Source organism: Candoia aspera, chromosome 2 (genome assembly GCF_035149785.1).
Source record: "Candoia aspera isolate rCanAsp1 chromosome 2, rCanAsp1.hap2, whole genome shotgun sequence".
Taxonomy (NCBI): domain Eukaryota; kingdom Metazoa; phylum Chordata; class Lepidosauria; order Squamata; family Boidae; genus Candoia; species Candoia aspera.
The window spans coordinates 166,170,526-166,242,614 of record NC_086154.1 but is presented as its reverse complement, the minus strand read 5'-3'; the positions used below and the strand labels follow the sequence as shown (position 1 = coordinate 166,242,614).

At 41.5% G+C, this 72,089-nt stretch overlaps 1 protein-coding gene and 1 long non-coding RNA gene across 2 annotated transcripts; one reads left to right on the top strand and one right to left on the bottom strand.

The window, feature by feature from the left end:
- Nucleotides 1-15,017: 15,017 nt before the first annotated feature.
- Nucleotides 15,018-35,905, bottom strand: LOC134491188 (uncharacterized). The gene is made up of 4 exons (XR_010067298.1): nt 35,609-35,905; nt 31,498-31,577; nt 28,053-28,123; nt 15,018-15,514 (listed from the first exon to the last, which is right to left on the bottom strand). It is a non-coding gene; the product is annotated as an uncharacterized LOC134491188 (long non-coding RNA).
- Nucleotides 35,906-36,189: 284 nt separating this feature from the next.
- MFHAS1 (multifunctional ROCO family signaling regulator 1) lies at nt 36,190-65,679 on the top strand. The gene is made up of 3 exons (XM_063294745.1): nt 36,190-39,487; nt 61,209-61,484; nt 63,131-65,679. Exons 1-2 carry the CDS (start codon nt 36,190-36,192, stop codon nt 61,337-61,339), a joined length of 3,429 nt encoding a protein of 1,142 aa, XP_063150815.1. The 3' UTR covers nt 61,340-61,484; nt 63,131-65,679.
- The last annotated feature ends 6,410 nt before the right edge of the window (nt 65,680-72,089 follow it).

The following is a 72,089-nucleotide window of genomic DNA, read 5'->3' as shown; positions in this document are numbered from 1 at the left end:
TATTCTCTATTATTATCTGTCAGCTTCTTTTTGAACAGCTGCATCATGAGGATAGCTTGTTTGGGACGTTAAATATTATACATACCACAATTCTCTTCATCTGAGCCATCCAGGCAATCATTGGTACCATCACAATGCCACCTAGCAGCAATACATGCTCCATCTTCACACTGCCAGGCATTTGGATAACCACCACATTCTACCTCTATAAAGAAGGAACAAAAGCAGGCTGAATGCTTTCACTCAAACTCATCTTTAAGAATTGCTCTACAGAAACATCCCCCAGTAGTTCTTCTGGTGGACTGGGACAACACCATTCAGAATTCCCAACTAGATACTCTTTCCCAGCATTAGAGTTCTGGGACTAAAATTCTAGAAGGCACAGTACTGATCTATAAGATAACTGCCCAGAATGATTCTGTTAAAGTTGCATTATGAAGCAGTAGGTACACTTCAGTCAAGAGCTCAAGATTAAGCAGACTCTATAGCTCAAAGGGAAAACAGCATTCATCACAAATACAATTCATGAAACTGATCCTGAAGATGCCAGTAAACAAAGGTAAGCTGATGCCATCGTATATTGAGAAGTCACAGTAATCAATCTTTCCATAAGGCAAGCTACAGCAAACATGCAGCTATGCCATAGGGCGGCACTCTGTTTCTGGCTGATTGCCCATTTGGCAGCTCCAGCTACAGGCAAGCTGGAAAGGTCAAGTGTCAAAGGAGTCATGCCAACCTTCCCTAATCTGGTTACCTTGGATGAGTTGGACCATAATTCTCAACACCAGTAAGTGCAACTAATAGCAATACTGTCTAGGAGATGAGAGTTCCCATTCAATACACATCAAAGCCACCATGCTTACTTTCTCATAAGCTTAGACCATCCAAGCTACTATGTTTGAAGAAAATAATCTGTTACTGATGCTTTGTGAACGTTAATGAGTCCATGATTTTATTTTTCCTTCTCATTTCACAAACAGCTAACATGAATTAACCTAGTTAAGTGGTCATTAGCTCAGCCATCACTGTATTTTAGGGATGGAGTTACACCAGCTTCAGTCAGACATCCACATAATGGTCTTCATTACTCATCCCTCATTCCTAAGTCTTACCAAGACTGGATTTTTTTCTCAAGTATATACACCACTGAGGGTGGCAAAAGTCATAGCAGAGTAAAGACTACTAACATTAAGAAACTACTCAGCTCCTTGCTTTGCAAATTCAGCTCCTTGGCAATTAGTGACAAGGCAAAATACCAAATTAAGCAGTTCCAAATGGTTTGAATTACTACTCCCAACTACTTGCTATTAGTAATGCTGGTCTGGTATGTTGAATTTATAGTCCAGAACATCCAAAGGACACTAGGTTAAGCTATTAACATTGCTTGTCTTGTTTTGAACTGCCATATCAGATGAAAGGGCAAAGGTTGATAGAGATTATGGCATTGTACTAGGGTCTGAAATTCCTAGATAAGAGGTAGACAATCTGGTATACTTGCTTCCAGAGCCTTTCACCAGTGCCATGCTAGTTACAGCTGATGGCAAATGAAACCCAAAATACCTCAAAGGCAACAGATTATATTAATTTCATCCAAAACTTCTTTGGAACATTAGACTTAGAATTTCTTTGAACCAGGGATGCACAGCTCTGAAATAAGGAAGATTGTTCACCATCAGTGAATTCTGTTAATATTCACTATTTTTCAAGACTAGCTACAGTGATCAGTTCTAGCTTTCCACTTTTGAGGGGACAGGGGAGAGAAGATTTAGAAGAATGGTTGAGTATCTTTTCCTTTTTCAATTATGATCTGGTTCAGTTTCCTTCCCCAACACATATGTACAATAATTCATTTCCTATATAGCTTGGTCCTTATTTGTCTGGAATTATATAGAACCTCTTAAAACTCTGGGCTGTTGGCATTTTACAGACTGAAGCCAGAAATGTATGTTTTGGGGAGATGCAAAGTTAGCTAAATGAAACTAGCAAGCTTGGGCATGGGCTGGCAAGAAGCAGCAGGCATGGGCACCTGTTGAAAAAACATGCTATTCAAACCAAGAACAATTAAAGACGCTTGAGAGACTAGCACAGGGTCTACCTCTCACTTCTTCAACTTGTATATGTAATAGAATTACTGTAAGAAGCATAAAAAATGCTGGCCTTAACTCTAGTACTGTTCCCTACTTGAGAAAGCAAATAATCACAAGTCATACCAAGCCAGGACTAGGCAGTTTTGTGCTTGTGTAGACTTTCTTTGGAGCTTCCTGGTTTCTCTGCCCCAGCAGGGAAACAGGCATGCAACAAAGCAGAACACCAATCTCTACCCTCCTCTTCATACTGTATTCCAGAAGGCTTTGGGGTCCCACAGGCACTTTTAGAAAATAAAGGTGAGCAGCTACAGCCCAGTGTTTTGCCTGATGTATGTGCAATTGCCCCCACCCTCCAAAAATGTGGTAAATGTATGTTTTATAACTAGTCACTTCCAATCCTTTTGCAGGCTGCCCATAGTAACTATTTTATGAGAATGAATAGCATGCTGTCAAAAATCCCAGTCTTCTCACCAGATGCAAAAGATTGCCCCCCTCCCTCAAATCTGGCATATTTCAAGTCGGTGCCCAAATGTTTGTTTCTTAAAAGAATTTGCATCCCCCTTCACATTTTAAAAGGAACAACAGCCCTCAACAGCATGGAATGGCTCTGAAGAACTTACCACAATGTTCATCTGAACCATCAGGACATTCGTGTTCTCCATTACAAAGCCATGAGAAAGGAATACACTTATCTCTGCAAACAGCTTGCAGACTGGCACTACAAGGTCTTCCATCTGGAAAAACAAGAGCACAGGGTCAAAAACAGTCTGCAGAGACCACATAAGATTTCAGCCATGGGTACAGGATTAAGAAGATTGTTTAAGAATCCAAACTGAAGTGTGGGCCAACGGTCAATTAAACCCAGAGAATCGCCATTTCCACACTAGGAATCCATTTGTTTTTAATTACCAAAAATTACTGTATAGTAGCTAATTTGACTCAGAATTATGAGAGTAACTGTCCCAACAGACCTGGATGAAGAGGTACAATAACCTGGGGAACATGATCCCAAATGCTGTTTAGGTATAATGCAATTTGAAATAGACTTGGACACATCTGGCACATCTTAAACCAACTCTGCTTTTCCTGGGGTCACAGCTGCCTTCCATGTGGATGTCCATCACACTCCAAATAATATTTTGCCCTTTGAATCTGGATCTCTGTACAGCCATTTTTCTGAAAACCACCAGTGCAGTAGGCATTCAAAAACAATCTAAATAGCAATACCATTAAAATCAACACTAAATAGTGACATAAATTTAAACCACTAAGTTGGAAGGCCCTTTTTGACATTTTTCCCCAAAGCTAAAAAGTAGAGGTGAAACACACTTCCAAAGTCCTTTACCAATGGGCCCAACAAGCAGGGCTGAGCCAGACTCCTCCAAAATTTCCAAAAGGGAGCCCCAAAACAGACAAGAGATCACCCACCCAATTTACTTTCCCAACCACTGATATTCAAGAACTATAGGCTATATCAGCCATTCTCAACTTTTTGACCCTGGAGGAACCCTTGAAATATTTTTCAGGCCTTAGGGAACCCCTGCACATTCAGCCTCAAATATAGGCCAGAAGTTACAAAAATATTATATCTGTGTCACGTGTAGGCCTGTATATATGCATTAACGCTGTTCTTAAACTAAAAATGAGAGCCAGTTCGGTGTAGTGGTTGAGGCACTGGGCTAGAAACCGGGAGACTGGGAGTTCTAGCCCACCTTGGGCACAAAGCCAGCGGGGGGACCTTGGGCCAGTCACCCTCTCTCAGCCCTAGGAAGGAGGCAATGGCAAACCACTTCTGAAAAACCTTGCCAAGGAAACTGCAGGCACTTGTCCAGGCAGTCTCCAAGAATCAGACATGATTGAACAGACTTTAAAAAAACACTAAAACTAAAGAATGACACTTATCTCTTTAATGTGAAGTTGCCCAGTTTTGAAATAATTTTTTAAATAAATTGGGATATCTCAGGGAACCCCTGGTGACCTCTCACAGAACGCTAGGCTTCCACAGAATGCTGGTTGAGAAACCCTAGGCTGGATTAAAAAGGCCCCAAAACTCTAAGAAGGCAACAGCAAACTATATTATACAGCTTTCAAGGAAACTACATAGACACATTCATGTAAGTTGAACCTACGAACCTCACATAACCACCATAGCACAGTCACATGAATGTCAGCTGAACCCTACACAACTGAAGCTTATTCCCAATCACTGCCACTTTTATTTAAGACAAAATTGAGAGCTTTTCTGCACCACTGTCTTGAGCTCCTTGACTCCTGTGCACACACTGGCTGGAAAACCCTTTCTGGAGTTCAGCCCTTTCCTCTACTTTGGTCATGGTGATGTCCAGGCCAGATTTCCCACTGCCCCGACTGGTAGATTTTCCTGCTTCTTCACCCTTCCTGGATCAGTAAAACGAAAAGACCACAACTTTACCAGCGACAGGTCGCCTATCACTTGGGCTGGAAGAGGAAACTAGCAAAACTCTCATCAGTTGCCCCCGATTCAAGTAAAATTAAGACTAACAAGCCTATCTTTTTACCGTTTCATCAATAAACTCGTAGGGGAAAAAAGCCAATCGTTTCTCTGTATCATAATTGTTTAACCAAGCTACGGTAAGCAAACTCCAAGATAAGCCACTCCATCCTAGGACACTTTCTCCCCCAAACCAGGGGGACCACAGAGAGACCCTCTCACCTCCGCTGGGCGCCAAGCGACCCCCGCCACTCAGCGCAGCCAAAAACAGGAGAACAGCGTGGAGCGTAAAAAGCTCCATGACTGAAGGAGAAAAGCGCGCCGAACCAGCCGCTGTCTAGAAGGACAAGCCGAGCAAGGATGGAGTTTAAAAAAACGACCCAGAAAAGACAACCTCACAGCGCCGCTTTGGGGAAGCTTTTATCGGCCGCCGAAGTCCCATTGGGCTCAGCTGGGGGCCAATCAGCGCTTTAGGTCCGGTCTCAGTCAAGCGGCGGCGGTGGCTGCTGTTACCCAGGCGCCCGCCGGAGGGCGGCGTGGCGCGCGGCAGTTGCCATCCTGAGCGCACTTAACTGGGAAATAGAGAACGGCGGGGCTGCGTGAGCCGGCTTTTCCTTTTGAGAACACGTATATCGCGTCGCGGGCCGCTGAAGCCCTACCCAAGACTCCGATTGAACCACTCGATAATTTAAGGGCCTGCCAGGTGAGTCTGCATTCTCACCTGGACGCCAGCATGCTTACTGGAGTACTTACCTCTGTGTAAGCATGCAGAAGATTGCAGTCTAATCCTTGCAGAATTGTCACACTCGGCCCAGTATTTATTCTCTATAATACTGCTTGTTAGTTTGCTTATGTTTTTATTCTGAATTTTTTTTCTTTAGTTAACAAAGTAGACTCCCAATTTAATCATGAGTGTTTAATATAAATGGTTGGGTTCCCTGGGGGAGGAACTGTTATTTTCTCCCCCTGCCCCACCTCCAGGGGGAATTTAATGGCTTCCCTCTGCAAAGATTCAGGTGTTGAACTCATTTTCTGGCTTGCAGGCAACCTGATGTGGAATTCCTTACCTAGAAGAATCTTGGCAGTTGGAGGTATTTTTAATGGCATGAGATCTGTGCTGGAAAACTGACATTGTCAACCACAGCTGTAATAGGCAAAAAAAAAAATCTGAACTCTTCAACCATGCTTAGCCACAGTTTACTTGTTTATTAATTTCACAGAATTTGTATGCCACCCCACTCATAGACCATCCAGGGTCTATACATTAACCTCCTGGGCTGCGTACACACAACACATTAGGCTAAAACAGGTGGCTAGCTTGTGGTTCAGTGTTGTGTGAAATTAGCCAAAAAGCTGCTCTCACACTCAGGGCCACAGCAGTGTTTCTCAACCTCGGTGACTTTAAGAGGTGTGGACTTCAACTCCCAGAATTCCCCAGCCAGCATGCTTGGGGAATTCTGGGAGTTGAAGTCCACACCTCTTAAAGTCACCGAGGTTGAGAAACAAGGCTCTACAGCCAAGCTAAAAAGACCCGAACATGTATTTCAGCAGGTCTGAAGATAGGAATTGAAGCTAATGCCTGAACCAATACTGACCAAATTAATTAACGCAGTGGGAAAATACTGCTACTGCAGGGGCATGGCAGTGAACCAAGACATTGTGATGCATCTGTGACCATGGCATCACCAGTCCCTGACCCACCCCCCACTTCTTCTGACCTGTGTTTCAACAGATCTTTGTCTACGTACAGCTGACAAGCTGGAACTGCAACTATATTGAAAGCTAAAAGAATTGCCCGGCCTGTAAAATGATGGAAAATTAATAGAGCAAACATTGGAATACATGAGTTTGGCAGGAATGTCATCTGGATCCTCTCTTGCTGAGTAAACGAAGCTAGGGAACAAAGTGTATTGCCAAACAGGAATGAAACCTATCAGGTCTGGAATGCAAACTGTTCCATGTTTCTAGTCATCCGTGTCCTTGCAGTGAACGGTTCATTCCATGGGTGAGGAACGTGAATATCCAGTTCCAAAATCTAATATATCCATACTGAACATTAGCTACATTCCTGGGTAAGGAATCTTCTTTTGATAAAACAAAGGTTACTCTCACAGGTAAGCCTATGTTGCTTTAATTAGTTAAAAGGAAAGGGCAGAAGCTTTGCTATTCAAATAGATCTCATAAGAAGCTGGGCAGGATTTTGGTAGATTTCTACTGAAATGCAGTTGAGTGTACCTGATCCCCTACTGGATGTCACTTTTAATAGAGCCAGCATCAGGAAGATGCATGATTTTATAATATGCTGTACATTTTCAAAGCATATGAACCTTTTCCTAAACGAATGCTTCAGTATAGGATCAAGGGACCGAGTAAGGCCACCTGGGATATTTACAGAGCAATCCTCTCCAGTTTTATTCAAATGTAAATTTCACTGACGTCAGAGGTGCTCACTCCCAGGTAGGTATAGGATTGCTTTCAGAACAATCATTGTTAGGAACTGAGGATCTGAATGCAAATTATAGAAGTATCTTTTTAAAAAAATAATCTATGGAATTAATATCAAATCCAGACTTGGGTTAAATATTAAAGGCTTTTAATATTGCAGTGAAATATTCTGAATTTTTAGTACTGGACCCAGTGATTTTACACATGCCTATATCTAGATGTTAACACCTTCGTTTCAGGCAATGAAGTAATTCAGCATCACTTTTGATTGCAAACACATGAAATCCAACTGGTTTACCACATGTGAGAAACTGGTGGGAAACTGCATTTGCAGGTCCTCCTTGGTTGTCCAAATTTAAAGAAACATGATCAGGACTTTTGTTTGCTTTTTTCTTCTAATGAGGCAAAAAGAATCTTTGAGGTTGCACAGAATGCTGGGTCATTTTTAGGCATAATGTTTTTGAACTGTCTGTGATGGAATTGATATTGAGCCTATCCAGAATGGTATTGGGAATTGTTTCCTCCAGGAGAAATACATTGGGAAACCCCCAGATTTCAGCAGAATTTAGAAGGAAACCTCAAACAGATTCTAATGTTCCAATTATGGTATAAAAGTTACACATTGCCCTGCTAACTATTTCAAAAGTTGTTATAGGGCTATTCATAATTTGTCTCTGTGATTGTGAGAGTTTTGGTAGGTTCTGTTTTTCCAAATATTCATCCATCTTTTCCAGGGAGACCTCTTGTTTTTTATAGAAATTTGAGTAGAAGTCATGGAAGGATTTTTGAATTCTCTCATTGTCTGTTAGAACAGTATCATCTTCTTGAATCTTTAACATCATTTTCTTTTTTCTCTCTTTCCTTAATCTATAAGCTAACCATCTCCCTGGTTTATTTGCAAATTCAAAATTTATTTGCTTTACGTAGTTCTCTCACAGTTAACATAGATACTTGTTCATGTAAAAGTCTAAGTTGATATAAGATATTAGAGTTCATTGGCTTTTTCTGTAACTCAGTCTCTTTTGTTTTAATTTGTTTCAATATAGTCTGCATTTTTTCTTGAGACTGTGAGATTCCAACCAGCCTCTGACTCAGAAAAAGAAACTCTTTCTGAGTCAGAGGGGGAAATAGAAACTTACCGGGCTGAAACCAGGAAAGTGAAACCCAGAGATGAGTCAGCAGTGCGGGAAGAGTTACAGATGCTGATTGGCCAGTCTTCGGAGGAGGATTTGAATCCTCCAATCAGTGCACGCAAACAACGGGCAGAAAAGCACATAAAGGAAAAGGCAGCGTGATTGGCTGCAGAAGGGAATAGGCGTGCAAAAGATCGGCATAAAAGGCAGACGCGCGAAGAGCAAGCTGCCGGAGACAACCGATTCTTCGAGTTCGCAGTTCCAGCAGAAGAGTCCTTACCCGCCTCGGAAACAGCATCTGTAACCGAAGAGGAATCAGCACCAGTAGTTTCCTATTGGAGAGGACTTGGATCCTGCGTCCACTGCAACCGAGGATCTTCTCCTCGCCAGACGTAGCAACCTCAGTCTCGCGTCCAGCTTTGGACCTCTGCATCCTCCTTGTGTGTGTTCCAGGTGTGCTTCCAGCCTTGCTTCAAGTTTCCAGCCATCTCCAGAGTTTCCAGTCCAGTCTCATCGTGCTTCAAGTCCCCAACCTTGCCTCAAGTCTCCGGTTCAGGCTTGCCACGCTTCTAGCTCCCAGCCTTGTCCAAAGTCTCCAGTACAGCTTTGTTGTGCCTTCGATCTCCAGCCTTGCCTTGGATCTCCAGCCTAGTCTAGCCATGCCCTGATTGCACAACATTGTTCAGAAGCTTCACACCTAGCTTGTTGTGAAACAGGTTTGCAGCCTTGTCTAGGACCTGTGGTCCAGTCTGGTTGTGTTTCAAGTCCCTTGCCTAGTCCAGAACTTCCAGTCCAGCCTTGTTGTGTGCCTAGCTTCCAGCCCAGCCAGGAGTCTTCAGCTGTGTCCAGCCTTGCTGTCATGTTCACTGTTTCAATGTGCCTGGTACATCGTAACACTTCACATGTCATTTGCTAACCACGTATTTGATTTGTAACACTTCACGTGTCAGTTATTTGATTTGTAACACTTCACGTGTCAGTTGTTAATTGCGTGGTTGATTTGCAGGAAAGGGAGGCTGCCTTAGCCCGGACTGTTATCTCTTGGTTGAGGGAATGGAATGTGTTTGGGTTTTCTCAAATGCTCAAGGTTGCTTTCCCAGGACTGGTGAAGGCAGTTACTGGCACCTGGGAGGGGGGGCGGTTAGAACGGCTGGGTGGGGGGAGGTCTTACGTTTTGAGCTGAGGGTTCTTAATTTGTATTTGGCGCGCTTTTGCTCATTCTCAGCTTTCTCTGTACTTGCATACTAATTCTTCAATAAACCAGATTTCCTAGAGCCCACTTGTGAGACTGGCTTTGTTAGGTTAGGCAACCATTACACTTGCTTTGAGTTCTCAGCCTTGCTTTGAGCCTCCAGCCCAGAGTACCCAGTCTAGTCCAGTATCTCTGGCCAAGTCCAGCCTTGCTTAGAGTTCTCAGCCTTGCTTCGAGCCTCCAGCCCAGAGTATCCAGCCTAGTTTGAGTCACTGTGCCCAGTCCAGTCCCGCCACTACTGCAAAGACTCATCCCTTGGGTCCAGTTCGGTCTCGTATAGCTTCCCGGTGCCAGCCTAGTTCTAGTGGTGTTCCAGGACATGGACATTCATCTCCAGTTTCAGCATTTGCCAAGTGCCCTAGTTTCTTCCAGTCCTCCAGTCTCCGTCAGTGAATCCTGCTCTGCAGTTCTACCACAGCCTCTCCCTGCAACCTTGCTGGTTTCCTTGCTATTACCCAGTTGGTCTTGATCGGAACCAGCCTACCTCTTGACCATAAGGACTTATTTATTGTCAATAGTTATTTAATAAAGAGTGTGTTGATAATAATTCTGCCTGGCCACTTCATAGTCTGAACAGGACAGAGATTTTTTTTAAAATCATGATTGTATTGAATGAAATAGCCTCTCATAACAGCTTCGCTAGTGTTGTCCCAAACAGTCTTTAAATCAGTTCCTTTATCCAAGTTGTTATAAAAAAATTCATTTAATCTCCTTTTACAGTCTTCCACCACCTTTCTTTTTGTAATATCACTTCAATTAATCTCCATCTAAAGGCGGTAGAGTTTCTTTTAATTACTAAACTGGATTATGGTCAGAAAAAATCTTAGGTAAAATGTCCACTTTAAGAATTCTGTTAGCCAGGTTCTTTGAAATCCGTATCATATCAATTCTTGAAAAGCATGTAGGTCTTTCAGAGAAAAAGGTATATTCTCTCGCCATACCATTCTTCTGTCTCCAGGAGTCCACCAAGGCCAAATTATCAATCAGTCAAAAAAAGTCTTTGAAAATTTCCCCTGTTTAAGTTTAATTAAGTTTAATTGTCTGGCTTTTCGAGTATCTTGTTTTTGTTTTAACTTTTTAAAAACTGTTTTCACTACAATAGTCATTGAAACTGTCATGTATTGTGACCTTCTAAATTGTCTGCTTTCTTTCCCTTGTCTGTCCACAAACTCAACAGCCTAAATTTACATCATTTATTTCCTGTTTCCAGCAATCAGCTTCAAGCCAGCCCCTTCAGATCTACGATCACTGGAGTCTGTAAATTGCATGACTCATCATACATTCCTATGGTGAAATTTGGAAGGCGTGTCATCAATTTTATATTATTGCTAGTATATGTTTTTGAAAATAAAGATTTGTTAGAAAAATATTGCAATTGGAAAACCAATCTTTGATGATGGAAAGAGTAATTTTATATACATGCAAGCCTAAGTATATTTTTTGCAGTTTTGCACTGTAATTTTTGTTGCAGATGCCAAGAAAGTTAAACAGTTAGTGTATTCTCCTTCCCCCATTTGTCGTCCTTTCCAACAGTCTATGTCCTCCTTTGCCTGATCAGATACCTGGTAACCCCAGACTAGAAGGCAGGCCTTTGCAGTTCATCCATCCTGCCCTTGACTTCCTGTTTTTTCAAAGCTTGTTTCCCACTAGGTGGCATCTCTAACCAAAACAATCTAGAAACTGAAAATGCTTCAGCTGATGGAATCTTCAACTCTTACCTGCTTTTAAAAGGAAATTGCTCCTATTCCTATTGATAAAACTTCACTTCCTCTTAAGAGATATCAAGCAAGGCAATGCACAATAAATATAGACCCAAATAATCCTGTAACTCTGCTATATTATTATTATTATGAATGGACTATCAACATAATGAAAAACAGCCAATATTTAAATTATGTTAACAAAAAGGACTGTTTTGATCTGGCATCAGAAGGAATGTACTGTCATCAGGGATATATCTCTAAAAGGGTCAGGACCCCACAGTGAGAAAGCTCTCTCATATTATCTTGAATTATACTGAAGATACTTGGAGAAAGGGCATCCTCTGAAAATCACATGATTTGAGCAAGCTGGAAAAGGGAAATTCCTTGAGGTGTCCAACCACGTAGGGCTTCAGAAGCAGGAACGTTACCCAGTTTATCAACTTCTGAACAGGTTTAGCATGAAAACTAGCTAAGATTAAAGCAGCTCCATGGTACATTCTGCCCTATCTCAAGCTCCTGGGTCACGTGCAAGGCAGATGCATAAGATTATTCAGTGATCCATGACATGGATCACCATAGACAGGCTATGTCTAACAAGGAAGAGTCATTGTGCATTAAATGACTGAGACATCCATGTCTGATGCGACAAGGAATCCTTTAACTACCTGCTTGGTCTTCCAAAGGAAATGTATCATGCAGATTAGTCTGCACACCCAGTTCCCAGACATAAATTCTATCTAGCTACAGTGCTCCATGTTGTTAGGATTAGGCTTCAATTAATGGTTTTTACCCTGCCCATAACTAGATCTAAACATTGGTTCAGCAGTTAACTACCCACACCTACTCTGATAACAGATCAACTAATAGCTAATAAACTAATAATAACTAATCAAGCTTTGTGTCCTTTTGTACACTGATAATAACGTGAAGAGATTTCTTTCTGAACATCCCAATATGGAAAATCAATTATAATTCAGCATAACAGAAAAGCAATGACTGTGTATGGCAAATGCTGATCTGGAACTACCTCTGTGGTTGTGTTTATATGCTTTTCTTCCTTTCATGAATTTGTTAAAAGAAATACAGAATGCTGAGGAGTTTGTGCCAAGGCAAGCTGATGGGGTTGCCATATTGTTGGGACTGTCTCCTGCTTTGCATAGCCCAAGACAATGCTGCAGATCAATGTAAGAAAAGATTTGGTGCACATCCAAAAACCACCAATTAAATCTGAATGTGTGCCAGTCACTAAGAAGTGAATGCTTAATGCACAGTGATCAGTACAAATCCCAGCCCATATTAATGGGAGTAGTAGAGAGAGATGCCAATTGGCTTTAAAATGGGCAACAGACAGCAGATGGGAAGCTGAAGCACAAACATAAATAACTAGTCTTTTACTGGAAAGTCCTAGACTTAAGAGCAACTTCTGACTTCTGTACAGTATCCCACTTTGTGATCTAAACATGTCTGTTTTTGTTCTACTGATGGAAAAACCCTTTCTTATGGCTTACACTAGGAGGATGCTGATGAAACTGAATCCCTGACTGGGTTATGCAGTGAGATTTCTGGAACTGGCAAAGAATCTGAAATTATTGATGTGATACTACTATTCCAGGAAGCTGCCCCAATGCTATTTCTCTGTCAGAGCCAAGTGAGGTTATGTAACAGGAACATCCCCATGACACCAGCGTCGAGGTGCTGTTTCCGGTTTAAGAGGGAGACAGCAAAAAGAGTTCAGTGGGTTGGATTATGTGTACTGTAAACGGTTCAGAAGCCTCTCGTTCGAGATTACCGGCCCAAAGTCAGAAATGCCCATTCAGAATGAAGTCAGATTGAATTCCTTTGGACTGAGACCCTGGTAAATGTGTATATGATTTTACCAATACTTTCCAGTTGATGGGGTGGAAACAGAAAAGGCAAACTGATGCTGTCCATAGTTCTTCCTTCTCTTTCCCTCTCTGGTCTCATAATCACAAGTCAATATAAATCAGACCAGTGTTCTTGGCAACTTCAAGATGTGTGCGTCAGGAATAAGGCAAAGGAGCAATGCTGAGTCAGGAATGAAGCTCTAGTCTTTATTGTTTCTACCATATAAACAGAATCTTGCCAAACTGAGCAAAACCAGCAGGCTCTCAGGGGAAAACCCCAGAAACTCTAAGGTGGGTCCTGTCTGATCCTATTGGCCAGGTGCCCAAGGCTTTCTACACTGTGTGTGCATTTTCCCCCCAGAAGGTGCCTCTTCCTTCCTCACCTGTGATCTCCATTACCCTGTGGACTTTAATGCCCAGAATTCCCCAGCCAGCCATATTTCATTTGTGTCATCAAGTTGTTATCCTATATGTGATAGGCCAGTGTGAAAATGTCATTGCCCCCTTAGATTCAGTAACTCATTGCACTATTCAGCTGCAATAACTGCAGTCAAACAGTTCCTGTAATTGATGGTCTCTCACATCAGTATGTATGAAGGTTGGTCTATTCCTCCATGCCAAACTGCTTCAACTCAATGACTTTTGAGGGTTTTCTGGCATGAATGGCTTGTTTTCTGGTTCTACCATAAAGGGGATTAGGTTTGGACTTTGACATGGCCATTCCAAAGCACTGAATTTGTTCTTCATCCATTCTGTGTGTTTGGAATCACTGCCTTGCTGCATAGAAAACTTGTGCTTCAGCTAACATACATTGTCTCTTGTAGATTTTTCTGACACTAAGCAGAATTTACGGTTCCTTCAATGACAGCAAATTGTCCAGGTTCTCAGACACCAAAGAATCCCAAAACCATGACACTAGTGCCTTCACATTTGGTAACTGGCATGAAGTTCTTGAAGTGAAATGTAATATTTAGTTTCTGCCAGATATGTAGCCTCCAACATTCCTCCAAAATGTTTGGCAAAACTTGAAGCAAGCATCAATGTTCTACTTAGTCAGCTACAGCTCCCAGCCTACTATTGTACTATAAATACCATTTTTCACCAGTGCTTTTGTAAAATGGTGGAATTGTGAAGACTGATTTTAGCCAAGGTGAGACAGGCCTGCAGATCCCTGGATGTTGTTCTGGGATACTTCGTCTCTTCTTGGGTGATTATGTGTTGCACTTTCAGAGTGATTTCAGCGTGGCACCCATTCCTGGAAAGATTTACTGTTTTCCCAAATCTTTTCCATTTCAAGACTCTGTGACTTATTGTAGATTGGTGGAGTCCCAGAAAATTAGAAATGGGTTTGTGACCGTTTCCAGAATGATGGGCATATATGATATTCTACAGAGGTCTGCAGAAATTTCTTAGGGTGAGAGCATGATGTGTGTGTAGAATTCATGGTGAGAACTTTACTGTAAAGAGGGGAGCCAATCTGTGACTTGTACGTTGGTCATGGCTAGCCTGATTATTGAATTGTTCACATGATTGTCTCTAGATATCCCCTGAATTCAATTGATTGAACTAGGAAGTTGATTACATTTTCACATTGGCACACCACAGGTTGGATGACTCTGCTTATGAAATAAATGAAACAAACATGGTGTTATTTGCTCATTTAGACTCCCCAGAAGAACCCAAATGAATCTCTGGTAACATTTATTGGTGAAGATTTACAAACATTCCAAAAATCCAAAAGGAGGTTGATACTGCATATCTTCCTTGAGCTGTAAGTTTAGACAGCATTGAGAATATCAGGAACATTCCTATCAGGATTGGCTTTGGGAAATGTTTGCATCTGAGCTACTATGGGCTTGTTTACTGCAAAGTCAGATAAGATGGATGTGATTTAGTAGTTGGATTAATAATGTTAGTTTAGATATAATTTATTGATTAAAAAGAGAAGTATTAACTATAATGGTGGGGTTCACACAACATTAAGGGGCCTCCTAACATACAACTGAATGGTTTTTCTATCATGACCAGCTTTTTTCCTTGCTTTCAAAACAAAAAGTAAAAGTGGAGTTTGGCAAGCTCTTTATTTAAAGGCACTTGTTTACATATAGCTGTAACTTGCAAAAATCATTAAGCTGGGCTTTACCTGACTGTGTATCACTGGATTTTTCTTGACTTATTGTACTGCTGAAAGAGGAACATAAATGTTTGCTTTTGTTTATAGCATTTTACCCAGCAAAAGGGCATATTTAATGGCTTATAAATATCAGTAGTAAGATAAGCTCTGTGCTAGTTTGCAGACTAAAAAACACTGGTAAAAAAAGGGACAGGGAGGGAGGAAGAAAACAAAAACTAGCTGAAGCTCCAGACTAGGAGGGAGCAATTTAAGTTTTCTAACAGAATGTCTGCCAGCTAAGCAATAGTTAAATCTGAGGAATGGCCAGGGCAGCAGATCTTTAGTCTCAGCAGTGATGGAATAGCCCTGCTCCTTTGCCTGTTCTTGGCAATTTTAAGGAATTCAGACTGCACAGACATGGACATCACATGATTTCAGATACTTCCCTATTTTAAAAAAACAACAACAAATGTTAGGAAGAAGACTTTCCAGGACATACTATTTCAGCACTGGCTGGGAATTTTGCAGCTGTGACTCCCAACAGGGGATCCAACTGGGAAAGGCCGTGCTGGTTTTCTTAAGAGGCTCTTATCTACAAACAGAAATAACCCAAACAACAGTTTGCCCCTTGATATGAATTGTTAATCCAAAATATACAGAGCTCTGAATCTCAATTTTGCAGACTCACCCCACACTCAAAGGAAATGTCTGATCTATCCATCTTTCCTCTGTAGTTCACTGGGTTTCTCAACTGGGTAACTTCTGCTAGCTGTAACTTGTTTCCCTAATTTATCTTACAACTACATTCTGACAATGTAAAAGCCACTGATTCTTAGGCTGATTTCAGTGCCAATGACAAGCACTTTCCCCTGTACTGCTCCCTTTTAATTTTTTCCCCAATTGCAGAAGGTTCTCACTCTCAACATGCCTATCCTTTGCTGCAATGCTAATAACGGCCAATCCTACTTCTACTCTCTAACTGTCCTGCCTTCTATACTTTTTATTGTCCTTGTAATTCTCTCAAAATTCTTTGCAATTTGTCAATGTCCTTTTTGAATTGAAGCGTGGGGCTGGGATTATGTTCAGCTGGACAATGAAGCATTTATTACACATACTGTTGTGAATTTGGCTGGCTTGATCACTGTGAATGGATGCTCAGGGCCCTTAACAAAAGAATTTTAATGCTCCTTTAAGGGCTCCGGATGGTCCCCTGATGGACAGTTCATCTGCTGGGTAGACTCACAGATGTCTGCTCTGCAGGGTACCTATGTGAGAAACAGCAAGGTTGAAGCTTTGAAAAAACAGAGGTGGAGGAGAAAGTGAATTGTAGGGAGAAGAGGGGAAAAGAGAAAGTATTTCTAGTTGGATTGAAATGAAATTGTGCTCATGTTGATTTATTTATCATATTTTTAGCACCGCCCATCTGGGGGACCACATGGGGGACCCACAGTAAAAACAAGTTTAAAATTCAATAAAATTATAAATAATACTAATATTTCAATAAATATAAAATACAATAAAATCCAAATAAGGGCAGATCAAATTCAGCTCATAAGGGATAAGGCTGGTCCTTGCAGGGCTAGAGAACTAACCAGCCCCAGGAATGGCTCTTCCTCTCCCCACTCCAAGCATGGTGACAAAACCAGGTTTTCAGCTGTTTTCTGAAGTCCAGAAGAGGGGGGGCTAACCGCATTTCCAGGGGAAGGATGTTCCAAAGGGCGGGAGCTGCTGCAGAGAAGGCCCGCCTCCTGGACCCCACCAGATGGAATTCTCTTGCAGACGGGGTCCGCAGCATGCCCTCTCTGCATGACCGGGTAGGACGGGTTGATGTGACGGGGATGAGACGGTCCCTCAGATATCCTGGCCCCATGCCATGTAGGGATTTGAAGGTGATAACCAACACCTTGAATTGGACCCGGAAGCAAACTGGCACCCAATGCAGCTCGTGGAGTAGCTGAGTTATGTGCTGATCTTGAAGTACCTAAAATCATCCGTGCAGCCGCATTTTGGACCAGCTGTAGCTTCCAGATACTCTTCAAGGGTAGCCCCATGTAGAGCGCATTACAGTAGTCTATATGGGAGATGACCAGGGCATGAGTGACCGTTTGAAGGGCCTCTCCTCCAGGAAGGGGCGTAACTGGCACACAACATGGAGTTGCACAAAGGCCCTTCTGGCCACAACTGCCGCCTGCTCTTTGAGTAGGAGTCGTAAGTCCATGAGAACCCCCAAGTTACGCACCGGGTCTGTCTGGGGCAGTGCAACCCCATCCAGAACTAAAGATGGCAAATTCCTGGGAACTGAGGGGCCATTAACCCACAGCCACTCCATCTTACCAGAGTTCAGCTGAAGCCTGTTGTTCCCATCCAGACCCCCACAGCCCCCAGGCACCTGGAAAGGGCAGTCACAGCATCACTTACTTCCCCTGGGATGGAAATGTATAGCAGAGTATCATCAGCATATTGATGATACCTCATCCCATGGAGACAGATGATCTCACCCAGTGGTTTCATGTAGATACTAAAAAGGAGAAGAGAGTACTGAACCCTGCGTCACCCCACAAAGGAGGGGCCGTGAGCCCGATCTCTCCTCTATTAACACTGACTGGGATCAGCCCTGGAGGAAGGAGGTGAACCAGCGTAAGACGCCGCCGCCCACCCCCAACTCCCTGAGCTGACCCAAAAGGATACCATGATCGATGGTATCAAAAGCCACTGAGAGGTCAAGGAGAACCAGGATTGATGCACTGCCTCCATCCAGCTCCCGCCAGAGATCATCCATAAGTGTGACCAATGCTGTTTCTGTTCCATATCCCGGCCTGAAACCTGACTGAAAGGGGTCTAGATAATCCACTTCATCCAAGATCCTCTGGAGTTGCAGTGCCACTTCTCAACCCCCTTCCCCATAAAGGGGTGGTGGGAGACTGGACAAATATTATCCAGTATAGTAGGGTCCAGTGATGGTTTCTTGAGGAGGGGGTGCACCAGCACCTCCTTAAAGGCTGCCGGAAACACCCCCTCCCGCAAGGATGTATTTACCATCAACTGGGCCCAACCACACGTCAGCTCCCAGGCTGCCTTTACTAGCCAGGAGGGACATGTATCTAATTGACAGGTGGTGGCATTTACAGTCCAAAGGATCTTGTCCGCTTCCTCAGGCCCAACAGGATCAAACTGTTCCCGGATAACTGGGTAAGTTCCCCAGGCATTTCCTGAGACCCTGTCTCATGCTTGGAGTCCAGCTTAGCACGAATCTGAGCGATTTTATCCTGCAGATGCTCCAAAAACTCCTCAGCACGGACCTGTAGATGATTTTCCGGCCCCCCTTTCCCCAACAGGGATTGGGTGACCCTAAACAGGGCCGCTGGGCGGCATTCTGCGGATGCAATAGGAGTGGAGAAGTACTGACATTTCACCACTCTTACCGCCACAAGGTAGGCCTTAATTGCAGCTCTAGCTTGTGTCTGGTCAGGTTCAGTCTTCGTCTTTCTCCAACGGCGCTCTAGGCATCTCTTAATCCTCTTCAGAACCCTCAGCTCCTCCGTGAACCACAGGGAGTATCGGGTTCGATGGGATAAGAGAGGCTGCACAGGCACAATCCTGTCCAAGGCCCCAGCCGCCTCCCTATTCCAGGCGGCGGCCACAGCCTCTGCTGGACCATGCAGCAAATCCTCAGGGATAACCCCCAGCTCCCTCTGAAACCCCACTGGGTCCATTAGTCGCCAGGGGCGGACCGATCGAACAGGTACTGCCTCCCTGTGGAAAGGAGTGGCATAGGAGAAACTCAGGGCCACCAGGGCGTGGTCTGACCATGACAAAGGGGAAAGATGTAACTCTCCCCTCAGATCACATTGCCACTGCTCCGACAAGAAAACTAAGTCTGGTGTGAGGCCACTGTCTCGAGTTGGGTCCCGAATAATCTGAGTCAGGCCCATGGCCACCATGGTGGCCATGAACTCCCGAGCTACCTCCGAGGCACGCCCCAGGGATGGCAGATTGAAGTCCCCCAGCACCATAAGCCTGGGGAACTCCACCGCCAACCCCGAGATGGCCTCCAGGAGCTCAGGCAGGGAGGTTGCCATGCAGCAGGGAGGCTGGTACAGCAGCAACACTCCCAACTGCTCTTGGGCACCCAACTTGAAGAACAGGGTCTCACAACCAGCTACTTGTGCAGCAGGGCCCCTGAAGGCCACTAGAGACTCTCTGATGACAACTGCCACCCCTCCTCCCCTGCCCTGACACCTTGGCTGGTGCCACACCCGAAACCCAACGAGGCACATCTCTGACAAAGCTGCTACTCCTTCAGGGCCCAGCCAGGTTTCGATAATACACGCCAGGTCTGCCCCTTCTTCCATGATCAGGTCACTTATGAGGGGGGCCTTGTTGTTGACTGACCTGGCATTAAGAAGCAGAAGCCGGAGGCCAGGGCCCCCATGAGACTGCTGTCCAGGGCCTAGGTTTAAGCCCGGAGGGTCAGAACACGCCACAGGTAATAAACACCTGGGGCGTCTTCCTCTATGATGACTCACCCTCCGGCTCCCGTCATAACATCCCCTGCCCGTCACCACCTCAATAGAATGTCCTGCCCTGCATCCCCCAGAATATTCCAGTCCAGTTGCCTCCATTCCTGTACTTCTGGAATTCCTGGTTTGAAGTAAGGATCCCTCCATCTTCTCATATAGCCATGCACACATACTAACAACCACAGGGGGATGGGGGGGCCCCAGCGCACCAGCTCTCGCTCTTGGCGCTGATAGGCCCAACCATCACCCATAAACTCACTCGCTATGCTTCTGGAGCCTCTCTCACTGGACAACAGGGGGCATCGCAGCCACTACCCTGCACCCCGTCTCTCACTCGGGGTGAGTGCTCTAACACACCACATTCACACCCAGACTCCTCCCTTGTCTCTCACACATAGGGAGGGAGCCCCCATTCACATTGGAGGGACCTTATTAACCCTTGTATCCAGATATTGTGAGGATTAAGAGGATGATGAGGGGATAGCCAAGCCTTAATTCGGGTCTCACAGCGTCCAGCTACTTCAAAGATTTTACAGTTCCCAGGTCAAGAGGCTCCAGGAGTCCCCCCTCAACCCGACGTTGTTGGTATAAAACATTGTTGGTATAGAAGTCCCAAGATCTCAAAGGTCCCTCTGTAAAAGCCAGCTGTCCTAGGCAACACCCAGGTCAAGGCAGGTCTGTTGATCTGCCACCAAGGGCTGATCCAGTGCTCCACCCCTCGCCGCACTGGGGACTCATCCCTGCGCAAGGCTCGTCTACTGTACTGGGGTTCATGCAGGGCTCGCTTGTGCTGGGGCTGGTCTTCTGCCCAGACAGAATGTTGCTGTTGGAACTTTGTGCCTGGGAAGAGAAGGAATGTGTTACAACATTAGATGCTCTGCTCACAGTGATTGAGCTTTCATGTTATGCTAAGCCATAATGTGGTTTAGTTTCTTTTAGGCTTAGTGAATTCTGTGCACCAACCCATTATGGCTTAGTGTCATGTGCAAGTTATGCAGTGATTTGCAAACCATACTTCAAAAATCTTGACTTAGCGTTGTGTGTGAATGCAGCAATGATCTCCCATGGAACAAATACTGCTTGTCTTACTTTAGAAGCTTTCAAAATGTACAGAGAGAGGGAAAGGATGAGGTGGAATAGTGGAAATAATGTCTCTGTCCTCTGTAGCTAATAGCTGGACCAAAGCCTGTCCATTATCACAGATTCCAAGTCAGCTCTCAAGAGCATTAAGAAGCTTTATCATTTTGAAAATCGCTTTCTAATGTGTGGAATCCTCTAGTTCACGCTAATGACTTATGGATGAGCTACCCCTTACAAAATCTTTTACCGTATATGCACTTTAAAAGTAGTAGGATCTAAAAGCCACAGAGCAATAGTTACCCACTATGCTGTTTTGTTTCCAATCTGGTACTTCAGTGTAATTATTTAACACAGTTTTTACTGCAAAGGATCAAAGAGCCTGAAATTGGTTTTACTTGGGCATCTGTAATTTCACTAACTGCAGAATACAAGTATCACTTTCTCTCAGCCCAACTCACCTCACAGGGTTGTTGTTGTGGGGAAAATAGGAGGAGGAAGGAATAATAAGGATGTTCCCCGCCTTGAGTTATTTATAAAAATAATAAAGGCGGGATAGCAAACAAACAAATACATAAACAGTCATTTAAAAGCTCTGGCCAAAATGGGAAAAGGTTGGGTGATTTTCATCCTAAAAATTGTGCAGAAATGAGACCGTCAATCCCTGCGTAGAAAAGGGAATAAATAAACTACAGTTCCTTTGTCCTAAGCAGGTCTTTATCCTGGAGAAAGATTCCCTCCAGACCACAAGGCTGGCTCTCCTGCGATGGATTGCATATCGTAGCTATTGTTGGGCACTGTTGTTTTGTTCTGTTGATTATGATGGTTTCTATTTTACTGTTGCCCTGCTTTTTGCTGTAAGCTCTTCTGAGCCTTGCTGGATTTAGTGGCATATAAACTGTAATAAGTGAGTATATAAATACATACAAACTTTATTGTGGTCTTAGGCCGGCATCAAATAAAACAACCATTACATGCAATGACAGACATCCATATATTTTAATCCAGGTATATCAAAGTTACTCAGGCTTCTTCCACAGGTGATCTTGCTACAGCACACCTTTATAAATAGCACACAAAATTTTGCAACATGATAGGTAATTTTAGACTTTCCACCTGCTAGCAATTAATTTGTGAGCCTGTTTGGTGTAGTGGCTAAAGCATCAGGCTAGAAACTGGGAGACCGTGAGTTCTAGGCCTGCCTTGGGCACAAAGCCAGCTGGGTGACCTTGGGCCAGTCCTTCTCTCTCAGCCCTAGGAAGGAGGCAATGGCAAACCAATTCCAAAAAACCTTGCCAAGAGAACTGCTATGTTATGTTGTTTGTTGTTTATTCGTTTAGTCGCTTCCAACTCTTCGTGACTTCATGGACCAGCCCACGCCAGAGCTTCCTGTCGGTCGTCAACACCCCCAGCCCCCACAGGGACAAGTCCGTCACCTCTAGAATATCATCATCCACCTTGCCCTCGGTCGGCCCCTCTTCCTTTTGCCCTCCACTCTTCCTAGCATCAGCATCTTCTCCAGGGTGTCCTGTCTTCTCATTGTGTGGCCAAACTATTTCAGTTTTGCCTTTAATATCATTCCCTCAAGTGAGCAGTCTGGCTTTATTTCCTGGAGGATGGACTAGTTTGATCTTCTTGCAGTCCAAGGCACTCTCAGAATTTTCCTCCAACACCACAGTTCAAAAGTATCTAACTTCCTTCTCTCAGCCTTCCTTATGGTCCAGCTCTCGCAGCCATATGTCACTATGGGGAATACCATTGCTTTAACTATGCGGACCTTTGTTGTCAGTGTGATGTCTCTGCTCTTGACTATTTTATTGAGATTTGTCATTGCTCTTCTCCCAAGGATTAAGCGTCTTCTGATTTCCTGACTGCAGTCAGCATCTGCAGTCATCTTTGCACCTAGGAATACAAAGTCTTTCACTGCTTCTACATTTTCTCCCTCTGTTTGCCAGTTATCAGTCAAGCTGGTTGCCATAATCTTGGTTTTTTTGAGGTTTAGCTGCAAGCCAGCTTTTGCACTTTCTTCTTTCACCTTCATCATAAGGCTCCTCAGTTCCTCTTCACTTTCAGCCATCAAAGTGGTATCATCTGCATATCTGAGATTGTTAATGTTTCTTCCAGCAATTTTAACTCCAGCCTTGGATTCCTCAAGCCCAGCTTGTTGCATGATGTGTTCTGCATACAAGTTGAATAGGTAGGGTGAGAGTATACAGCCCTGCCATACTCCTTTCCCAATCTTAAACCAGTCTGTTGTTCCGTGGTCTGTTCTTATATATCATAAATTTATTTATATCATAAATAAATACATCACATATACTAAGCTTCGTTATAAACCTGGTTTATAAGAAAATGCTAAGGCAATTTTTAAATACTAATTCTTGGAGGTTGGGTTTTTTTTCCACTTGGCCCTTTATAACACATTACTTGTTAAATATAATCTTTTCCTGCTATTATATATTTGATAGCACTGCTCATTAACTTCTATTTTTGTATAAAGGGTTAGCTTACAGTATTTCTAAGACACACTTATGATATGAAACCTTGAAAATGATCTTCAGTATCACCATTTACCACATTGTCCTCCTCTATAGAGTTGACTTGGCCAGGATCTATATGGTTAGAAAATCCTCAAGGATTACCAGGCTAGAGAGAATGTATCCATTCATACATAAAGGTATCTCAGACACTCAAGTCTACGAAGAGAACAGCCAAGCATCCATTAACATGGAAAGACAGAAAAAAAAAACATAGATTTTAAGTGTTGGAGCATAAATATATAAGGCTCTGACTGCTTTGCACTGCTGTAGGTAATCATGTGTAATGTTCAGGCTTTTTGTTTCTTGTTTTTTTGCAATAAAGATCCTACACTAGCTGAGTCACATTTGGGAGTCATCTGCCAAGTCCCACTGAGAGTCGAGTTATGGAATAAGTGTATAGAGATTTATGATTTATTGCCTACTTGGGTGTGAAGCCTGATAGTATATGCTTTTCACATGTTGATGGCAGTATATGTTAGCCAAATGGCATAAACAAATGTGGATTTAACTCTGAGGATTTGCTATTCAAAATATGGGATCTCATCAAAGACCACATGCTGAATTTCTCCAAATCATGTAATTTTAATTCATCTCTTGCACATGACATTAGCAAACCATGATGTTGCATTTATGAGTTATAGACTTTCAGTTTTCTATTTCATAATACATTTCAGTATTTTATTAAATGAATAAAGGTTTTTTTTTTCAATATGATGCCAAATCCATTCTTGCTGCAACTTCATTAATAGTATGTTGAGATAAGAATAAAGTTTTCTGTCTTCTGGATATGCCAGCAGTCATGTTTGTTCTGGAACAGTTCTGAATGGATCCAGCAGAGAACAATGACTAAAAAAGAGTGAAACACGCCACACAGAGAAGTCTTGTGAAATTGAGCCTCAGTTGCTTTAGTGCAATTCCTGTTCACAGAAAGATTATAAAAACAGAGTGGGAGGACTGAGTGGAGATGCCCTGGTTCAATCTGTTGTCTTTCAGATGCACTGGGAAGGACACTTTTAAGAGCTGTAATCCCATCACATGTGGGGGCACCATACTGGGAAATGTTGGACTGGTTGGAGTGTACACACACATGCATGCATGCATGCATGCAAGCAAGCAAGCAAGCAAGCAATAGGGGTACTGTTAGAAAAAAACCTGAACAAATCTTGCAGAAGCTTTCCTTTTTGAAAAAAGTAATCCTGAGACACAAGCATTCAAAACTTGCTTAAATGGCATTGACTTTGTTCATTTATTTCTAAGGTTGGTTTTGGCAGTTGGGAGCAAACAAAAATATTTTATTGACTTACAAACACAATTGCCCCTACTCAGTGATTTGTTTATTATTAAAAGGCTTGGAATGGCAAGAGATCATGATTTGATCTTTGGGACAAGGCATCAAGGTGACTTAATGAAACCACTGGAAAGCTGAATATATTTGATGCTATTTTTTTGTTCCAGAGCAGACTCTGAAAACCAGCAGTACAAAATTAGCCACATGGATCAATTTGAACAGTTGTAATCCAACACATCTAGATGGTAATAGATTGGGGAAAACCAATTTTGTGGGTCCCACATAATCATTTCAAGAGCCTATTCTTTAGCAAGCAATTGGTAGGCTGGCAGAGGAACTCTGTTTCTGAAAATCAACCATTTAGAAAAATTGGCTTTTCCTCCCATTCCCTCTCTACTTGGCCATCCTGGAGCAGAAGTAATGTGAATACTAGGAATAAAAGCAGAAACAGTGACTATTTGGAATAAATCCCTTAGCTAATAGTTTACAGGCCTGCTTTAGTGTCTTAGCACCATATTTAACTGTTGATGCATTACACTGTAATTGGTTGCAGGCCTATTGAGCAAATAGGTAGGCTTGCAAGTCTTAGAGTATAAGGAGTATTTCAACCTCCGGCTGCTTGCCAGAAGTGGCAGGTTTGAAAAAGCAGGACCCTTCAGCTGTACCTGCTACCTTCGAGTGCCTGTGCATCAGCTCTCTGGTAAGCTTTGAGACGATGGAACATTTTGAAAGAGCTGGGCTCTCCCATTTTAGTTGGCACCCTTAATGGGATTGGGGAGGTACTGGGTTTTGGTCTATGATCTGACCTGTGCAGGACTGTGCACTGTTTCAAAACTGCACCCGCAGAAGCCCCCCAATCAGTGGGTTTGTATCAGTGGTGAACTTGGAAAGATGGCTAAACCCATGGATGGTTTCCTGCTACTGGTGACGTTCAGTAAGAGGCTGTAACAAATAGCTTTGTTTAACGTGCCCTGCATACCTGAAATCATCTGGTGGGATACCAGAACAGAAGCAGGATAGGAATTGGCAGTAAGGACAGCCAATGTTACACATGTATAATTTTCTGCCAGTTCAAGGTGGACAGCATTTTAACTGAGCTTTGGACTCTCTGGATCTCTGGACTGCCTGTCAATCTTCCATGTGGTAGATATTTGTAAGGCTGAAAGGCAGAACTGTTTCTTTTGCTTTTGACACTGACAAAATTTTTGTCTCATGGTCTCCTGAGTTCCAAAAACCAATCACAAAATCTGGTCTGAGTTCACTAATAAAATGAGTAGCACATTACAGTTTGACAGATCACTTTTCACACAACACCCAAGAATGAGATTAAGTGGGAGGAGTTTTAAACATTAGCCATCAATAAAGTTATGAACAGCAGCATGTCCAGAAATGTTTGCCAATGGTATTTAGGCTAGACACGCATGAGAATAAAAATTCAATCCATGAATATTTTTCTGTGTGGTCTCATCTGAACTTCCAACATGAAGAGTGATTCCAATATCCCTAAAGTTCCAAGAAACAATAGTTTCAACAATTCATTCCATCCATCTCTGGGAACATTGGATATGTAAGGATGAGGATAATTATAATGGCCTATGCCTGTGTTTGCATGACATGTAATGTATCTAGCCAGTAGGACTGTTTATGCCATTATCGTCCCCAGTTTTGTGAGGTTCTGAGGTTTACCTGCAGCTGCATGTATAGTGTGACATGAAGAAGTTGCCATTTGGGTTTTGCAGGAACTGAAATCTGAAACTTATGTAGGGCTATGTAACGACAGGGCTGGAGAGGACCAGTACTCTGCTGCGAGGACCTTCCATAGCAGGTGAGGTGATGGATGGAAAAAAGAAGGCTGAGTTTGCATGGTTGGCTGGAAATGTGCAATACACTAAACCATAAAAAGTAGATTACAAACCTAGCTGGGGTCACCAATCTATTAAGCCAAAACAGGCAAATCACATTTTGGCTTAAAAAATCATGTGAATCCAGTCATAAGAAGGCAGGAAATGGATAGGTGAATCAAAGAAACAAGGGATGAATGGGAAAAAAATTACTTCAGCAGGGAAAGAGGATGGCTGGATGTTACACTGCTGCTTTCGCAGGCAGAAAAGAATACTGTTCATTTCTCCAAATCTCTTCCATTCTTGGTACATAATGGGAAGATTTGTTGTAAAGAGTCTGTATGCTCCCCTCTCGGGGTGCCAAAGTGGCATAAATAATATATATACAACTGTCCCTGTTCAACAGTTCTAGTAGGCTCCTGGGGTGAGGGAGTGGAACCTTTTTTTTTTCTGGTGAAGTGGGATCAAACTGTTAGAAAAAGAGAAATGCCACACCATAGTAAAAACAAGAGTTTGTATTAGCACATGCACCATTTATTGCAACAACTTTCGGCTGCTTTTACAAGCCCAGATAACACTGATGATTATTTACTTTGGAGCAGCCACTAAGGCAGCTGTTCCCATGCCAACTTGCCAAATTCGTCATCGCTCAAGAGTAAGGGAGCTGCGTTAATTGACGCCACTCCCATCTGCTATTCACAATGATAAAAGTTGCTGGAGACCCAATTTCTTTATATCCAGTTCTATCACATTTTAATACCTGTCTGAAAACAGCTGGCCCACCATACCAAATGAGCATCTCTCTCTGTGTTTATGTGTGAGGTGTGTCTATGCATGTTCCCATGCACACGTATGAGACAGAATGTCTGTATGTCCACATTCACACATACTTTACCACTTCATGCATCCAACAACTTGGACTCTGATTCACAAATGCTAATGCTAGTTATATGAGTCCTAAAGGTACTGGAACACCCTTAGTTATTTAATATTTAAATACATATACACCCATCACCAATAGGTTACATACATATAACCTATTCCCTTTCAGAGTGAGCTATACTATGCAAAGTGCGAAAAGTCAAAAATAATCTCTTTTGTTGAATAAGCTGTAATCTAAGATTAATTTAATATTTCAGAGTTACTGGACCCCACTGCACTGAGCTGTTGGAGATGCAGTGAGAATACAGATAGTCCTCGCTTAACAACTGCCCAGTTTAGCAATTGTTCAAAGTTATAACGGCACTGAAAAAGTAACTTTATGACCGGTCCTTGTACTTATGATCATTGCCGGGTCCCTGCAATCATGTGATCAAGATTTGGGCGCTCTGCAACCAGTGGGCATTTATAACCGTCACAGTGTCCCGCAGTCAGATGATGCTTCATAGCTGGCTTCTGACAAGCAGAGTCAATGGAGAAGCCAACAGAAAAATCTCAAGTCCAATCATGTGATGTCTTGCTTAATGACTGCAGAAGTGAGGTTGTAAGCCCATTGCAGGCATGTGATGGCTCCCTTAATGACGTCACTTAGTGACTGAGTTGCTGGTCCCAGTTGTGATCATTAAGCGAGGATATAATGCCTTATTAAAACGTGTTTTTTCCAATGTCCTAGCTATTATATTCTGGGAAGAAGTAACTACATACAGTATATCAATCTGATTTTGAGTCAGGGTTTACTATGTTTAGACATACTTACAGTATTATTTTGAATTATATACCTATTACATCGAAACTGACATCTGGACAGTGGAAATGGATTCTTCATGCATTCATTGCTATGAGATTAGTTCTTCAACATTGGAAAGAGAAATGTATAGCCCCAATTACTTAGTGGATTGATGACCTGATGTTACTGGTGACCTATGAATGAGCTGCTTACAGATGTAGACTGTGTATGGACAAATAAAATGAAATATAGTCAGCCTTTATTGAAATTGTTGGGTGACATTTTATATACATGTATGAGAAGCCCTTATATATAAATTTGTTTTTGTTGTATTGCTTTCTTTTTTCTTTTAACCATTGCTTTTTTGCTTTTACCATTGTTCTGCTTTATTAAAGACAAAGAAACAGATAAATTAATGCAAGGCACAAAAAGGGAGAGTAAGCCAAGGAATTAAAGGCATAAGGTACCATTCATTATATTTCTACATAACGTCCTATCCTTTCAACCCATCCATGCTTCCACCACATTCATACATTGTTGACAAACAACACATCTCTTGAACCTACCCTTTGATATCTGAAGTATTGCTTTTCTTTCACTTAAGTAGAATAATATTCTTAGCCAAACCCCAGTCAAAGGTGAAATTCCATATTTTTGGAATATAATTTAGCTTCACATTTACATCTTTGACTATGTTTTCCCACAATGTTCTATTAACATATGTAATGAATTGAAACCAATAGAGCTATAAAATGGAACACGACCAGATCATATGAGTCAGAGAGCTCTGAAATGTCTTACCACTCCAACACATTTCTTAAAATTTGGGCCCACTGATTTTCCATAAGCAATCCATACCCATATTTTAGCATTTCTCCAGTTAATACTTTCAGTGTAGCACATACAAGGCCAAAGATAAAAATATAACTCCTAGGACTTTTCATCCCACTTTTCTGAATTAGCAGATACTTTACATCAGACACCTGGTCTTTGTTGACATAATGATTCTCTTAGCCAGGGGGAGCTGCTGGTACTTGCTTGCACCAGTGTAATGATTGCCTATTCTAAACACCATCAGACTCATAAGCAGGATCACAAAGATATCTGATTTATTAAAGAATAGTATGCAGGTTCACAAAGAAAGCTGGAATGGAAAAAGCGCGCCAAATGCAAACTAAAAAACCCTCGGTACAAATGAGATCCCTCCCCCCGTAGAATCTTCCCAGGCTCACAATCCCAGGTGCTCCCAACGGCTTTGATGATGCGGTGGAAAAGTCCTTGAGCCGAGCACATAACCCAAACACATTCCATTGAAACGAACATAGATACAGAGCTTGGCACAAGGTTTCACAGCAGCTCCCTCCCAACAGAAACGCATGTCAGCACCATGGCATGTGAAACGTTATGATGTACAGTGCACATTGAAACAGTGAACATGACAACCAGCTTCTTTCTCTCTTTCGCTTTCTCTCTTTCCTTTGAGAAGTTTTACTTGAATAAAAGAAAAATAAGAATAATATAAAAGAATGAAAGAAGAAAAGAAGAGAGAAAAAAGAAAAAGTGCAGGGAACAATATAGCTAAAAGAAAAGAATGGGAAATATATAATTAAATAAGTGACTTCCAACATTCATTACAGCTCTGTCTATCCGTTCAGTTGTGTCAGACTCTCTGTCACTTTGTGGATCGATGCTCTCCATGCCTTTTTATCTCTTACAGCTTCCTTTAGTTCCATCAAAGTCATTCCAGTGTCACTTCTGATAGCATCAAGCCAGTGAGTCCTAGTGCAGCCCCTTCTTCTTCTACCACTGACTAATTCCAGCATAATTATCTTTTTGAGTAAGCTCGCATAACATGACCAAAGTATGACAGTTTTTGTTTGATATTTTTGGTTTGACTCTGTCTAGGACTTCCTTGTAGGTAATCTTCGCTGTCCAGGAGATGTGTAGTAGCCGTCTCCAGCACCACAATTCGAATGCATCTATCTTTCTCTTATCTGCCTTCCTCAAAGTCCAAGTTTCACAACCATATGTAGCTACTGGATTGAATTAACTAGTCTGCATTTGGTTGGGAGGCTGATATCTTTATTCTTCCAGATATTATTTATACTGGTCATTGCTGTTCTTCCAAGCGCTGTATGTCTTCTGATCTCCAGGCTGCAGTCACCCTTTCAATCAATTTTAGAGCCAAGGAAGTTAAACTCCTTTACTGCTTCAATTACCTCATTGTTGATCTTAACACTGACTTACACATTCTCTGCCATTGTCATTATCTTTGTTTTCTTGGTGTTAAGGCGCAATCCAAGTTTTTCACTTTCATCTTTGACTATTAGGATTAGCTGTTCTAGATCTTCTTTACTTTTCACCAGCAGTGTTGTATCATCTGCATAACGAAGGTCGTTGATGTTCCTACCACCAATTTTTACCCCAATATTAGATTCTTCCAGATGTGCCTTTCTCATAAACACTTCATTACAGCAGTTACAATCAAAATTATTATCCTTCCTCTTAAATAATCCCTTTGTCTCCTTATTCAACACTTTTTCAATCGTCCAATTGTTGGAATATTTTTTATACGTTTACAATAAGGAAAGACAGTAGCTGGTTCCTGTCAGAATAAATAAGTGAATATATCATGTAGCAAAGGAAGACATATATTTTATGTATAGAAAAACACACGTACTGTATAGGAAAGATAAAATGCCCATTGTTTAGCTTTAGATAAAGAAACATCTGCTTAACCATAAATACCTTCTGTTTTGACTTCCAATAACAAGAATATAGCAAAAATAAGACAGCAAAATGTATTTTAGCCATGCAAAACAACATTTCTCCCAGTTTAACATACAGTAATCCTTACAGAGTCTGTAAGGATAACCTACTATCCATAAGTATTTTTTACTATTCCAGCTGAGCCACATGCCTGTCAGGAGGCATTTAATTATACCACATCAGTGGTTTATTAGAAATTAACTATTATCTTTTACATACATTGGCTCTTCTATTTTTGTACAGTACTCCTAAAACTGACTTTTACTTGCCCCAGGAAGTGTGACTGGGTTTATCTGTGGCTTATAAACTAGAAAACTTTTTAGATCTTTTCCAGACTTTTGGATCTAGAATTTACAAAGATGCCCTTTGCATTAAAATTCCATTATAGAACACTTCTAGTCTATAATCCGTAACAAATACTTGCAGGTCTGTTTCAGATTTAATAGGAAACCGTATTTTTTGTTATATGAGTCAGCCTGCACAAGGTTCAGGCTTCATGCACTAACCATAGTTCCTTGTGGCATCTGGACACAAGGACCTGTAGTTTATTTAAACCAGGATGGAGAACCTGTGCCCCACAAAGTGTGCTTAACTACAACTCCCAGTAGACCCAGCAAGCATACTTAGTAGTGAAGAATGCTGGGAGTTGCTGTTCAGCAGGCTCTGAAAGGCCACATGTTCCCTATCCTGAGTTTTACATTTTAGCTGATGAAAAGAAATATGCATACCAAAATTTGGGATAATTTTTTGTATCAGGGGAAGCAGTGTCTGTAATTGAATGATGATGCCCTTCTTGAATGCAGTGTAGCTGTGGTGAAAGTATAAGGAATGAATTAATTGGTTTTTTGCATCAACTTTTGCTGAATGTGGTAATGTGAAAACAATGACTGCAGGAAACAGCATTACTGAACAGAGAAAAGGCCAAAGAATTAATAAAAACAAATTGCTAGGCTAGGTCCATTGACCAATGTAGCTAAGGAAGGGCTGTGATATGATTGCTCAGGCAGGAGTCTGGTGAAAATTAAGCAGCCTTGGTGACCAAATGGCATGGGATTTCTACTAACCCAGCCCTCCCAAAGATTTTGTCGCAGGGATAATCAACAATGGCCTGATGGAAGACCTGAAATCCAATATTCCCCCTTCCTTGCTTCCCTATCATAGGAAAGTACATAAATGACAAACATCTGTGATGTTAAATTCTATAAAACCTCAAAGATCAGAAGATATAGATCAGAATCAAAGCTTTGTTGAGTTCCAAAGTTGGAATGGAGCATACTCAGATCAGTCTGTCCACCATGGGGTGCAATAAATTGAGGAACAAATCTCTGAGATCAGTGGGACTCACTTCTGAGTAAACCTAAGTGAAGGCTACAGGCCAGACTAATACACACACACACTCAGGACTTCATCAGGTTATTCCGCTGAGAGGACAAATAAGATTGCAGAGTTATTTATTTATTTATAATTTAATAAAAATAATTTATTAAATTTATCCCTGCCCAGAGTTCCCTGATGGGAGGAGATGGGCGGGGATAAATTAAATAAATAAATAAATCTTCCCATTCCATGTAGTGCAGCCAACGGAACTGGCAGTTGAATTTTCTTCAGCCCTGGGGGTAGAACAATATTCTCCCCTGTACCCATATGCAGAAAGCTAGTTAATGGGATGCAGGTTAGTTTACGTGGGGTATGTGATGGTTGCCTAATCCCAAATATTCAGTCTCACAAGCCCGGGCTTAAAGGTAACTGATTTATTAAAGGAATAGTATGCAAATACAGAGAAAGCTGAGAATGAGCAAAAGCGCGCCAAATACAAACTTAAAAGCCTTGCTTCCAACCCAGTCCCGCCCCGAGCGCTCGTTAGCAACCACCCCCACCCAGGTGCTAGCAACCGTTACATCTGCCTGGGAAAGTAACCTTGAACAGAGCTGCAAACCCAAACATACATTCCAAAGTAGCAAAATAAAGAACACAGCAATAATGGAAAATACCAGGAAGCGTTCAAGCATGTAATACACGGATCGACGGTTTGACATGTGAAACGTTACAAATGTTAACAGAACATCGAAACAGTGAACATGACAGGGTACAACCCAGCAACAGGATCTGTCCAGAATCTGCTTTTGGAAAGGACCACCTCATTCTGGCTAACAATAGAAGCCTGCCCCAGTTATAACAATTTTGGTACTACTATGTTACAATGTCAACTCTCTTATTCTGGAATACCAAATACTGTATCTTGCCTGATTAAAAGATTCATTTTAAAAGAATGCATATTTTTGTGCCTAATAATAATAAAGGAACCATTCTAAGATAGTTTTTAAACTCCTCATTGAAAGTATGTTTTCCCCCCATGTTTTGCAATAGCTCTACTAGCATTAAATTTATGTTCTGGGAAGAAACAACTGCATACATTAATTTGACTTTGAGACAAGTTTTAATATTTTCTGATGTACATACTCTTTTGAACTACATACTGCTACTACTACTTCCTATTTATGGAAACTGAGCACTGGACAATGGAAATGGCTCCAATTACTCAACTGAGTAAAGATCTGATGTTACTTGTGTTCTATGATGAAGTTACTTACAGATGTAGATTATGTAGATTATGATTACAGTAAAATATGGTCATTCTTTATTGAAATTCTGCATAAAATTTTATATACATATGTATAAGAAGCCTTTCTTCTGTTTTTTTCCCCTTTTTTCCTGTTTAATTAAACAAATAAAGGGAAACAGCCAGTTTGGTCTAGTGGTTAAGGCAACAGGCTAGAAACCAGGAGGCTGAGAGTTTTAGTCCTGCCTTAGGCACAAAAGCCGGCTGGGTGACCTTGGGCCATCCCTCTCTCTCAGCTCAACTCACCTCACAGGGTTGTTGTTGTGGGGAAAGGAGGAGGAGGAGGGAGTATGAGGTATGTTTGCCTCCTTGAGTTATTTATAAAAATAATAAAGGCGGGATGAAAATAAAGAAATAAAATATTGCTTACTTTTTCATATGTAAGATTAGCTCTATTGATATTACAGCTATATTAAGAGGCTGTTTATATGTAACACATGCTGTAATTCATATTTTAAAATGTAAACCAATGCAATAGATGATGAAATGCAAAGGAGAGTGATTATTTCTAAGGAGGAATTTTGGCTTGTCGTACAATTTGCCATGAAGAACAGAGAAGCTATACAAATGCTAAATGTACAAAAGTTCCATCTTCCTTTCATCTGGTCATCCAACCCACATATTCAGGACACTGTTTTACCACTTCAATATACATTGGCCAAGTCTGAAATCTGTTCCTAGTCAGTATGACCTAAACTATTATTCTCTGAAAACAAAAAAGCAGAGGCCTGTGTCTTTGGCTGCTGATTACGTTAACACTTTAATTCCATGTAGTGTGGAAGAGAAAGGCTGATATAGCCTTCTTTTCATTGCTTGCAAATGTGTTCCTTGAGTCAATCAAGCATGTTTAACTCCTTTGAATTATCCTTCATTGGAATAAGACCCTGTTTCGGCTATCTATGATACAACTGCTGGAGTTTTAACTGAGCACTACTGCATGCACTTTGCAGGTTCAGTCCCGGCATCTCAGGGTTGAGAAAGATCCTCACCTGAAATTCCTGTAGACAGGTCAACCTTCCCCCAACCTGGTGCTGTACTTCAAACCTATTACAACCCCAGACCACATGGACATTTGTTGTGGTGATGTGAGAATGTGAAATTGGGGAATGCTGGCATAAATACCGTAACACTGAACCAATGGACCAATGGTCTGAACTGGAAAAGGGTAGGTTCTAATGGCTGGTTCTAATCATCCCAAGTAAGGTATCTAACACTTAATCTAGCACGAGCAGAACCATTTCTTCTTATTTATACTTTTGGATCTGCTATGGCTCCCCTCTTAAATGAGGGCAATGGCACAGAGGTGTTCCAGGAGTCAGGCAAAATTTTGAATGATCTTCTTTTATATAACTATCCTGTACAACCCATGAGGTTGCAAACATGTCAAAACATGTGATGTGACACCATGATGCAAAGCCCAATCTTTTATATTTATGTCCCAACACTGCACTCAAAAACCTAAGTTGCTTTGTTTGTATCACAACTTCCTTGCTCCACTCCTGTGGGTGCCTGCTAACATACTAGTGAGAGGAGTGTGTCAGACCAGCCTAAGCTGGTATGCTAAGTAGACCTCTTTCTGCAGGCTAGGGAATTCTGGGAGTTGAAGTCCACACATCTTCAAGCTGCCGAGTTTAAGAAATTCTGCACTAACTTACGATGCCACACAGCTGTGGGATGGGATGCAACATAGGGTAAGAGTGCTGTGCCATCTTATATCTGAAACGGTGTGAAGTTAAATCTCTAATCGTGAAGATCACAAAGTGACTTTTGGAAATCACCAGCAACCGAACCTTCATGGTGGGGAGTGGGGGAGGAGAGTAAATTATGCAGTCTTCCCCAGCTACCAGATCTATTGTAACATGACCAGGTTTGCCGGGAATAATTTGAGTCACAGCCCAACCCATTCGGAGGGAACGATGTTGTATACCATTCTGAGCGTCTAAGACAGAGGTGGGCGATTTTTCTGCAGGCTGTGCACTATCCTCAATAATGTTTAAGGAGAGAAAGGGGTGCAATCAATGAAGCACGGAAAGGAAGTGGGTGGGGCTGTGGGCAGGGGCAGTGTTTTTCCCCAAGAACCCCCCCCCCGGATTTTAGGGGCCTTCTTTTTTCCTCTCTGACCATCTTAAATCTATTGCAGAGCCTCTACTCTGAAGCAGGGTACCCTAGCCCAGTTCCAAAAGGAAGGAATGGATCCACATGAAAGGTAAACCACCTACATCAGGGTGAACTTGCCCTCCCACCGTCAAGAAACCCCACCGCGGCTCGCTCACGCAACCACAGGGTAATTGGCAGATGCGGCGGGGCTCCTCAGCCGCGACAATAAAGGGACGCGAGGACAAGCAGCCGCTTTCTGCCCTGACGCGCCCTTTCTTCCTTCAAGGGCGGCTCCGGGAGCGGAGGCCGGCAGGCAGGCAGTCACGTGCCGGCAGGCGGCGCCACTGTTGCTCGCGCGGCTCCTGCAGCAGCTGCTGCTGCTGCCGCCACCTCCGGCTCCTCAGTCCCAGTTAGGGCATCCACCGGCGTCGCTTCGTGTTGGGAGCGGCCGCCCAGGCGAAAGGATGCTCTGCCGAGTGCGGCGGCGGCGAAGGCGCAGGAGACGGGACTTCTCGGGGGCCGCGCGCCTTTTGTAGCCGAAGCAGCCGCCTCCTCCATGGCGAGCGTGGCGGCGGAGCCCCCCGCCAGGTTTGAGCGGCGCGGCCCGGCTTGGAGGAGGAGGAAGACGCCCGGGGTCGACGGTGCCCGGGCCCGTTTTTACTCCCGTCTCGCTGCGTCCTAGAAGCGGTGCGGCGGTGGCGCCATGGCCGAGATGGAGCGGCCAGAGGAGGCGGCCCGGCTATGGCGAGACGCCGCCCTGCGCGCCAGGAAGCTGCAGAGCAGCCTCCAGCAATTGGAGCTAGAGCTGGGCTCCCGCGGGGAGAGCGGCCCGGAGGCACCGCCGAAGCTGAAGTCCTCGCAGCCGCCGCCGCCGCCGCCGCCGCCCACCTCGCCGCTGGAGGCGTTGAACCTGAGCGGGCGCGGCCTGGATGAGTTGCCGGAGGGCTTGTGCGCCGCCGTGGGCAGCAGCCTGAGCGTCCTCTCGTTGCGGAGGAACCGGCTGGCTCATCTGCCCTCGGCCGCCGCCCTTCGGCACCTGGGCCGCCTGGCCGAACTCGACCTCAGCCACAACCGCTTGCGCTGCCTGCGCGACGACGGCCAGGCGCTAGCGCTCCTGCGCGGGCTCCGAAAACTCAACCTCAGCCACAACCAGCTCGGAGCCGAAGGTACGCTGCCGGGCGGGTTGGGCGAGCTGCGGCAGCTGGAGGAGCTGGATCTGAGTTTTAACCGCCTTAGCCACCTGCCCGCGGAGGCCCTGGCCCACCTGCGGCAGCTCCGCACCCTGGACGTGGACCACAATCAGCTTTCCACCTTCCCTCAAGCACTGCTGGAGCTGGACACCCTGGAAGAGCTGGACTGCTCAGGCAACCGGCTCCTGCAGTCTCTTCCGGAGGGCATCGCCTCTCTTCGGCACCTGAAAATCTTGTGGCTCAGCGGTACGGGCTTGACGGCCTTGCCAGAGGGCCTGTGCCAGTTGGGTGCCCTTGAGAGCCTCATGCTGGACGGGAACCGTCTGAGTGCCCTGCCTGCTGGTTTTGGCAGCCTGCAGCGCCTCAAAATGCTGAACCTCTCATCCAACCTGCTGGCTGATTTCCCTGCAGCTGTGCTGGTCCTTCCTGGCTTGGAGGAGCTCTACCTCAGTCGCAACCAGCTTACCCTGCTGCCCACTGGACTTTGCCAGCTCTGCCAACTCCGCACGCTCTGGCTGGACAACAATCGTATCCGCTACCTGCCTGATTCCATAGTTAAGCTTCATCAGCTGGAGGAACTGGTGCTGCAGGGAAACCAGATCGCCATCCTTCCAGAGGGGTTTGGCCAACTCAGCCGGGTGAGCCTCTGGAAGATCAAAGACAACCCCTTGATTCAGCCCCCCTACGAGGTCTGTATGAAGGGCATCCCTTACATAGCTGCCTACCAGAAGGAACTGGCTCACTCTCAGCCTGCCCTGAAACCCCGCCTCAAACTCGTCCTCATGGGCCTGAAAAATGCAGGCAAAACTCTTCTTAGAAAGTGTCTCATGGAGGAAGAGGAAGAGGAGCAGGGAATGTCACCTTTCATTTCGGCTAGCAAGAATTCCGAGAGAGCCCAAACCAGGGGGTGCTTCATACAATCCCTGAGAGATCTTCCCCAGCCCCTGTCTCCAAAAGCACAGCCAGACCATTGTCCCATTGTGGAACAGCCAGAGGCCTCCCCTTTGCCTGTTTCACCTCTGAAATGTTCCTGTTTAGGATATAACTCTACTGAGAAGTGGGATATGTTCAGTCAATCCCCCAAAGTTACGGGTCAGACTCAGACAGGAGGCGCTGCTGCTGAGCAGCAGGATGATACCCCACTGTCCCCATCAATTAAAACAGATAGGGAGGCCTGGTTGGGGAATTACCCCCTGATGCCACCAGCTCCACATGTAGCAGAGTTGCCAGCCAGCAGCAAAGGTATTGAGGTGGCAGACTGGACAGCAGATGTGGAGAGAGGTCTGACTTTCATTGTATATGAGCTGGCAGGAGACCCCAGTTATGATGTGATCCAGCCGTTTTTCCTCTCTCCTGGAGCCCTCTATGTGCTGGTAGTAAATCTGAGTACTTACATGCCACAGTGTTTTTATCCTTCTGTGGGACACTTTCTTCACTGGCTGGGGGCAAAGGTGCCCCATGCTGTGGTATGTATGGTGGGCACCCATGCAGACCTGTGTCCTGAACGGGAGGTGGAGGAGAAGTGTTTAGACATCCACCGCCAGATTGCTTGGCAGGAGAAGTGTGACTCTGAAGGCCTCCAGATTTTAGCCCAGCAGGTGGATGAAGCTCTGGGGCAGGATTTTGATTTTCGCTGCTCCAGCCCCCAGGTTGCCTTCTATGGGGTGTCTGACAAGAACCTACGGCGCAAGAAAGCTCAGTTCCAGTATCTGCTCAACCACCGTCCACAAATCCTCTCGCCGGTTTTGCCTATAAGCTGCTGGGATTGTTTCCAGGTCCGTCGATTGCGGGAGAAACTCCTTTCAGTGGCAGAGCACAGAGACATCTTTCCAAATTTGCACCGGGTACTGCCAAGATCCTGGCAAGTGCTGGAGGAGCTGCACTTCCAACCCCAGGCTCAGCAGCTGTGGCTCAGCTGGTGGGACTCCGCTCGACTTGGCCTGCAGGCAGGGCTGACTGAGGACCGTCTCCAAAGTGCACTTTCCTACTTGCACGAGAGTGGCAAGCTGCTGTATTTTGAGGAGCACCTGACCCTGCGAGAATATGTTTTCCACAATTTGCCCAGGCTCATCAACATTCTCAATGTCTTCTGCCAGCATGATGCCTCAGTGTTGCTCCAGAAACTGCTCAGCAGTACCCACATGGATGAGATGAAGGCCACACAGCTCCACCACTATGTGGAAGGATTCCTGCTCCACGGCCTTCTCCCTGCCCATGTTATTCATCTGCTTCTCAAGCCCCATATCCAAAGCAGAGAGGACCTGCAGCTCCTCCTGGAATTGTTAGAAAAAATGGGACTCTGCTACTGTGTCAATAAGCCCAAATCCAAACCCTTGAATGGAGCCACAGCATGGTACAAGTTTCCCTGTTATGTGAAGAATGAGATGCCTCACGCAGAGGCATGGATCAATGGTACTAGTCTGGGTGGGCAGTCTTTTGTGGCCGAACAGCTGCAGATTGAGTATAGTTTTCCCTTCATTTTTCCCCCTGGATTGTTTGCCCGCTACAGTGTCCAGATTAACAGCCACGTGGTTCAGCGGTCGGATGGGAAATATCAGATCTACGCGTACAGGGGAAAAGTGCCAGTAGTTATAAGTTACAGGCCTGCCAAAGGCACCCAACAACCAGATACTCTGTCTATCGCTAGCCATGCATCTCTACCAAATATATGGACAGCTTGGCAAGCCATAACCCCACTAATGGAAGAACTAAATGTACTGCTTCAAGAATGGCCAGGCCTATACTATACTGTGCATGTCCTCTGTTCCAAGTGCCTTAAAAGAGGGTCACCCCACCCGCATACCTTTCCAGGTAAGAAACTTCAGCTGATTGTCAAGATAAAGTCTCCCTTGCATTGAGCTCAGTTTCCTGATAAGTACATGGGCATATCAAAGTTGTTTTCTTGGCAACAGTACAAAAGTGTTTTGCCATTGTCTTTTTCTGAGATGTTTTTGAACTTCCAAGTCTAATCCACAGTCCTGGGATTTCCTGGTTATTTCCCATCTAATTAGCTCCCATTCCGCTTAGCTTTTTTGAGTTCAACTAGTTATGTGCTGCCAAGTTTTAAATATGTACAGTGTTTGGATGAAGATTATGATTTGCCAAGTGCAGGTAGTTGCCTGTAAATTGGTAGATTTGGTAGATATAGGGAGCCATTTTACCACATGTCTGCATGAATTACTTGATGAAAATCCCACTTTGCAGGATTATGTAGATGATAACTGACTTATTGAATGGTTATATTGCTGTGGTAAATTATCACTCAGCAAGCAAAAATTAATTTAGCATTTCCTTTTGAGTAGGCACTGCAGCACCAGGAGAAAAGGTTCTAAATTTTGTGCAGAATGTTGATACACAGAAAGCAATCTGAATGCTGCTTTATTTAGCCCTGCAAGTATTCATCTCCATACATTATTCACATTTTGACTGCTGCTGAATCTATATCCTTTCTTCAGGCACTGCTGCAAATTGTTATGGCTGCATTTGCACAAAATGCTAAGTTAAAATAAGGTTGGCCAGGTTGTGGGAACACTTGTTATTTACGATTCATTGTATTGTATGAACCCATCTTAATAGACCTGTAATGGTTGTGGCATACAAGACATATGCAATGGGCAGCAATTGGCAATTGCTTCTATTCCCCTGCACCTCTTTTTATATACCTGTGCCTGAAACAGAGAGGTTCTTTGTGTATGTGCACCATGTGGCTTGTCCCATTTCCGATGGTAATGTGTGATTGACTCCCCACTTAATTTCTCTATGTGGAAATGGATGGGTGTGTACTTGCTGCCTTCACCTCAGGCAGTCATAAGTTGAGCAGGCCTGATAAATAAATGCAAAAGAATTCAATGTTTTTGAATGCTCATAAAGCAAACTGCCTCAAGATTTAAAAAAAAGCACCAATCTTAATTGGTTTTCAAAAAGTGTGAAGGAAGCAAACAATATCTCATCAGGATTTTCATCTAAATTACTTGTAAGGGGGAAATTAAAACAGTTAAGTAAAGTGGAGCCTATTTCTCCTTCCAGAAATCTGATCACGTCTTGAAAGAGTTTGTTACACATGTTCAATATAGTGTTTGTTTATGGAGTTATGATATAGCTATCGTGCATTTATTCATTAGATGTGGCGTATGTAACACTCCCTCCTCTTATTTTTCCCTCAACAACCCCATGAGGAGGTTGGGTTGAGAGTGATTGGCCCAAACTGACCCATGAACTTCTGGGTCTGAGGATCTCACTTCTCCTAGTCCAACACTTCCACCACTACACCAAACTGGCTCTCATTGTGCAAAAGCTATTTCTATATACATTTCTAACACTGCATTTCTTTCATAGCTTTCCTAAGCCCTTGTAAATGGCCAGTGATTTTGATGTTTATTTTCACAGGATTTTTGTATCGCCCCAGTCTCTTCCCTGGCAATTTGCACTAAAAGCTCTGTAGCCATAAACTAAAAGCAGATTGGTGGCTCCCATAATTCCTCCCCAAGAGCCAAACATGAGTATTTTAAGTGTATTGTAACACAAGAGAAAGTGCACCAGGTGTACCTGCAGCATAGTGTATTTCACGATGTGGGAACCAACCCAGAGAAAGCTTGCTTTTGAATGTATCCTCTTCCGTCCTGTCATGGGGAGGAAATCTTAAGTAGGCTTGTGTATTCCTGCCACACAGTATATAGAATTTATAGGCAGGAGTATAGACTTGCAATTAGTATTGGGCAGTTTACACATCATGCTCACCTAGGCATATGGCTCAGCATGCAGTGTGTTGCTTAAGCATACTGATTTCCATCCCCTGACTACCAGAAGTCATCATTGGTTGATCTGGGCCCTGCATATAATCTGAATAAAGGCAATATACTCCTTCGTGCTTTAGTTGATCAGAATAAAGGCATAGACAAAGCTAATGCAAACCTTGGTGCCATTTTCTGGTTGAGGCTGGAAGTGGTATGCATTATACATTCAGGCAGCATGCTAAGCTCTAAACTAACCAGTGGCTGCTGTTTGCTATCCATACCTTTGGGGAGAAAAACCAATGTATATGAGTGAATGTACAAATGCAGTCACCTCCCATCTATAGTGCCATTGCCTTATACTAGGCAACATCAGCCCCAATGTTGCCTAGTATAAATAAAGCTCTTTGCTCTGCCCAATCAGGTGATGTCACACACACTGCAGCTCTCAGCTGTGCCCTAGGTTTCATTATCTTGTAGGCCTCAAAGGGAGCTGCTGAGGCAGTGAATTATCCTTTTTTGTGGTTCAACTTCTTCCAGAATCTGAGAAATGCTTGTGAAGACCTCTGAACACAAATTAAGTATGACTGTGAGTCATTGTTCTGAAGAATTGCAAAATTCTATGTCTGCCCCAGCTTTTAGTTGTATGAGTAGGAGAGAGAATCAAGCTTCCCTTCCTTCCTCCTGCCCAAGACATGACATGCTGTGGTGATGACTCTAAATTTTCTTCAGTATGACAGATGGAATTTTCTGATAACGAGGTGCCTTGAATTTATTGCTTTTTCATCACTGGTTGGTACTTTCTTGAGTCTGTAATGGAGATTTGAGTCAGAACACCAGAATATTTTTGGGAAGCAGAACATACTGTAGGCTGGCAAAAAATCAAGACAAACATCTGACCTTAATAAGCGATGTGTTTATAAGGGCTTTCCTTTAGACCATTCAAGTATTTGAGTGTGTGTTTCATTAAGATGGAGAGGAAAAGAATTGAGCATATTTTACTTTATTCAAATAGTATATTAATTTTTGACTTGCTAGAAATTTTCTTATACTGTGATATTTTATCATTGCTACTTCTTGTATGTGCTTTTGGTAAGTAACTCTGAAGGATTCAGTTATGCATCTAAAACTTGCTTTTGGTAATCTTGGTAATATGTATGTATGTATGTATGTATATATTTTCACTGTAGACAATGCCTGGATGGCAGATCTGTCTGGCTCCCTACAAGTGGATAGTTTTCCAGGAGAATATATCCTATTTAATATTTCATAATTCTTTTGTTTGGTAGCTGTGTAAACTAGAGCATAGGGCTTATTCACTCTCAGTTGTGTTTGCAAGAAGTGAAATTAAGAACTTATTAATATTTTGATAGCGCTGTTAGGATTTTGTTTGCTTTCACATTAAAATGCAATTTAGATACAACTCTAATGGAACTGCAGGTATATGTGAATGATCATTGTTCAAGAACAATTGAGAGAACACTCATTGTATGATGGACTGTACATTCATCTTAGGGCCTCAGTTTGTTTTTTATTTATCCATCTATGTATTTGGCACTTTACAGAGTAGCACCAGAAAAGAAGACAGTTCTTTACCCCAAGGGCATTTAATGCCAGAATGAGCCTCCACACTGAAAAGCAGCTGAGCTTATTGTTCTTGCCATTCATGGGTAAAAGTGAGATGTTGAATACAGAATTCTGGGTTTTGACATGGCCCAATGGGGTATGGTTAGTTCTTCATTGAAAAGGCAGTTTGTTCCCATGACCATGCTGACAAAGGAACATTCAAAAGAGTGTCCCAAAGTTGAGATCATCACATGTCAAAGTATATTGGGGTATCACATTTGAGATGTCAAGGATCACTTTTACACATTATTTTCAAGATGTAGCTGAACATGTTGTCTGTTCCCTAGAATAAAATATCTCTGATGGTAAAGCAGTGCCCTGAGATTGTACAGTTAAAATTCAGCAGTGAATTGGCTTGTTTTCAGCAGCACAATTATTCGTTGTCAGCCCTTACCCCAAATTAGGGTACAAATAGAAGTGCAAAGACTCTGACATGTTTTAGAATATTTTTATAAGGTTGTAAGAGTGGAAATCAGAATGACTTATACCCAAAAGCCTCCTGCTTCCAGTCTTCACTTTTAAACACCTGGGAAGACCAGGAACCCCCCCCCTCCAAAGAAAATTGGACCCACCTCTTTTGGGACATCATTTTGCATCAGCAGCAGATCTCCTGTGGCCCTCCAAAAACTTGAGAGGCTCAGTTGCAGTGTCTGAACCTGCAGCAGATGCTCTTCTCCATTGTAGTGTATAATGTGAATTGTTAAAAGGAATGAAGAACATAGCTATCATGAAAAAGTAAAAAGAAATTACTCTCCTATCTCATCAGTCATCCCTATTATGTGAAGAGAAGGAAATTTAGCTGAGTGGTTTTGAGAAAGTCCTGTGAAGTGTGTGATGGTTATTATGTTATGCTGTCAAGTCCCTAGCAGTCATTCAGCACCTCATCTGTTGCTAAGTTCTTTAGGGTGAGGATTCTTTGATCTCTCCCCCAGTAACCTCTCTTGCCTGCCTCATTCCTGCTCTACCTTTCTGTCTCTCTCTCCCCTGCCTACCTTGGATCCTTTACCTTCCTTGCTCCGTTCCCTTTGCTGCCCCTTCCCTTGTCTCTGCGCTTGCTGCAGTGTGCCATTGTTGCTCCCAACAATAGCAGCCAGAGCTAACCTTCACATTTGAAAGACTCTGCGCTTGGACTGGGTGCTGCAGCAGCGTGGGAGTAAAGGGGCAGCAAAGATAAGGGAAGGCTGACGATCTGTGCTTGGCCCAAGTGTGGGGAGAAAGGCAGGCAGCAAAGGGAAGAAGAATCCCCTTCCCTGCTCCTCATTCCCCCAACAGTCAGTGATAGTGACTAAACAAACCAGGTGATCTCTGCTTCTGCCTTGTTAGGAGAGCCAGAAGCAGAGATCTCCATTTCAGTGCAAAGCTAAGCAAGCTATTAAAGCCAGCTGCCCATGATCTGTTGTGTTCTGAGCACTACTTACGGTTTCTAGCTCCCTTTTTTATGGCTCCTGTAGCCTTCCAAGACTGCGCTGCTGAAAACTTTGGGGCAAATGCTAAATAATGGCAGTACAATTTCCCGCTAATTTTCAGAGAAGTGGAAAAAATAAGTGAAACCTTCAGTTAACTTAATATGTATTTAAAAAAAAATCTGTCCTCCCTAAAAACAAGAAAAGGGGAATGGAGCAGCAGAAAATTCTGCCTTCTGATGTTACTGTCCTGCCCCTTTGGCTCTGAAAAAATAATACTTAAAAAAGTGCAGTCCCCAGCCACAAAATGAAATTTTGCCTCTCTGAAGGGTTGTGGGTTATCATATCAAAGTGGCCCACAAAATCATCATGCAATATCACTTTTATTGGAATTATGTGTTGGCATATGGTTTTGTGCAACAGTGTTCAGAATGAATTTTTGTACTAAGTTGTTATAGTAAGCCACACTGGAATCTGTTAGATCTATTAGTAAGCCTTGGGATCACAAGACAGGAAAGTTTCAATGTAGCCTTTACTCTGATGGGCTAATTTTCCACATGCAGATTTTTTAAAATATAGTTATAGATGCAGGTAAAGATAAAAATGCCTTTGAATCAAACACAGCTCCTGATGACTCTGCAAATATAACCAGAGCTATAGGCTAGACTGAGTAGTTGAAAAAACAGCTTGGAAGAAGGCAAAGGCAAGACATGTCCATACTGTTGCTAAGAAAACCACATAGCATGTCCAGGTAGTCAACAGGAGTTGAGCTTAACTCAAAATGGACTTTCCTACTTTGCTGCAAATACTGAAAGAGCATTAAAATTGAGGGTCTGTCATCTGGTAAAACAAATTATTGACATCAGTTGTGGTGTTTCAGAACTGGATCTTTATCTACACAGAGCAATGGAAAATACAATAGCAGCTATTGTGAAGTTTCATTTCCTTGCTGGAGTTTTTAAATGATGAATTCTGTCATTATAAGGAGCAGTATCTGTTAGTCCTGATGAATAGGCCCATAAAGTTGTTCTGTTGTTTGCATTAAATAGTTCAGCTGATCTCCAAAGTGCAAGAAGCAAGTTGTTTCATCACAAGGCTAACAGTGAAATACAGAAAATGTTTTGCTGCTTATTGGGGAAGGGGCTGTATAAAACAGAAATGAACTACCTGTGAAGGGTTCCCACAGAGAACAGATAGTTCAACAAAAGATATTACATGCCATGTTGATGATATATTTATTAATAATGTTTTTGATAACGTTGATCTTGTCACCTTAAAAATAGTATTTCAGTTACTTTGATTCTTCTAGGAAATTTTTACCTAAAATAGCTCTCAGGATCCTAGTCTTCATTTCTGGAAAAAAAATGCTAAAAGCATGGTAAAGCCTTCCTTTACATTTATTACCATAGATTGCAAATTTTGTGATTCAAGGGTAGGTAACTGGTATATTTGAAATATTGACAACATGTGGTAGGCACACTCACAAAATGGTTGCCCTGGGAGACCTCCCTGATTCATAGCATGATGGGTCATGAAGAAACAAGATTTATAAGAATGTGAACTATCCTAATGGGATCTTTGTGGAGTCAAAAAACATTCCTTCAGCTAAATATGGTGCTTTTCTTTACAGTGTATCAGCTTATTTAATTTTAAAACATTAAAATAATATTTAAAAACAAAGGTAGGTGGGAAGAGACTGTAGTAGAAGATGATGCCTGGGAGCACCACATTCTCTTCCATGATTGTGAATCAGTACTGTTATATATCAACATTATTATGAGGGAGGTATGATTATAATATAGGTTAAGCTTTTCTAAGAAACAGTATAAACTTATTTTGATTTCATTTCTGCAGTTGTGTAATGTATGACATCACTAATCCTTTTGCTATTACAAGTAGATTTAAGGGTTTTTTAATTAGATTTATTTTAAAAGAAATTTGCTCTGTTTTTGGTAATCTTCTCTTGAGATTTACAATCAGAAATCACAGCTAGAGTTATGATATGGGTAAATGATGGTGAATTGTTATTTTGATCAGTTTTTGAAGAATTATTAATTCATCCATTTGAAAACCAAACATAGACTGGTATCCTAACTATGAATAATGGAACACATTAACAGCTTTAGTGAAAAGTTTTTACGAGTAACTGTGGTTGTTTAAAGGACTACTCTGTTCTTTCCCAGGGAAATGAAAAGTGTCCTGATAGGAATTTCTCATCATGAAAACGTTTTTTTCAGGAATTCAAGAATAGGTAAATTGATCCTGTATTGGCGTTTTGGACTAAATTTTCCGCAATGCCTTACCATTCTGGAGCTGATGAAAGCTGAAGTCCAAAATATCCACGTGACTTCCTGGCAGCCTACTTCAGATCTAACCATTCTTCCAGCCAATGTTTATATTAGTCTGTTCTGTGAGATGGTGCTTTGGCATTAGTCGCCGCTACACTCATATATACAGTTTTTAATCTGCATGTACAACAGAAGTATGTATTTCAAAGTTACAGATATCTGATTATTTGGGAGTTTAAAAGTGCACCATGTAGAGATATCTGTTTGGTAATCCAGGAGAGAGCAGAAAGCTGGTTTTGATCTTTGACATCAAGAATAGATTGCTGCTATACAAATACCCAGTTTAAGATGCTTCAGTGATTTATTTGATATCCTTATTTGGACTGGGTTATCCAAAACACAGTTTTTTAAACGTAAGTTCTGCACTAAAACTAGTTTTCAGTCTGTAAATTATTTTACAGTAAAGACTGAGAATTGATCTTACCAAGTCCTAGAACTATTTCCAATACACCTGTGAACCATCTGTTCTTTCTCCAGGAATTTACAGAATGGAAATGAAGAGCAGGATAAAGAATCCAGTGATAGAGAAGGGGAAAAATGTTAGAAATAGTCTCCAAACGAAGATTAAACGAAGTGTGTGTGTGTGTGTGTGTGTATTCTGCTCTACGTGCATTTACTCTATTATGTCATTATAATAGAACTGCCTGACATTACTATATATGTATAATGTAATGTGTAGCCCATCCAGTGAGCCCCAACTAGTATGGTCTGTGGCAGGGTTTCTCAACCAGGATTCCGTGAGAGGTCACTAGGGGTTCCCCAGGAGCTCATGATTTATTTAAAAAATTATTTCAAATTCAGGCAATTTCACATTAAAGAGGAAAGTTTCATTCTTTATTTTTAGCTTAAGAACACCTTTAATGCATATATACAGGCCTACGCGTGAAACAAGTATAACCGTTTTGTAACTTGTGGCCTCTATCTGAGCCTGAATGTGCAGGGGTTCCCCAAGGCCTGAAAAATATTCCAAGGGTTCCTTCAGGGTCAGAAGGTTGAGAAAGGCTGGTCTATGGGCTTAATAGAAATAGTAGGCTATAACTAGCAAGCTGGAATTTTGGCAAAGGATAAGATAAATGCTTGCCGGATTGGAAGGTAGGAATTAAGTAATTTACATGCATTCTTAAAGTCAGAAGACAAAATTGCCTTACTGGTAACTGGTAAGAGCATGATGTTGAGAATCTCATTAGAAAATAATATTTGATAGTAATTAACTTTTTTGAAAAACTTGAGTGATCAGAAAAAGCAAAGTAACAGTTCACAGTTTTGTCCTCGTTAATTTTATGAAATTCTCCTTCCTTCTCACCCAAACACATAATAACCTTTGAAATCTCTCACGTCTTGGTGTTTCCTATCAGTTTATTGTCCTTATTCGAATGTCTCCTTACTTACTCAGTTTGGTTTTATTTTGCAAGTATGGAGGTTGTTGACTAAAATCAAATGTAACTAACATATCCATTTCTTGAAGGATTTTAATGTTTATTGGACCATTTTTAACTCTGAATTCTGTACTCCATATTCTAAATTTGAATTTAATTTGTTCCATATATCTAGGATATAGATAGTGAATGCATGCTGTTCTTTAAAAGTCAGTAATTCACACAATGTGGTAAGCTGTAATTTGTTTCAACCATGATTTGTTAAATAGCCATAGTGGCCTGGTTCACAGATGAGGTTAAAGCATAAATTATGGCTTACCAACCACATTGGTTGAGTTCACACATTGGGATATGCCAAAAGCAGACAAACTACTTTGCAGCTTAGAGTGATGTGGTAACAGCTGAACAGATGGGCTTCTCTAAACCAGAAGTGAGCCATATGTACTTCTCATGTCCAAAACCCTATTTTTATCCCATTTCCAGGACTCCTCTGAGTACTGAGGGTAAAAAAAAAAAAGGATTACTATTTTATTGTGGAGTTAAGGGGCGAAATTAATACATTAAGCTTTGTAAACCATTCTTTAAATTCCTCCCCCAAATTGGGATGATTAGGGGAGCATTAAGGGGCAAAATACCTCATATTGTAAACATACTTAATAGCAGTTGGAGTTTTGGAAACCTTGCATTACACAAAAAGAAAATCACCACATGAACTACCACCATGCTAAAAAAAGAGAGATTAATTTTCAATTCGCTCTTAACAGATGAAAGTAAAGCAAAAGTAATTTTATTTCCATTTTTACTGAAGACTTCTAACAATTGTTTTTGTTTAATAAACTGATTTTTTAAATATATTATACTTTGTTTTTTTATTTTGTATTATATTTTATTTCATATATCTTGCCCTTTGAACAATTAAGAAAGCGCCTGACGTGTGTTTCCCAAATGAATAGCATTCAAAAACAGACTTAATTCACTTTAACAGATCAACTTTGGCATGTGCCATCAAGCATTCATTGTTCATATATCATATCTTCCTTTTTTGGGGGGGGGAAACACCCCAAAGCACTTTCCCAACATCTAACATTATTTAAAACGTTGTAATTTTTAAAAATAAAACACTTACTGTAAAACTGAGTGTTATTCCTTTTTAATGAAAGGAATTTTCATTAATGGAAGGAGAGAGAGAGTCATGGAGGGGTTGTAATTAACCATCTTTCAGCTGGCTTCCTTAATAAACTTTGTGCTGATATTTATAGCCTTTTTGCTTCTCCTGACTAAACTTTGTGCTTGACATATACACCTTAGCTTGTTTGGAGCAGTGAACCAGGAAATTTGGTTCAGATATGTAGTTAAGCTTTCTGTTTTGTTTAGCTGGCAGGAGGAGCTGCTCAGGGGCAAACTGTCCTCAGCATGTAGCTCCCATCTCAAACTGGACCCAGCATGTAGCTCCTATATTTCAAGATTTGTCAGAATCCAGACTTACTGTTCTATAAGATGTTTCGGAAGTTGCATCTATTTCTTTTGGAGCAGTTCATATTGCTCAGAAGTTGCATGTTAGCATGCAAGTACTTGGCATTTCTCTCCATAGTAGTTACAGGAAACCAAATTGTTGAAGGCTTAGACTGTTGGGATTAAGCTATTCAACATGTTGTTCATTAAGTGATGGATCTGAAGAACGCTGAACTGAAAGTTTATTTAAGCACCTTCTCAAATAATACAAGACCTGACAAGTTTACGATGAGCAAAAGTGGAATGGATGTACACACTATAAAAAGGAATATTTTCCTACTCTTTTTTTCCTTATTTCTCCATTTTGCTTGGCATAGATGGTATGTTACCCTGACTTGGGTAAATACATTCAGGCCACATTTCATTGTATTTTCCAGCTTTTCTACCTTTCAAAGACATCAACCAGAATTCTTCCAGAATTCTAGAATATGGCTTAGAGTTGCTGGAGGGAGTGTTATCTTAGGTTCATTCATTTGGTGTAGAGTGCTTCTCAGTTCTATGAAACATCACATGGAGGGAACTGAGAATGTTTTCTAAAATGTATACAGCACTGTATGGGAAAATTCAACAAATGTTGGCCTTAATAGCCCCCCAAAATGTCTGGTTATTGAAGCTCTACTTTTCCTCAAAAAGTGATGTCCCTTATTTCACACTCCACCTTTGAAGAGCAGGTTCAAGAATAACCCACTGTTTTCCAACATCGAATTTGAAGCTTTGTCTGCATTGTTTTGCTGGTATTTTATGACTATTTGCAGCACATGTGTGGCAGTTCCTGCTTCCCTGGATTTTTCTCTGCAACCTGCTTTTAGGCATCCCATATATTATAAAAGGACTTCTCTCCAATTCCTTAGAATTGGAGAGAAGGTGTAACATCTGTGGTTGTGCTAGACCCATATTGTGTTTGGTTTTTTTCTTTAATAATCGCTGTGGATGAGACACAAAGAGATTTGATTAGCTTATTCAGGATATTGAAATGCTATCACTGTAACAGTTAATAGAATAGTAATTTAAAATGAAATAAAAAATTAAGTTCAAAGGTCTGTGTGCACATTCAAAGGCTGTTTCTGTAGTCAGCTCATGAAAATTTAAGAACATTCTTTTCTTTCGTTCCTCTTTCCATTAGTGTAGACAGGAAACAGCATATATATGGAAACAATGGTATATTAGTGTTAGTAAAGGTAAAGATTCCTGTTCAGTCGTGTCCGACACTAGGGGGAGGTGCTGATCTCCGTTTCATGGGCGAAGAGCCAACGTTGTCCGAAGACACTTACGCAGTCATGTGGCCAGCATGACAATCACGGAATGCTGTTACCTTCCTGCCAAAGTGGTACCTATTTATCTACTTGCATTTGCATGCTTTCAAATTACTGTGTTGGCAAGAGCTGGGGCAAGTGCAGGAGCTCACTCCATCACGCGGCACTCGGGTCTCTAACTGCCAAACTTGCAACCTTCTGATCGAGAAGCCTGGTGTCTTAACCGCTGAGCCACCACGCCCCCTTTATATTAGTGCTACACACATACTAAAAATGCATATGTATTCGTTATCCTTATATACCACCAAATTGGGAGTGACTCTCAACAGTTTACAATAGAAATTAGACATAAATACAGAATGGTCCCAGAATGTGCAACAATAAAAACATAAAAATAATAAATATAAAAGTAGAAGGAAATTGCTATTGTAAGTGCCAACTCCAATTTAATCATGGCAATATTAATTATCAAAGCCATGTGGAAAAATAGGTGCATATGTAGAATGTTGTGATAACTAGAGGATTTATACATCTGTAAGAGATTTTTTCCCCTCTTTCATTGTGTTTCAGCTGGGTAGAAAAGGTAAGGAAAGGGATACGAGATAGTTATTTAAACAGGGTGCACTGAGTTCGGCAATTTTATCCAACCTCTCCAGCTATATTAGACCACAATTTGCATCATTTCCAGTCATTTGTATTTTTATTGTGCTGGTTAGGATAGAAATTATATATTCTATAGTCGTAGCTCGTCTGGGCACTAAGCTGGGAAGATTGTATTTCTCACTGAGCAAATAAGTTACCCATAGGCTTTCTTACACAGTCATGTGAAAAAGTAAGTACACCCCATTGAAACTTTTGACTTTTTCAACATACAGATATTTGATCTTCATTTCAACAATATTGATAGATAAAGGGAATATAGTATCACATACCATGCACCATTTACATGTTGTAGTCCATTGTGTAGTTTAAATAAACATAAATGCAAATTTCACATGTGGAAAAAGTAAGTGTAAACATACATTTATGACTGACTAAAGTACCTAAACTTAGAATCAGGTGCACCAGATCAGGTGCAAACGATTAGAACATCATTAGAGAGGATCTGGGAGGAATCTGGCTTACTGAAACCTCAGACATTTAATTTGATTTACTCTTCATTGTTGAAGTGTGTGATATCACTATGCCTCAACTGAAAGAGCTCTCTGAGGCTTTCAGAAGGTTATGGATGCCTATGAATCTGGGAAGAGATTGAAAAAGATCTGTGCAATAAATTTTATTAGATTTGAAGAGAAAGATACCTTTACTACAAAAAACAAACAAAACGTAAAGGTGCAAAAACACACAGAAATTTTTTCAATTTTACAAAGAATTGTGGCTTCCGACTTTAAACAGCAAGGATATACAAAAATTCCAACTATCGATCTCTTAGTCCATATTAAACCAAAACACATTATTTCTATACATCAATCTGCTTTACCACATAATAAAAATCACTAAATACAGTTACTCCTCCCCCTTATATTAAAATAAAGAAAAGAAAAAGTCATATAAACCTTAACCCTCTTTCTCCCCTCCAAAAAATAAAACATATTTAACTACTCCCTTCTTACCACTGTTCTATACATTTCTGTCTACTATAATGAAAATCAATTTAAAAAACATAAGTTGTCTGCTATTATAAATAATACTACAACTTATAATAACCAGATAGACATTCCTTAACCCTAATACAACAATTTTAGCAATTTTAATCTTAATAAACTCATAAAAACCCATTCAAAACAGTAAATCCAAATCTTTAAATACAAATAGCATCAATCAAATCCTTAAAGCAAACCAAATAAAGATTTTTCAACCCTTATCCCATTTTGTAGTAGACCAAGGAAGTTACATATCCCCACAGTATGCAGAGAATTTTCTTTTACAAAAATCAACCGGCCCAACTGCCCCCCTCAAAGAGTCCAGGTTCTTTTCGTGATGTTCCACCTGGAAGTCAATTTTACATATGGCTTGCAGATCACACTCACCCTTAGTTTTCTCCAAGTCCTTTATCCAACCTTCATCTAGCTTCTTGACAGTAATTCCGATCTCAGTCTTAAGAGAAACATTTCTGTCACTCTTAAATTCTTCAATTTCATCCATCTCATCCCCAACCTGAAGGCATGTTTTAAATCTCCTATTTTCCAGTGTCCTGGATGTCTTGCATAAAAGCACAATAAAAATCAGAAGAAATCTGCTTAATGTCTTGGTGAAAATCAGAAAAGATCTGTTTGAAATCTTCCATGTCTCACTCAGTAAATTACAGCCCCCCCCAGGGGCTTAACCAACGATAGTCAAAAATATCGAAGAATGCATTTAGTCAAGTGAAAGTAAAATAAAGAATTCCCCAGGGAAAGTAGCCACAGGAAACAAAGTTCAGAACAGCAGATTCAATGTGTAAAAAAATGCTAATATCTTCAAATTTAGCACAAAAATACTAACAGGAAGACAGTTATTTAGTCTCAATCTTAGTTTCCTTTGGGAGGAAAATGAAATCCAAAACTGAAAAGAATTTCTTTTTTTATTAAGAATTAATCCCAGAAATAATGTTAGGCATGCAGAGAGCCAGCTTCTCCTCGCTGTAGAAAGCCTCTCTTAGGGTACTTACGCTATGTATGTACGTATGTATGTATGTTATATATTTAAAGCATAGGTTAAGAAATGGGGTGGCGGGACTTAGTGTCCCTTTAAGGCTACAGTGCAGCTTGGAAATGGTGGAACCCCGCGCCTCCCAGCTGATCTTACCTAGTGAATGCGAAGCTCTGTTTGCAATCTTTGACTACAATCAGCCATTTGGAGGACAGATGGGATGATTCCAAGAGTTCTCCTTGATCCTGAGAATGTTTTTGGGCTTCAGAAGAACCAGCCTGAGCCCAAAGGAAAAAACCACGCTGTTAGATCCGCTCGCCGTATTAGCGAGCGCAGCCGTTCAGCCCGCCATTCTCACTGGAAGCCAAGATTGAAAAAGATCAATGAGCAGTTGGACATCAATCATTCCATTGTCTGGAAAATTGTCTACAAGAGAATTCAAATAACTGCCAGCTTGCCCTGGCCAAGCCATTCCAGCAAGTTCAGCTCGAGAGCAGAAGGCAAGATGCTGAAATAAGTCTCTTAAGAACCCCAGAATTTCATCATGTGACCTACAGGTAGCTCTTACCACTATTGATGTCAAAGTACATGAGTCTACCATTAGAAAGAAGCTGCACAAATTAGATCTACATGGTAAGTGTGCCAGGAGGAAACTTTGCTGTCCAGAAAGAATATTAGGGCAAAATTAACATTTGCTAATGAACACCTTGGCAAAGACCAAGACTTTGGGAACTATGTGCTCTGGACAAATGAGGCAAAGATAGAGATATTTGGCCACAGTACCAGAAGACATTTTGGCTAGGACAGCATTGGTCACACTTATGGATGATCTCTGGCGGGAGCAGGATGGAGGCAGTGCATCAATCCTGGCTCTCCATGACCTCTCAGCGGCTTTCGATACCATCAACCATGGTATCCTTTTGGGTCAGCTCAGGCAGTTGGGGGTGGGCGGTGTAGTTTTGCGCTGGTTTACCTCCTCCTTCCAGGGCCGGTCCCAATCGGTGGTGATAGGAGATGAGAGATCTGACCCTCGACCCTTCTTGTGAGGGGTTCTGCAGGGTTCGGTTCTCTCCCCTCTCCTATTTAAATCTACATGAAACCACTAGGTGAGATCATATGTCACCATGGCATGAGGTATCATCAATATGCTGATGATACTCAGTTATACATCTCCATCCTGGGAGAGGTAAGTGATGTGGTGGCTGCCCTTTCCCAGTGCCTGGGGGCTGTGGGGGTCTGGATGGGGAACAACAGGCTTCATCTGAACCCTGGTAAGATGGAGTGGCTGTGGGTTGATGGCTCCTCTGCTTCCAGGAAATTGTCATCTTTAGTTCTGGATGGGGTTGCACTATCCCATTCAGACCCGGTGTGTAACTTGGGGGTTCTCCTAGACTCATGACTCCTGCTCGAAGAGCAGGTGGCAGTCGTGGCCAGGAGTGCCTTTGCTCAACTTTGGGTTGTGCGCCAGTTACGTCCCTTCCTGGAGCGAGAAGCCCTCCGAACAGTCACTCATGCCCTGGTCATCTCCCATATAGACTACTGCAATGCGCTCTACATGGGGCTACCCTTGAAGAGTATCTGGAAGTTTCAGCTGGTCCAGAATGCAGCCACCCAGGCTATTCTTGGTGCCCCTAGATCAGCACATATAACACCTTCGCTGCGCGAGCTGCACTGGGTGCCAGTTTGCTTCCGGGTCCAATTCAAGGTGTTGGTTATCACCTTTAAAGCCCTACATGGCATGTGGCCAGGTTACCTGAGGGACCGACTCATCCCCTTAACATTGACCTGTCCCCTCCGGTCATGCAGAGAGGCCATGCTGCGAACACCGCCAGTAAGGGAATTCCACCTGGCAGGGTCCAGGAGGTGGGCCTTCTTTGCAGTGGCACCCGCCCTCTGGAACATTCTGCCCCTGGAGGTGAGGCAGGCCCCTTTGCTCCCCGCCTTCCAGAAGAACTTGAAAACCTGGTGCTGCCGTGTCGCCTGGGGTGGGAGAGGCAACAGTTCTTCTTGGGGGTGGCTAGCACCATAGATCTCTCCCCACTGAATAAGAAAGAGCTTTGCCCCTTGGGTTTGGTATTTATTTTATTCTTATTTATTGGTTCTTATATTGTAATTTATACTTTATGATTTTAACTCTGATTTTACTGTAAACCGCCCAGTCCCCCTCTCTTGGGGGAGATGGGCGGTAATAGAAATTTGAAAAATAAACTTGTAAAAGTGAGATGTGTGGCTATATAAATTAGATAAATAACCCACTCATAGGAAACATAAAATACTTTCAAATGGCTTTATAATTTTATCATTTGGCTTGGCCTGTAGAATTAATGGAGCACAGAACAATGTCTATTTCTGGAGCAGAATGGTGCAGAGTATAGAAACTGCCAGTGCCATGTTGACTTGGAAGTGAGATTTTTTTTGAATGTGATCTTAGCAGAAACTAGCATTCTTAATTAACAAAAAGCATGTGGAACCCATCAGCTGGCTGGTAGGGGTTTGGTTTCAATACTTTGCCTCAAAAACATAATAGAGTAGTATAAGGATTGGGGATCAAGGAGTATGTAGAACCTGACATGCTAGTTTTCAAGAGTAGTTTTTAGATCCAAGTCCTTCCACCTGCAGACTTAAGTGGTGCAGGCCTGGATTCAAAATATATTAAGCATAATTAGGCATTGGTTAATAATAGATCGAACAGACCAACTACTAGGGTATAAAAAGTAACTGAAGAAGAGTGTTGGTTTATTTATTTATACTGAGGGCTGCTGTTTCCATAATCTTTAAAAATAAGAGTGTGTTCTTGTAAGTCTTTAGTGCAGTTTCTGGAATTATAAACTATCCTGCCCCTCAATGATCATACGGTATAGTTAGGGAATGGATGCTGATTGTTATCTCGACATAGCCAATTTGGAGTACCAGCTGAAGTGGTGGGTTTAGCTGAGTGCCTGATCTCTGTGCTGTCAAATCTGTGTCCTTCTCTGAAAAACCCAGTGTTTCTGCCACTATTTCTTTAGCTTAAAAACTGTATTCCCTTTTCAGTTCCTCTTCAGTGATAATGCTGTAGCTGCTGCTGCTGCTGTGTGCAAGCAACTTGGTTCATAAATAATGCATACCTAGTAATACTTGACTTAAAGATGAAAAGTGCACCTGCACTTACAGACATAAAAAGTTCACCAACACATTGATTTACTTTCCAAATGTTACTTGGCTAGTGATGTTGGAACTCAATATGGCAAAGCTGATCTATAAAATTTCAAAGAAGTATCATGTCTTCTGTGACAATCTTAATTTGCAGTTGTTGGATATTGAAGGGTTTTTCCTAAAATTCAAATTGTCATCTTTTTACCTGCATTGTAAAACTATATTTCTACTCATTTGTGACCTTGTTAAATGCAGTGATGTATGGCAAGCACCAAATTTTGCCATTTTTTAAAAAGGACAATGAATTATAATTCATAGAAATGAATTAAATGTATCTTTAGATTAAGAAGAATCCATGCTATTGGAAAAAATATTCTATTGGCAGCTGGAGACAACTGGAATGGAGTTAGATATCACTTAAGCATGTAGTGGGTTAGCATTAACCTAGACTGTTCTAACACAATTACTGGAATTGGACTATAATGAATTTCTCTAAGAAACCAGTCTTTAAGAGAACATGTTTTTCAAATCAATTTTAAATTAATATTCATACAACCACAGCCACTTCTGTTGATGAACATAAAAGGAATAAAAAATTAAGCCAGTAGCATGTTGCAGCTCAGAAAAAGAAAATGCTGAGAACATATTCAGTTGAAACAAGATGTAAAAGGTTGCTATAATAATGATGTTATGTAAAGACAAGCCAGGACAAGCACTAATGTGGTTCTCTTAAGAACGGATTTCTTTGGGACTAAAACACTGAGTGAATTATGTCAGATGTTATGCAAGTGCGCTTCTGATTGTGCAATGGGATTTGGCCTTGCCTTTCTCTCTTCACAACGCCCCCAGATATGTTGCAGAGCATTCCCCAACACTTTCAATCAGATTTGTAGAATGTGAAGAGCAGGAGGGGGAATCTATATTGCTAGCAAATGTTCTGTGAACAACTAAACACAGTTGCAAACAACCCACTAAAGATCTTTCTCCTTTACTTCAAAGAGAGTTGGCTTCTGCTAGTATCTCCAAATATCCCTGATGAGCAGATAGACTTTTATGAGGACAGATACTTGTGGTATAAGTGTCTCATCCACAGCTTTGGTTCTTACATAATTCTTTCATAGCTTCATTTTCAAGAGAACATAGGTCTCCTATGGCAGGGAAGCCATAAGGCTTTAGTTCCGTATGTCTGGTCTTGGGACCACTGATAGTCTTCAGGGATACTGCAGGTGGTCCCAAAATGGCTACCCAAATTACCATCATAATTTAAACATAAATAAATAGCCACAAATGTAGGAGTTCCCCACATTTCACAAGATGTTGATGTTCACATCCCAAATCTCAAGAATGAGAATGTCACAGGATCACTAAAACCTATGCGATTTTCAGCCATTTAAAACTACTTTAGAATTATTTACATTTTTTTTTTTTTTAATGTTGGGATTTGCAGATGCTATCTGAAAATAAACATTCCTAGTTTATGTGATAAATTTCAGTGATAATGCAGTGGGAGCTGTTGCAGTACAGAAAGAATGTTGGCTATGCAGTCATATAATAGCACCAGAAATAAATTTGAATCTTGCACTACTATACTAAGCTATGTTGTTTATGCATTATTGTGCATCTTTTTCCTCAATTACCCTTGGAGATGTCTGTATGTATTAGTTGGGCGCAGCAATCTGATCTGAAGAAAGTGAAGGTGCTCCAGATCCAAGATGGGCAGTTCATTAAAAGAGCCATGCCTATTCCTAGGTTTCACAATAACATATCTGCATGTATTTTCCTGAGCCTGCATGGTTACCGTGTGAGCTCAGGGAAAGGTATGGTAGCTGTTCTGAAGATTTGCACTTGGGTGAGTCTGGTCTCAATAACCATCTTGTAAAGGTGGATCTGTTTTCTTAACTGCAATCTCTCCCCTCCCCATGCTTACAATGAACATGATTGAAAAGGTACAATGTCTGAGGAGATACGGAAACTGATTACCTTACTATATTCATATGTAAAGTAAGTGCTGAATACTCTGAGTACGAGAATTAGCTACAAGAGCCCCATTCCTTTATTTTGCACTCCTCCATTTTGTTTATATGTAATGCTAGTTCTAGTAATTTTCTGGTTTGATAATAGAAAAAAAAATCACAATTCCACAATAAACAATAAATGTAATAAAAACTAGTAATCCCAGTTGCAAGAGTAGTACAGTACATTGTTTTAATCAGTGCCCTGGTGGTTACTTTAAAATAAAAGAAATGGTAATATATTTTTTTTAAATTTTATTTTCTCTTACGTTTATGAAATGGCTTGTTGCAGCCAGAGGGAGGTTTTCCAGTGGAGTGTTTCATTCCTTTGAAAGAATGCACTTCCGGCTATGTTCTAATTGGAAGAGATTTTGTCAGTAAAGGAAGCTAAAGAATTTGAAGGCCCCTCACGTCCCTCCCCCATTCCTTTTTTGCTTGAACTTTGTGAAGAACAGAAGCCAGTAATTTGTTCAGGCAGTGTGACTTCCTGACACTGATCTGCAAAGCATGTCTAATTTCTCACAAACTCAGTTGGGGCTTAATTCAGTAAAGCAAGGGCATAGTGTTTTATTTTTTCCTTCTTAGTTTAAGTTCCTGTAATGCATTGTTTACTTGAGCTTATGTGGTTCTGTAATTGAGGAATAAGCTGTTAACGAATCAAGTAGGGTGCAGTGAGAAATTCAGAAATGTCATTGGTGTCCTCACCCCAAGCCTTACCACTCATGTAGAGAAGGGTCCACCACGAAGAGAAGGGTACATCATGGGCTGCCAAGGACTGCAGTAGAAAGAAAAGCAAGCAAGCAGGCAGGGGAGATGGTTCATGGTAGTATGGAAGATAATTAAGGAAAGCTTCCATACCTGTTTCAGTAGCATAACACCGATATTTAGACACAGGCTATATTGTACATAGACACCAGGAGGAATGTGGATATTCTTTGCTACCAAAAGGTGAAAAGGGGGAAAAAGTGGTTTCTGGGATTTGTGTAAATTATGCACATTGATCTGTTTTTCACTGCTTCTCTTATTTTGCTTGATTTATTGTGCACTTTAAAAATTGTTTTACACAATGTCCCCTGTGTCTTATAAGGTCATGCAGGGCACGGACACTGACAGTCTTGTTCCAGCTACCTTTCTTAAGATTTCTATGGTTTTCATTTGTCCTCTGTCACACTTTGCATCTCTGAAATTAGTCTGTTTTAAACAAAAGCTTAACTGTGGGAACCTGAGTTTGGACTCCATATATGGGTTTTTCTTCCTTACATAATGTGGAATTGCAGGCATTGCTGCTCCTAAATAACCTCAAGAATAGACAACATAGGGTTGCCACTTTTAATTAACTTTTGTCAGCTATTCTGAGCTTATTTGGAAAGCCAGTTTAACATAAGCCAGAGCAGAAGAGAAAATGGGAATGCAGAACAGCAGAACATGGCAGTGGCAAGTTGATGATGTCACAGGCAATTTTTATATGTATTCCACAAGGGTTGTTTATGAAATATGTTTTGTTTTTCATCTTCATAGCTTGACAGACACATTTATGATTGCATGCATTTATCATTTGCATGCAGATTATTTAATTCATGTGGCCACTATCTCTTACCATTGGTACTGGTTGTGGCAGTGATTCTGTGTTGCTGTGGGATTATTTAGGATTGATAAAATGAAAAATAAAATAGCACAGATGTTCGGACAAATTAGTTATTCCCTGCTGAGAAAAGTAAGGTAAGTGCTATTATGGATTTTCCACTGTTTAAAATCTTTTCATCTACTGTTCAAAACTCGCTCTTTTTTAAATAATCTGTTCAGCCAGGGATTTGTGGGAGAGATGTAGAAATTATAGAAATTTTTTCTTTTTCTTTTAACCTGTGTAGCATAGCATAGTACAACAGAAACAGTCAAATTCTTGTACACTTTCAAAAAAGCATTGGCATGGATAGACCTTGATCTGGTCTAGCAAGGCACTAATGTAGTTAAATATCTATTTGGGGTTGCTTCATACAAATTCATTATATTTTAATGTCTAAGAAATCTCTGTACTGAGAAAGGTTAAAGTTGTGAGTTTGTATTTTTGTCTGCCTCCAGTATTTTCCATATCTGTTAATGATATAGTTCAACTTACTTACTTACTTACTTATTTAAATCTTAGTCTTAGGAAGCACATCTGCCAGTATTCTGAATTTCAGTCTTTTCCTGTTTGTAGTATCTCCTCATGAAGTAATGGACTACTTCTGGGGGAAAAAATTATCTGGAGTTTACCAAGCCTTAAGTGATGGAAATGGAGAATGAATGATAGCTTTCATCAAGGACATTTATAATCCATTAGTCATTCAGTTTCATCAAGATTATCATTATATTGGGTGGCATTTTTGTATTAGGTTCATCTTCAAGAGATCAGTGACATTTTCAGCTGTGACTTATAGCTGACTGGAAATTTACCACCTTTGTGGATCTAGGCCTGAGGCTAAATGCATAATTGTTACCTTAGCATACTCTATCCTCTTTATTTCAGGAGAATTGCTAAGTCAGCCCAGGCCAGAGGGAGTGACGGAGATCATCTGTCCGAAGAACGGTAACGAGCAAGTGAACGTGGCTCTGGTTTATCCCCCTACTCCAACAGTGATCAGCCCTTGCTCCAAGTGACTGCTGGAAGTTGCCTGTGTTGGCCCCTATTATAAGGACACGCCAAATGCCCCTTAAGCCCTTGCTAAGCATTTTTGGAGATACACCGCCCAGAGATGGTTCTAATTATTTATGGGCCCTGAATATCACAGCTTGGGAAATAAAGGTATGATGGGGTTGCTTCTTTTGCAAATGGGGAATACGCTACAATTAAATCAAGTTGAAGTGGAGGGTCAGAATTTTATGAGGGTGGTTTGATTTTCTTTTTTGAAATTTATACTTTATGGTATACATTGTGGTACTTCTATGTTTGCTGTGCTTTGGAATCTTATCAACAACTTACGTTCTGAGCAAACTGACTGCCTGGGGAGTAGGCTCATTGAGAGCAATTCATACTCACCATCATCAGTTACGAGTGTCATAGGAAGCAATTCCTACATGTGTATGTATTTAGAGAATACAAATTTCAAAAATTTCAGGACTGAGGAGATGGTTCCCAATACCTTCCAAAGCATGTTTAACCAGAGATGAGTAACCAGTAGGCCACATACAGTATCCAGTGTAACATTTACGGCTCCCAGTACTCTCAGATATTGTACAATAGATACTTGGCATCAAAATGATTGGGCTTTGGTAGGCAATTTTTTTTTTTCCAAAAATAAGAATGGAAATAGAAGCAGGAAGCTTCCGGAAGGAGAGCAGCTCTTATTTCTATTCTCAACCTCCCACAGTCCCCTAGAACAGTCCAGATGTTACTGCCAGTATTCAGTCGTTTTGTCACTGACTTTCAGCAATCTTATTTTGGGCCATCCTGCTCTGTTCCCACCCTTAAATACCTGGAAAAAAGGGAGAAAATCCAAACCTGTTCTTTTGAAGAAACCAGCATGTCTTTCAAAGATTTCCTGCAGCCCTCAAAGGCGATGATGCTTAATTGTGTCCGGTGAGCACTCAAGAGTTTGCCTCCCCTCTGTTAGTTTGCCACTTATACATTCATTCCCATAATGAACCAAGACTTTTAAAACTGAACACTAACTGATAAAATTTAAGTTTTTTTCTCTACTGATTAGCTAGAACAGTTCTGACAATAAGAGCAGAGTTCCTACTGAGGGGCCAGTATTTTAAGTTGTTCTGTTTTTATAATTATCCTACTAAAACAAATATTGAATGTTTAAAGTGGACTGTATTTACCTGAAAAGAAGACAGATTTTTTTTTAATACTTTACATTTAAACAGAAGGGCCCGTTCCTTTCAATTCTATTACCTCAGAACAAGATAATGGAGGCAGATAAATTGATTTCAGTATAAGATTCCCTTTGAATGTGGGGAGGGGCAATGTTTTAAATTCAGTGTCGTCTTCCTTTTGGAAAGAGGCTATATTAAAAATTTTCATAATGGCTATTCAGTACTGACTGATTTTATGATTATTTGAGTAATACTGAAGTACAACTTCCTCCTGTTATTTATTCGTTGGATTACCATCACCAAGGATCATGGAAGGCAGATCAACCAAGATAGCCTTGTACAGAGACTGGCTATGTCAAAGTATTAGAGAATGGTTATCCCTATTGTGCTCTGCATGTGGATTTCCTGAAGATATCCAAGATTTTGTTGGATATCAGTTGCTCAGTTTAATAGATGTTGATCTGATTCAGTAAGAATAAACATGTGTGTTCTCTTTAGTTGTCCTTAATTTTATTTAGATATTTATTTTATTTGGGGGTCAGGCAGCGATAAGGTAATGAAATATATATATTTGGAACCATAAGCATTACGAACCTGGAGACTTCAGTTCTGCCTTCTTCTAACATACAGATTAATGAGAGCAGGTGTGCTGAAGGCTGTGCATTGGGGTGGACACAAATCTGCAATCTACCTGAACTGATCCTTTTCACCGATTGGGGTTGGACTTATATGCTCAGAAGAAACAGAAAGCGTCCTCATCCTGATCTACTGTTGAATTTGATTACGCTGCAGTATGAAGGCTCTCACAAGAACCAAGACCGTTGTTTGCTGAGAACGCTATTGGCCTGTGTTTTGCACTTGTTTGGACTCACGAATGTAAGCGTTTTCTCAATGTATGTACCATTAGATGTACCTGAAGAAATATCTAATGAAAAGGAATTGTTGTTAACTTTGGTGGTTTCTGTGAAGGTAGGTGTTGAATATCACTGGCAGCTTCAGTTGGCCTCTCCAGCAGGCAAGACGTCTAACATCTATTCACTTTCTCCACGGTCTTTATAAGCCAGAAAGACAGTCAGAATGGTGCTTGGGGAGTTCCATTATGTCTGTGGGATAGCTTTCTCAGTTCTTCTAATACATTTCAGCCCAACCAGCAGTCTTTTAAATCCTAGCACTAGCTGTTGCTTGTGTACAAGAATAGCAGTGTGGCAAAAGACATAGGAAGCTTACATATATACACATATATACAAGTTCATCGGTTGTTGTCTGAGATATCACAGATAGAATCTTGGGCGGAACTACATAATTAAATGAAGCCAAATTTTATTAAAACCCAATAATCCTCCATTTCACCTACAGGCACAGTCCTCATGATGACATAAATGGTCTGAATGATCCTTATGTAAATCCATTATATCACAGAGTTTTCACTGAAGAAAGAACTTGGATAAACTGTAATCTCGGAGTTTAAGTCAGATTTTGGAGTTCACCCAGCCTTAGTCAAGCACTACTAGCTGAGTTCCCTTTGGCCTGAACCAAAACAACTAGATTTGTTCTCATGTAAGTGCAGCCAAATAACCTAATGTAGCCTTGCAAATAAATTTGCAAAAGTTAAACATCTGCAAAATTGTTCCTGTTGCTTTCACAGAAACAGCCTAAAAAGGAAGAACTGGGAAAGAGAGAACATACTTTTTTTTTTTTTGCTTTTCAGTTTATAAAAGCATCTCACTGAATGGCTGGAAAGAGACTTGCTCACCACACAGGTGGTTTAACAGAGTGGAGTAGTTTGTAGCCTGGATGTGCAGGGTAACTAGTTTTGAAGGCAAACTTTACATGGTAGCCTTATATATAATGGAGTCCCCAAAACCTCTTCTCACTTGCCATGTACTTTTAAGATGTGGTAACTCGGAAATGAAAAGTGCATGAACTCCTTCCATCTCATTCATCTGAACGTTTACCCATTGGCAGCCTGTGAAAAAATCTAGTGTACAGTTATGGGCCTTTTACTGTTCCACTGGGTAGAGATTAGGGTAGTGCTTTGAAACAGAAGATGTGCCTGATGGTACAATATTTTCTTGATCTTTCTTATCTTGCACTGGTGAATTTTAGCATGCCACAAAACACTACTGTGTATTCAAGTACCTTTAATCATATGTCCAATTTTTTCCAGGTTTATTACTTTCTGCTTTCAGTTCAATCTCTGCATGTGTTGTAATTCCTTTTGGTTTGGTTGGAAGTTAATTTGAAATCTGATTCCATCTGCTTGCCATCTTCAATATGCTTGGGAGGCAGGAGAAGCAGAGTAAAGTCCAGCATGCCAGAATTATAACATGGCAAAATCAGGGATCAGCTTCGTATCAATTATAAGCTTCTAAAAGCTCCTTCAGCTCCTTCCAGGAAAGGCCCATTTGCTATGGGCAGCTGGTTTTGGAAATGTTCTTCCCTTCTCTCCCTCCCACTTTTTATTCTTTCTTTTTTCAGTTTCTTGGATTAGGGCTGGCAGTTCCTGCAAAGGAACTGGCAATTAAGGTGACACTCTTCCTTCTGCTCATTTGGCTCTTTTCCTTTGTTTAGAACGTCCGTCTGTCCATGGTCAGTTTTTTTAGGAGCTTGCTTGACTTAGCCTTAATATTGGCTCAGCAATTAAAATGTTGCTGAGCTATGCGAAAATCCAGTCATGGAGATAGCGTCCAGCCTAATTATGCACATAGTGTCTGCTTCGTTTTTTTAATTTTTTTTAATTAAGAAATTCTGAATTCTAATTAAGACGTTCTGAAACTTGCAGGTTGGCACAGAATTCATTTGCCAGCAGCAAGTAAAGTTGTGCAGCAGGCTAGAGTGCTGGACTGACTTTAAAATTAGAAATAGTTAACATTATTCTCCCCTCCCATTTACCTTGAGTCATGGTTGGGTTGGCAGCTGGCAACATCAGAGAAGCAAAAGAAGTTTTAAAAGAGCTGAATAGATTTTTTTGCCCAGCATACTTGTTCTCAAATTGTTACTTGGGATTATAGTGGAGCACTAATGCGGTCTAATTGGAAGTGTCTTAAAAAGCAATTACAAAACTCAGGCAGAAGTAAGAGGTCATCCAATGTAATATTCATTCCCTCATTCCAGAGAGCAGATCAGAAAGATCACGTTGATTTCACAATGAAAGAAGATCTAAGGAATAATCAAGAAAAGTCTGTCTTGGATGTATTTATGAAAAAGTTGACTTGTTTCAGTAATAAGTAATCAATCGTAGAGGTGAATTAATGTTAGAGAAGGCTTGTCAATTGATATGAGGGATTGAATTGCTAATTGTTGGCCTCAGTTAAATTGGTGCCACATAATTAGCAAGCCAAATGTTTAACTTGATTTGTTTTCCTCAAGTGATTGGAAGTGTTTGTTTTCCAACAACTAACCCTGTGTTTTGCTTTTATAAATATCCACATGACGCATACACTGCCTTTGAGGCATACATGAAGAACTCTATTATTCTTCATACTGCATACACAATTTTAAAAAGTTCAAGTCGATTTTAGCCAGTAAGTAAACAGGCACCAACAAGCCATCAGCACAGCAGCTGCCTATTTGACAATTTTGATTAGCAGGATAGAACCCTTGTTGATGCACAATGGGCATGAAAGCTCTCAGTATTTTTTTATTGTGAGCAAAATATCATTTCAAGGGGAATATGAATTGCCTCAAAAGACATTCATTTACTTTAACCTAGATATATGTATCTGGTAAACCAATTATCAAACCTTATTTAAACAAGGATGATGGCGGAGCAAAAGCTATTGAAAAGCAGTTATGTGTACAGATTCTGCATCTTTCTTACCATCCCATCATCAAACTGATGTATTGCCCCTGTTCACCATTGCAGTGTCATCTGTGACTGTAGCTAGCTTTTTAGCCTGAAAAGGTAGCACCTGGATGGAGAGATGCATGACCTAAAAAAATGGATTGGTGACAGCCACTACATAGCTGAGTTCTTTCAATGGTTGAACGTGGCTATTATATTGAAATAATGTACATATTGAGATAATAAGAATATTGGATACTGGTTCTTTGCTTTTCTGGAGGAGATGGGAATAATCTGTGAGTTCAGGGCAGGGGTTGAAAGTTCCTTTGAGATTACAGGCTGTTTTATTTTTAACAGGAAGCATAGCTGGTGACTTTATAATATCACTCATAATAAGTTTGGCAGAGCCAAACTTTGGGGCCATTTGGGGAGGTCTCTGGAAAGCAATGACACTCATTTTACTCCTCAACCCCAGCCCAAATGGGGAATATTTGTCCATATTGGGATGGTTTTGAAGGGGTAAACAAATACCTTAAGACTCTTTAAAACTTTGCCACTTATTGTCCCTTCCCCCCTCCCCCAACCCCTGAAAAGTTTGGCCTGACACCCATTCTGATGCTGTTTGGGGGGCTGGAATGTCCTACAGGCTGCAAAAAAGGGGCTGAGAAACCAGGATTCAGGTAATGGTTTGTCCATCCATACCTCAGCTTAGTTCCGTATATGCCTCAGTTCAAAATGCAGGCAAGGCGGGTCTCTTCCTTTCTTTGTCACTTGTTCCATAGTATGTGGGGACAAGAGAGATAAGTAGTGTTAGAAAGATAAAGTTATCTGAAAGGAAATACTCATTTTTGTTGCTAGACCATCCAGTTTGTTTCAGTTCCCCTTACCAGTTAAGTGGACAGGCCACCTAGATTGATATAGTCCTGTGTAGGGAAAAAACAAGATTGGCTAGTGCCATTTAACTTGTAGCCATTATCTAAACATTTGCAGAGTGCCCAGTTGGGAATGGCTCTTTTAACACTGAATAGAATGAAAAGAGGAAGACTTTGTACTGGGAATTTTTCCCCTTCCCCTATTTATGAAATCTGCCCAGCATCTGCTGGTCCCTGGTTAACACTGGCATGACATCTCTAGAAAATCCTCATCAGGCCAGAAGTAGATGTTACATATTGTCTCATAAAAGTTGAAAATACCTGAAGGACTACTAGTCAAATATTGAAATGAGGAAAAAAGAATTAGAGGAAATAGCAGAAGATGAGTGAATGTAGAAAAGAGCTTTCATTTATTCAATCATTGTTAATTGATTAACACCCCATCTTCAGGGTAACAAAAATAAATAATAGAACTGCTCTCTGGCTTGGCATCACCCCAGAACCAGATTCAAAATGGGGAGACTTGGAGTGGTTTTTTAGTTGCTTGAGTCAGGCAGGGGTGTCTGACTTACCTTATGTTTGTCTCGGTCCCTGTAGAGGATTGTTCTCTAAGGCATAGTTTGGGAGGATGGTTCACTGAACATTGTACGGCACATCTAAAATTGGGGGGTTGGGGGGAGGGATTAAAAATCTTCCTCAAGCAGAGCAAAATTTAGAGGTATTATTCCCATCATAGCTTGGTGGGGATAAGACATAGTGTATTCAGGAATGAACAGGTCCATCTTCAGATCAGAGACCCTTGAGATTGGTCATCTCAACCATAGCTCTTTGGACAGGAGGAAAGAAAACAGGCTGATACATGTTCTGTAGCTGCAATCGACCAGGATTTATTTTCCAGTGCTGTGTGTGGTGGTGCTTCTTGGTGAATAATTAACTGCTTATGATTTTTACCAACCTCTCTCAGTCCTCCATCAGTTTATTTGTCTTTCTATTCCTTTTCACAGCCTTTCAGTTTGCTTTTGGAACATGTCTGCATCTTTCATTTTGTTTAAAAACAATTTTCAATTACACTAGGGTGTTATTTTTTGCTTAATTCTTTCTCATTCATTTATTCCTCCAGAAAATAATTCATTACTTACTATTAGTTGTAATTTTCTAATTGTCTAAATGAGCATGAATAACGTATTTTTCTTGCATTGCTCATTTCACTTGCTCTGTCAAGAAGAGGTAGTTTTTCTTTGCATCCCTTTACGGGGAAGAACAACTTACTAGGGTGTTTCTGGTCCTGCCTACTCGAGTGTACAGCAAGAACAGCTCCTTTTTTCCTCTCTTGTCTTTTGCAATGACCTGGAAAGACCCAAATAGCCTTACATTTTCCATGAATGCTTCTGGAGAGCATTCCGGTAAATGGGACCACCAGCTCTTGAGCTCTACCCTCTGGTAAGTGCTTTCTCTAGGATGTGCAGCCACTCAAGCAGCTGTACCTCCTGTTTACTTCAGGGTTTGGCTGTGACACAAATAGCAGATACCAGTGGCACAGCTTTGAGATGATAGGATCATTTATCTTTGGGATGAACAAAGGGACCCTAGGATCAAAGGTGACAGTCCTGGGATGGCAGGCTGCTGTTTCTGGCTCTACCAGTGATCTGTGGATCGGCTCTTCATCCTTTGCAAGTGGTCCTCTCAGCTCTCTCACCCTCATGCTCTGTGCTTTCCAGGGCTTCAAGGCTGTTTCTCCAAGAAGCTATTTCTCAGGGCTATACTAATGGCATCTGCGATCTTGGAGAGGCAGAAAGGTGGAAAATGGCATTTTGCCTGGTTATAAACAGAGCCCTCAGCTGGGCATTAAGTAGAAGCTACTTAAAGTGCACACAAGACTAATATCTACACACTGCTTCAGGATCCCAAACATCTAGGCAAGAGTGGGCTAGTTTCATAGTGCCAATCTGAGTGCAGAGAGGAGCTGCCACCTGCAGAGAATTAACCTCCCACTCATCCAATATGGAGGATGGAGAACTTTTAGATGAGAGAACCAAGATATAGCTTCACAGGAAATGGGAGGCTATTCTGAGATGCAGATTGCCTGCTGCTTAAGAAAAACACTCCACAAGACCCTTACCCCAAGGGCATTCTGACAAAACAGCCCACCAATCCCCAGATAAATCCAGAGGCAGAGGATGAATCCAGGGGCAGGAGTCTCAGACCCTGCTGCCATTATCATCTTTCCTCAGGGTCATGAAGGCCTATTGACTGCCAACAAAGGTCAATCCTTTACAGTCAAGCACTATGACAAGTCTCTACACCCCATTTTGCAGGCTTCAAAGTGCCACTGACAGATGCCACCATTGTCTCCCTTATTTGGGAAACAATCAGAAAGGAGAGGGTAACATACAAAAGTATCCTGAACACCCATAAAACAGAAGTATATTAAATAGGTCTCAGTGTTTCAGCTATCAAGGCAGCCACCTTTGCATTCACCTGCATGTCCATTCCATGGTCCAAATGGCTTTTCTAGTATCAATATATGAAGATATTAATCAGCTGGCCAAAACTTCATCAATGACTGCAGTGTAGACTAGACACATGGATTAAAATGTTCCCTCCACTTTACATAAAAGGGGGGCAACTACTGTGATTATCAGCAGTCTCTAGTAGGAGGATCCATGGTTGGATTGGTCACACCATGAATGCTTGAGTACTTCACATAGGCCTTCATGTTTCCACGACAATATCTGAGCAAACCTTCAACCTTTTTGTATCTTTCCCTGGGTCTGGTTAATGGGAGAAGCACCTCTAAATGCACCAGGCCATCAATCATCTGCTTTCTATTTAAGCCACACAGTTAGTTTCACTTGGAAAAGTTCTGAGGATACTACTCAATATTTGTAGAACCCGAAAAGGATGGGGAAAGAGATCCTGAATTGTGGGATATACAGTACTGTTCCTACAGTAGAACATTAAAGTTGACTCTAGAATGTCTCCAGCTAGGAGACTGGCTGTCATCCCTGGACTTCTAGGAGACGTATTTATGTATACCTATGCATCCCATTGAAGATTTCTCCGACTGGATATCTGGGACAGTCCTTCCAGAACACTGCCCTTCCCTTTATGCCAGTATCAGGTCATGGAAGAGAGGAGAGGGTGTTGAATCTGATGGCAGATTTTCAATATCATAGCAGATTGGCTGAGTCAGATGTGGACTCAGGAGGGTTTTTTTCTCCCACTTCCCAGGACACGAAAGAAAACTGCCCTGCCTGCCAAAATTAGGAGGAGGAACAACTAGCTGGGAATATTCTCCATCTGCTGTAGAAAGAAGGCCCTCCAAATTAAATCCAATGTCCTATATTGTGTCGTCGTCTTTGAGCTATTATAAGCAGTATTTTCCCATCCCATTTTAGCCCTACTGAAATGGGGATTATGTATATTAGCATTTTGTTACCAGAGCGGTTGAAGACAGACAAGGATGGTAGAGTGGGCAGTCAAATCACATGGGCAAACAATGACAGAAGGCTGCAGTACTAGTCTAAAAAACGCTTTAGTCTACATAGCTTGAGATTTTCTACTCTGATTTGTATGAAATGTGGTTTGCTTCATTTCTCATAAAGTTTTATCGTTTTCTAAGTCTATGAGCTTTAATAACTAAAGTTGTAAAGGAATTTAATTCAGCCCCACCTCCACCCCTGGGTTCATTCAATTAGTGGTCCAATTTCCTGCAAGTTATGGGATCTGTTAGGCATTTTTCTTGTTCTAGGTAATGGGAGGATGAAGCTCCCGGTTTCCTGAAGAATGGTCCAGAATTGGAAATCAGCTGATAAGCTTATCCCGGCTTCCAACTAAGGCCAAGTGAGTCAGGCTACTTTCTGAGCTCAGGACCATAATCCTAAACATCATAAAGTTGGGATACTAAATCTAAGAAAGAAATATAATATTCCTCAAACAAAATTCAATTTAATTGAAATGCCACTCCACCCAATTTTGGGGGATAAATCTTACAACATTTCCTGAAAAGATGGAGACTTTGTGCTCCATCTGTAGATAGTCACTGATCTGAAAATCTGGAAAGCTATTGTTTAGCAAATGTGGTGACAAAAGTATAGTACTCTACCCATGTACATCCTTTTGCAGCACAGCGACCTACTTAAAAAATTAAGTTTGTAAAAGCCATCCTGTTAGTTCACCTGACCTCATTTTGTACTTTACCAAGAGAACTATGGTAGAGTAGTTTTTCTAAACAGGGATAGCCTAGCCTAGTTTGGTACACCTCCCAACATTTGGGAGGCATAAATAGTCTTGCTCTTCAGATGGGCTATGCTTATGACAGTGTTGATTAGGGGATGTTTGTGACTTGCTACTTGTATGTAAATAGTTTTTGTTCTTTCTTTAGTTTCCTCAAAGGAAGATACTACATTCCTGTGGCTGTGATTCACTTTGGAAAAGGACATAAAATTGAAATTGGAAAGTATTTTCTCTTCTGAAACAACACTTTCCCAGGAACAAATAAATTAAGAAATTCCAAACTGAAATGGTTATAAAGTAATATATTAACCTGCTGGTGAAAATGCAGGTTAATATATTACTTTATAACCATTTCATCACATTGATTCCCAGCCTCTTCTTGAGCAAACAGCATGCCAACAGCATGGCTTGATAAGCTTCTCAGGGATTATATTCACCATGAAGTATAAAAGCTACAGGCAATGTTGACAGTCAATATTCGGGGCCCTTGTTTCTGTTTTGTGAAAGAAAGATCATTGCTAAAGTTCACTACTGTTCAGTATTTGTCTTTTTTTTTAAGTGTTAATATTTATTTTTATGGGCTTCTAGTTATCTATGCAGATACAAAGAAGTTGGAATTGGGTTCAGCATGGCAACTGTGCTAGACAATTGCTGAGTTCTGATGTCAAGATAATGCATGTATGTATCTTCACTCTTT

Bases quoted from the DNA above. Each gene is read 5' to 3' on its own strand.
- MFHAS1 (XM_063294745.1), top strand. From the start codon at position 36,190: ATGGCCGAGATGGAGCGGCCAGAGGAGGCGGCCCGGCTATGGCGAGAC. The intron at 39,488-61,208 runs GTAAGAAACTTC...TCTTTATTTCAG, and splicing joins CCACCCGCATACCTTTCCAG to GAGAATTGCTAAGTCAGCCC.